The 72,089-nt window shown below is 26.1% G+C and overlaps 4 protein-coding genes and 1 pseudogene across 6 annotated transcripts in view; 1 reads left to right on the top strand and 4 right to left on the bottom strand.

Moving 5' to 3' along the window:
* LOC145841061 (dnaJ homolog subfamily B member 4-like) overlaps positions 1-3,290 on the bottom strand; it is a 6,214-nt gene extending 2,924 nt beyond the window's left edge. The window contains exons 1-4 of the mRNA XM_082948424.1: positions 3,126-3,290; positions 1,760-1,901; positions 1,303-1,481; positions 959-1,087 (exon numbers count right to left, since the gene is read on the bottom strand). Coding sequence (XP_082804550.1) covers positions 959-1,087; positions 1,303-1,481; positions 1,760-1,901; positions 3,126-3,284 — 609 coding nt within the window. The 5' untranslated portion in view covers positions 3,285-3,290. The remainder of the gene's footprint in view (positions 1-958; positions 1,088-1,302; positions 1,482-1,759; positions 1,902-3,125) is intronic.
* Positions 3,291-7,626: 4,336 nt separating this feature from the next.
* LOC145840908 (uncharacterized) lies at positions 7,627-10,379 on the bottom strand. Its single transcript, XM_082948260.1, has 4 exons — positions 10,134-10,379; positions 8,793-8,965; positions 8,435-8,594; positions 7,627-7,999 (listed from the first exon to the last, which is right to left on the bottom strand). Exons 1-4 carry the CDS (start codon positions 10,366-10,368, stop codon positions 7,779-7,781), a joined length of 789 nt encoding a protein of 262 aa, XP_082804386.1. The 5' UTR covers positions 10,369-10,379; the 3' UTR covers positions 7,627-7,778.
* Positions 10,380-22,444: 12,065 nt separating this feature from the next.
* On the top strand, positions 22,445-30,244 carry LOC145840186 (splicing factor Cactin-like). The gene is made up of 5 exons (XM_082947354.1): positions 22,445-22,512; positions 22,682-22,785; positions 24,546-24,744; positions 27,526-27,804; positions 28,694-30,244. Exons 1-5 carry the CDS (start codon positions 22,462-22,464, stop codon positions 29,822-29,824), a joined length of 1,764 nt encoding a protein of 587 aa, XP_082803480.1. The 5' UTR covers positions 22,445-22,461; the 3' UTR covers positions 29,825-30,244.
* Positions 30,245-40,693: 10,449 nt separating this feature from the next.
* LOC145840285 (trimethylamine monooxygenase pseudogene) lies at positions 40,694-43,832 on the bottom strand (annotated as a pseudogene). Of its 2 annotated transcripts, none has more exons than XR_014370106.1 (2): positions 43,767-43,832; positions 40,694-42,659 (listed from the first exon to the last, which is right to left on the bottom strand). The product of XR_014370106.1 is annotated as a trimethylamine monooxygenase pseudogene, transcript variant X1 (transcript). The 2 variants fall into 2 exon arrangements; XR_014370107.1 differs by lacking the exon at positions 43,767-43,832 and adding an exon at positions 42,798-42,842.
* A 6,066-nt stretch (positions 43,833-49,898) lies between these two features.
* Positions 49,899-56,360, bottom strand: LOC145841043 (RNA helicase aquarius-like). Its single transcript, XM_082948400.1, has 3 exons — positions 52,939-56,360; positions 52,420-52,706; positions 49,899-50,893 (listed from the first exon to the last, which is right to left on the bottom strand). The coding sequence occupies exons 1-3, from the start codon at positions 56,341-56,343 to the stop codon at positions 50,503-50,505; spliced, it is 4,083 nt and encodes a 1,360-aa protein (XP_082804526.1). The 5' UTR covers positions 56,344-56,360; the 3' UTR covers positions 49,899-50,502.
* Between the last annotated feature and the right edge of the window lie 15,729 nt (positions 56,361-72,089).

Here is a 72,089-nt window from a genome sequence, read left to right as displayed (position 1 = left end):
ATGAAGTTCATTTACAGTAGCAACTTAACTATGATTTTATAACTATGTTCAACCATGAAAACTATAATTGCACTTAAGATTATCAGCTTAAAAACATAAATATTTATATTTACCTAACATAGTACATACTTAAATATACCTTTGACAAAACTTATATACTATAAGTGTACAAAACAAAGCAAAATTTTTGGTTTATTTATAATTGTTTTTAAAAATAATAATTTTTTTATAATATCTTAAATGTAAAAGTCAGTCAAAATCTAAAAAGATTTAAAATATTTATTATTTTAACAACATAATAGTTTATGTAAAAAGTTTTCTTAAAAAAATGTTGGAAACAATTATTTTATCATTAAATAAAAAAAATGCTTAGAATCTATCTCAATATAAGTATTTAAGTTTAGGGCTCTAAATTTTTTTAAACATTTCTTATAAAGATTATGATATTTTATAAAATAAATTTTAAATATTATTTTTGATCAAATATGTTTACAAATATTTTTAAAATATAGATTTCTTATTTTATAGTCATTAAATTTTCACTATGAATAAACAGTAAACACTAAAGATCACTTTGAAACTAAAATAGGATATACACAATGAACAAAACAATCTATTTCAGCATTTTAATATTAACCATCATAACACACTTATTGACTATCTTAACTCTATCATTTATATTTTTAAACTACTTTTTTTTTACTTGACCTAAAAATATATCTTGTAGCTTTAATTAAAATAACATACAAGTTAGATTTTAAATAACGGTTTTAAGTATTAAACATATTGGTTTTAAGTTTTGATCCTTAGTACATTACGTTATACACTCTTTGTAACTTTTTACTTCCATTTTTTACACACAAGAGGTCTTACAAATAAAAATATAGAAAACAGAAAAATATCAGTTTTTTTTTCTAATTAAATACTTTCAATAAACACTTCAAATAAAAATTAAAACCTTCCAGCCTTTTTTAATGTTGATGGTCAAAACTTTATCTTGTGAAACATAACTTCCATCATAGCTCAATCGTTTTCTCGTAATTTTCATTTTCTTTGTTGTGCCGTTTAGTACATCTTCGAGTGTTATCTGAAATTATAGATCTTATAAAAATTGGAAATTATATTTGTTCACACTTTTAGTCAATTACCTTACATTTTTTAGCAAAAATATGTTCTGTGAAAAATAATTTAGTTTTTAAATAACAAATAAAAACATGTTTTATTAATGTTATTTGTAAAACCAATACTATTTTTTAATAAGCAACTAATTATTTTATTTAAAACTTTTAAAGTTAGTTTTACCTTTAAATCTTTAAGAATGGGAGGGTCTTTTTCTTTTGCCTTTTGCTTTTTATTTACTGACACCCTAGTTTGTGGCATACCACCAAGGTTAAAAGATTGAGTGAAGGACATTCTAGGATCAATTCCATCCATAGAATCATCATCAAAACCAGATGAAAAGAAACTGAATGGACTAGAACCTTACAAAACTTACTGATAAATTCAACAATTAGCTTATTCATTTTACTTAAAGAAAACAAAATCAAAATAAAAAAATGTAAATTTTATTTTTATTCACAACTTTTTTGTTACTATTAAAATATAATTGATAGTAGAAAATTGTTAATCTAAAAAAAACATTGTGTACTAGTATATTCAGTAAGAAAATTAAAACTGCTTCATTTTTACTTTTTTCATAACTTAGTAAAATTAATTTGAAAGATATAAATTTCATCTAAGAGTTCATTAAATTTCTTACCACCAAAAAATTCTTCAAAAGTTGCACGAGGGTCAGTGTTGTAGTGGAAAGTTCTTGTGTTTCCAGAAGGACCAGCACCGTTTTGGAGACCTTCTTCTCCATAAGTATCATATATCTTCTTTTTCTCTTTATCTTTTAAGACCTAAAAAAGTTTAATGCAACCTGTACAAAAAAGTATTTGGCGTAATAACAAATTTTAGTTAATTTTTTTAATTTTTTTACCACATTTATAAGTACAGCGCTTCCTCACTTATCTGGCCATGTTGAGCAAGCTTTTTTTTTATAATTTTGGCAGTATAAGCCTTTGGCAGGATAACTACAAACATTGAATTTTTTTTAATAAACTACCTATTTTATAATATGCAATGCTTACAATAAAACAAACACTAATTATTCAGTTAGTTTACTTAATGAATATAACTTTTAACGAAACAAACTATTAAAATAGAAAAAAATAAACTAAATAAAACTTTAATTATGTTTAAAATTTATTCAATAAAAATTAATTACGCTTTAAACATTCAAAATAATATCGAAACTCTTTCTGAAAGAGAATAAAATGGAGGTTTGTTTGACAGAGATGTCTCGCTTCTTAGCAGAAAACTCATGGAACTGTATGAGTTGTTGCAATCTTTCTTGCTCCAGCTAGTCCCAGCTCCTCCTTTTTGGCTTTAAACTTTCCCTCACTTCTTAAAATATCGTTTGAACTTGACTTGCATATGCTAAACTGGCTCATTATAACAGATTATCACACATTAATTTTTGCAATTTGCAAACTTTTGGCTTGGTTTTAATTGTTAGTGTAACTTGCTTTCTTTTTGCTGTCTTATTCAATTTTTAAACCAGGTGTGTTGACTGAATCAAAAACATGTAACTTACTTTAAAAAGTCTGAACAGCTTGCAAATGAACAATAAAAGCTCTTTCACTTACTGAGCGACAAAAAATATAAGTTAATAACATTAAGTTTGAGAGAATTTTAAAAATATGATGTAGCTAAGAACTGCTAACTTTGTTATAAAAGTTAAATTAATTGTGTATTAATAGTAAAACATAGATTTTAACTTCAAATTCTTTAATTGTACTACCAAAACAATTCAAGCAAGATTTTTAGTTATTAATATTACCACTCTATAGAAAATAAACTATTAAATATAATTTATAGATGTTATTCTCCTTCCTTATAAGTTGAGAACTTTAAGTGAAATTTTAAAACTAAAAGTACAAAATAACATTGATTTTAGCTTAAATAAATAAATCTACTTCTCGAACGAAACTGGCCGGTTAAGTGAGAAACCGGATAAGTAAGAACAGGATAAGTGAGGAAGCGCTGTACTTTTATTTTATCATTTTGTTTACATACAGTACCTCATATGCTTCAGCAACTTGCTTAAACTTTTCTTGGGCTTCAGGAGCTTTGTTCTTGTCAGGATGATATTTCAGCGCAAGCTTTCTGTATGCTTTTTTTATTTCATCATCTGAGGCTGACCTTGACACTCCTAATATACTGTAAAAGTCTTTTCCCATTGTTGATAATCATTTAGTGTTCAAGTAATTTTTTAATCTTTTAACATCAGATGAAATAACAATAATTGTTACAATAGTCGAATACTGACTTGAATTGTTTTATTTACTAACTTATTTTAAGCATTTGTTACATATAGTTTTTATGACTTGCTTCTATCTGAATATTCATATTAAAAAATCATGTTTAAAAAAACAAGAACCTAAGATTTAAAGACAGTACTGAATGAAATTATACTTAAAAAAATATTAAAATTTACTGCTAAATACACTTCCTCTAAGCTGTATTTTTTATTATGATGCTAAACCCAAATTAATTTAATATTTAATTCTTAAAAGAAAAGAAGTATGTAACTTGGATATTTTACCACATCTCCATATTTGTTTTGTTATTGACCTGTTTGTTGAATTTTCTTTGTTGCTCTTTATAAACTGTAACAAGAAAAATATCAACATAAATGATTGTAAAAATCAAAATCTAAGGGAGGAGACACTGTGGTGCCCATGGAAGACTATGGTTTCTATAATCAATATTGTCATAAATAAGTTTAAAAAGAATGCATACCATTTTTTAAATTTTCTTGTAGAAATTTTTCTAAATAATTTAAGTAAAAATAAAAACTCACTTTTATTTATCTTAAAGTTACATTTTTATTACTGTTTAAATAAAAACTGATTGAAAGATTTTACAAAATATATGGTGCAAGGTTTGATGACCAAAAAGTCTGTCTCCACACCAATCCACTGCCCTTAGTTGTAAGGGTTTGCATTTTTCTTTCTTTCATATACTTTTAATATTATATTTTTAAGCTTCTTAGTAATTAGTTTAATAAACATTTCATTTTATTATTTTCTTGATTTATGAAACATAAAAGAAGTTTGTTAAGTAAGTATACTTAATTAACTGTTAATATTATAATTCTAGCTAGATCAACTTTTTTTGTTAAATGTAGTCCAGGGTTTGTGCGCAAAATTTTTTTCATTTAGCCTGACATTTTTTCAAAGTAAGGAAAATTCCCTTTAGAAGTCATTTTAGGTATTGGGGGGTCTTGATTAGTACTATTGTAGTCTCCAATTTCAACAAGCTTTATCTCAAAAATACTTTGAGCTTTAAAAGTCTGCAAAAGTTACTCATAGCTTAGTGACAAGTCAATAAAATAAGACTAAATTGTGAAAAAGGTGATAAAATAAGTAAAAAATTAATTTAGATATTGGTAAATTATTATTTAGAAATAAATTAAAATCTCAATCTCTTAAAAAGACTTTTCAATTATTTTAATCAAAAATTTTAAAGCATTTGAACTAAGAAAAACTGAGATTCTCAAATTTTTTAATAAAAAAACTGATTTAGCCTGAAGTTTTTCAACTTTTTTCTAAAAAACTGATTTAGCCTGACTTAGCCTGACGCGCACGAACCCTGATGTACTAAAAGGGGAGTAGCTTTAATTTTTAATTTGTGCAATTTTTATTTTTATAAATTTTATTTAGTTAATTTTTGAATTTGAGATATTTTTATCATGTCATCTTTTTAATTAACAATCCAATATGTTTAAAACATTATTTAAAAATTTGTTAGGTATCTAAAAACCATAATAAATATTTAAACAAAACCATTAAACAAACAAATATTCCTGTAAATTTTAGAAATATCTGTGACATTCAATTTTTATTTCATAATAAATATTAAAAACATAATAAGTACTTACAAAAAAAAATTAACTAGGTTAAAAGAAGTTATCAGCAAGTTTACAGGGCCAAAGCCTTGACTTCTGTATGCTGTGAGACAAGCTCAAGTTTTACATAAATTTTTATCATACGATTCGCTCATCATAGTTCTAAGTCTACTACACGCTTGTGGCTTGATGACAGAACGAACTGGTTAAAAGAAGTTACACTTAATATTTCTAAGCTTTACCAATTAGATACACCTAAAATTTTTCTTGAATGGTTAATTCCCTGAGTAGCTATCTGTAAAGTAAAGAGCATGCATGTTATGTGAGTTGAGTATATGTAATCATAATTTATATAGTTTATAGAGAACTAATTTTCAAATTAGAACAAAAAAAAAATTTAATTAAACGGAAAAAAATGAAACTACTCATTATTATCAAATTTATTTGCACACTGAATTACTTAATACGTAGTTCATCAAAAAACATAGTTGCTTCATTTCATAGTAAAACATAATAAACTGTTTAAAAATGATTGACGGTTTTTCCGTTTGCGACTGGCTGACGAGTTTCAAAAATAAAGAGTTGGTCTTAGTCTACTAAAACCTTGAGGTCTGATGATCGAAGAGGTATGATCAAACTTTTATGTTATCTTGAGGTTATCTTATGGTTTATCAAAGTCCAGTCCAGACTCCATGCTTTTGCTTTAGTAGACTTTCGCTGATGTTTTCTTTTACTACAATTTTTTTTTATATAATTACTTAGTGTTTTTAGTTTTTATTTTTAACTTTTAACTTGTTTTTTCTAATTTTAACTGGTGATTAATATTTCTTATTATAAACATATAGTTTCTTTAGTCTTAAAGTTACAACTAACAACTTATATCTACTTTTTTTAAATCTGCATGTTTAACAAATATAAGGAAGTAAAAACATTTTTAGTGCTTTTTTCAAACTTTTTTTTGTGGTCAAGTTTTGTCTAAAAGTTAATATTTACTAATAGTATCTTCTAAACTAAAGTACTAAAATGTTTATTTCAGATATATTTACTTTTAATAATGAGGGGATTGAGTAAGACGCTGTTTGTTAATCATTTTTAAAGAAAATCAAAATTATATACTTTTCATAGAAAGCTGCTATAGAAAATACTCCATTATCTAAAAAATAAAAGTTGTGCTGCTAACTTAAAAAGCATATGCACGCAGCACGGCCTTAGAAGACTTTCTATTTAAAAAATAATAGTTTAAGAATCTGCTTGAGTAAATTCTTTTTTTTTTAGTTTAAAAACGTGTAATTACGTAAAAATGAACGAATTAACACAAACATAAAATGAATTCATATATAGTCTTTTCCTATAATCGATCATTAAGTAATAAAAGTTATTTTTTTTTAATATCAAGTATCTGTCATCTTAAGTGTAAAACCCAAAGTTGGCTACGTGAAATACTATACTAATTTATTTAAACAGAAAATGTAAAAAGTTTTCTTTAATGAAATTTATTAACTTTTAAAATTAGATTTAAAAAAAGTTAAATAAAAATGATTATTTATTTACTTATTATGTTCTAAATTCATATTACACTAACATAAGTAATTTTAGTTCAAAAAAATATATATACTTGTTTTACTTTAGTTATTTTTTTATCAATAAAAAAAAGTGAGAAAGATTTTTAGATATCTGCTTTATTATTGCTTTAAACTTTTTAGTTACAATAGTGATAAAAAATTTCACTTCCATTTTCTTTTATCATTTGATAAGTAGCAATATAATATATTTTATTGTCAATTATAAATATGTATATTTATATGTATATATAAAAGCAAAATAAAAAAGATAAACAGTTTATATTTAATTAAAATGAACAAAATAAAAAAGTTTTCACTGATTAGATAAAACAAAGTTTATAAAAAACATATTTTTTATAGTAGATTCTTTATAGATATCTACTAATCCTACTATTCATACAATAACTTATTTGTTTCATTAATTATAAATTTTCTGTAAAAAATGGTACAATTCTCAGAAAACTTTTTTTTTACTATATCTTGTAAAAGTGTATTTATATCTTTATTTATTGTTTTTTGGGGTCTTTGAGCTTTTTAATACGCTTAGTTGTTTTACTAACACTTTTTTTAGCTTAGAAATTTTTAGTTCAAAAAGATTAAATAAGGTAATGATTTACTTAACTTAGCTAAAGAAATTTTTTAGTAAAATATCATTTATATAAAAAAAATTTTAATCAAAATAAAAGTTTACCAAAATTAGTTTTTATAGAAAGTTTTTTCATTAATTTTCATAAGTATTTTTGTTTACTGTTAATGTTTTGGTATTTTGTGTTATAATTTTTTTCTTTCAATATTAAATTAACTTTTTAATTAATATAACTATTATTAAACACGTAATTCTGTTTTTGGTAAAAAATAAAACTAAATATTTGCAGTTTAATCAATCTTAAAAATAATCAACTCTAAGTAAGATTTTTTACAACAATAGCTTTAAACTTCGTTCAAAATTAATTATAGCCGGAGTTTTCAAAAAGAAACATCGCTCTGCTTTGAAACTATATTGTTAACTGCTTTGTTTTCGATTTAATAAAAATTTTAATACAAACTTTTGCTTTTATGTATAATAATTAAAAAGAAGTTTTTTTAAATAAAAAGGTTAACTAGTTTCATAAAGTTATAACTTTAATATTTTAAAACATAGCTCGAAATAAAGAAAAACACTTTTTAAAATAAAACGCATTATGATCTTTCACACAACATTTGCAAAATAAATGAAATAAAAAAAACAGAAATGGCTTTAAGTTTTTTTTAATCGTGAAGGCTCATATTTTATAAACAAGAGAGTTCGTTGCCAACGGTAACGGTAGCGGGGATCTCCCCCTCCTCCTCCTGTTGCTCTGAACCGAGAGGGTGCGGACGAATTGGGCGCCGTCGGAGGACGAGAAGTTTTTGGGGGGAGCTGTTTGGTTTGAAACTTTGTACTTCCGGTGTTGCGCTTCGTTTTTGAACAGTTTCTCCTCTTGGATGCCCTCGTGTGAGTTCCCTTTTGCATTAAAAATTCGTTTTTTTATCATTAAAAAAAAACCTGACCTGATGTGTGTTTTTCTTATGCTGGGTTGACTTATTTTATTAATTTTAGTCTAACTTTTGAAATTATTAATTAATGTAAAAATATTTAAATAATTTAAACCTAACTAAGAACTTATAGCTTGGGAAATTTTTAATACGTAAAAAATGTAAAGTTAATTTTTAACTTTTTAAGTTGTATTAACTCTTAAGTGACAGTTTTTGTTGTTAAAATAATATTATTTTTGCAAATCTATTTTTTTGCAACAGTTATGTTGTTCATTGATATTTAACAACTTTGTCTAAACTAATGATCACCTAATACATGTTTATAAAACTGTTTCAGTCATTATTTAATCTAGTTTTCTCCTAAGTATCTTTTTTAAGTATTTAAGTTTAATAAACAACTCACACCACGAAGGCAATTGGTAAAAGTCTTCAACCGAATACAGAAAATCTTCATCGGGACTTTCATTTTTATTTTTGTTCAACTCAGCTTTCAAATCTTTCAAGTCAGAGTACACTTTGGCTAGTTGTAAAAAAATTGTTTTGTCTTGTTCTCTCATTTCTTTCTATCAATGTGTTTTTAAATTTTAAACTGAATAAGAATAGATTTACAAAAAAAACAAAAATTCTTTTAATTTTAAACAACAGCTAGTGTGTTTTTGTTATTGTCGACTTTTTTAGATACTTTCTATTACCAAGGGTGGCATGTATACCTTTTAAAAAAACAACAAAACCGTGTTTGAGAAAAAACAGTTGGAACTTACTAGTTCAAGTCGTATCAATTGAAGTTTGCCATCGAAATCTAGCTCATGCGGGTTGTGCTTTCTCAATTCGTTCAACGTTTTCCGCTCACTTCTTTTCACCGAAATAAACGAAGGACTAGCTTGACTTTGTTCCAATCCTCCAACGTTTTCCGGTATTGTAATGCCACTTAATGCTGAAAATATATTAAAAAAAATTTAAAATTAATGTTTTTTTAAACAAACTCTTACATTTAAAGATAAAGTAATATAATGCAGTCTATCGTAACTAAAATGAAATAAATATATTGTTTATCAATCGTTTCAAGTTTAAATTTTACATCATTACCAAGTACATACCGTCAACCAAATATAAACTAAAACACTAAATCATAATTCTTTTAGGTGTATTTATAAACAGAAATGCTTTTTCAAGTTTAATTTAAAACGTCTTAATAAAGAAAATTTATAATGAAACACTGATAGTTATACAGGTTTATTTATATACATACTTAAAAAGAGTATACTTTTAAAAGGTCTAAAGAAGCTATTTTTTATATTTTATGTAGTGATTTAAATACAAACAAAAAGTTTTACTGATGTATTCTAATCCTAAAATCGAAATTTTACTAATGATTTAATAAATTACAGTTTAAGAAACAAACTATGAAAATATAAAGATTAGACAAGTAAAAAATCTTAGTCATTTAGTAAACATTTTCTAATTTATTTTTCGTATAAATGATTTTCTAAGCTAATTGACAGTGAAAAGTTTATGGTTGCTATTTAAACTTTTAAATGTATTTTTAAGATACTAAACAAACTCTCTTTAAAATAAAAACTTTTCAAAGCTATAATATTTTCGTAAATAAAGTTATTATAATTAATTCAGAAAAAAGCTTTAAATTTTTTAAAAATAAAATTAGTTTGAAGTAGTTTTAACGTGTAATCTTTTGCAAGCTTTATAACCTTTTGTTCGTTCGAAGAACTTTAAAAAAATAATAAAGATTTAAAAAAAATTCTTATTTTATAAATTAGCTATTTTAGTCTGAGTACCTTGAACAACTTAGCTGCATTAATAAAATGTTTTTAATTTTTGTACTATCTGTTTAAATATAATTCGTAATATAAACGTGTTTGAAATTAACCGTCTATGTACACAAAAACTGTTCACAACAATTACTACTGTAAAATAAACCACAAAGTTTGATACAAAGTAATTTTTTGAAAATCTAATAAATTAAGTATCACTTAACTAGTTCTAACAATTTCTTTTCCTTGATACCTTAGGCTTAAATAACTATTAAAAACAAAAATACTTTTTAGTACTTTTTTATAGTCAAAAATGAATCAATTTTAATATACCTGTTTTACTTTTATTATTGAACTTAGGTCTTATAGAAATCGAAGAAGCAAAATTTGGTACGACTTTCTTGTTTTCTTGCTTTTCAACTTTCGGATATCGCTTTCTTATTGTCTGAAAAAAACCTCTTCTCAAGCTCTGCGTTGAGTTAGGATCAATAAAGTTGTTCGTCAAGATGTTTGCAGTTGAACCCTCGGGTTTGGCAAGTTCATTTGCCTCATAAGACTTGAGTGACATAGATTTATTAACAATTTCTAAAAAAGAAATATTAAATTCAAACTATGATACGTTATTTGTAAAGTCTAAAGTCTTATTTATTTTTAGTTTTATCATTTTTAAAGAGTTGAGTTATCCCTAAAGCTTTTAGAATTTAAAAATGTTTTATGAAAAATTTTAGCTAGAAAATATTTATACTATTTGTTGTTTAATACTAGCCTTATTTATCAATTGATCTAAAAAATACTAGCAAGTGCTTATCTAAACTTGTTTTTATAAGCATTATCAACTGGCAGATCACTTAACTAAAGCTGCTTTAATCACCGACTATAAATTTTTACGTCATATCACAAAACTAAAGCGTATTCTCAGCTAAACAAAATAATATCTGATATAAATTTGTTCAAAAATTTATATCAGGCTAAAATAGCTATCAGAAAATCAACAATTTCTCTTTTTTGTTTTAGAAAACAAACTCCTTTTCAGTAGTTTTAAAACAATTAGTTTAAATTTTAATTTAAACTACAGTTTATAATAGAATTAAAGCATGTATTTCTGTAAATCAGCACTAACCTTTTTTTTTGCTTACCGACAAACTTCTTCAAAAATGCTTGTAAAACAAATCTTTTTTTTTTCCTTACATGCGTATTCGTTACGTCACAATACTTTTGTAACGAGCTGAGAGAAAACTTGTTCAAGTGCTCGCCACAGGTGCCAATTACTTATAGTATGTGTCGAAAAACTACAATTATGGGATTAATTGCGAACTTGTTTCCGAAAGATAACATGTTTTGTTTCTTGTGTAAAGTTTTAATGAGTTTTGCAGCTATAATTATTACTAAGTCAAATAAATGAAAGCTCTTCATTATAACATTAGAATAACATTTTTTATTTTACATTTTATGTCATTTATACGTAGATACTTCATTAAGATGTTCCTACTTATTAAACTTTATTGTTATTCTATTACAATAATAAAAACATTACAAGTACTCTGTATATGCTGTATGATTTGTACTTAAAGTTGTTAGTTTATTCAAGTTTTAACCGAGCAGGTACTAGCCAAACAGTCTAGATATGTTTTTGTTACTTAAGTAAGTTTTTATAGTGAAATAGTAAAAATGTTTTGAATTTTGTTATACTACTTGAAAAACAATGACATTTTTAAAATTTTATGAATTCAAAATCTAAAAGCAAGGTTATAACTTTAAGAAGTAATATTAGTATTAGTATAGCTATACATCAAAAGCTTAATTTAAAAAAATAAATAATTTTAGTTTAAACTACTTAAAAACATGTAAACCTAAATTATTCAAGAAATTAAATTGAATAGAAATTAGACAAAAAATTAAAAAAAAAAAAAAACACAAATACAATAATGAATACTAAAAACTTATTTTGTTACAAACACCAATGTTAATTTATTATTTTTTTATTTGTGTCAAACAAAACTCGAAAAAGTAAATTTAAGATATTTTGAATATATCCTCGTTTATGTAAATTAGTTTTAAATATTTTAAAAAAATTAAAACTTTTCTCGTCATTATACACTTGATTACAAGAACATAAACGATTAAATTTAAATAATAATCTAATCTATTTTGTTTAACTGGTTTTTACTCATCTTTATGAAATTATCGTGTTAAAAACAACAATAAACAGTTTTTTCATCTGGAACAACAATTAATTCATAACTAATATATAAAAATATGAAATAACCTCAAACTTTATTCTAGTTTTGGTATTTTGTGCTAATAAAATTCAAAATTTATCATTTCAAAATTAAAATTTTCAACATTATTGCATAGGATAAAAATCAGACTACAATTTCTTTAGTTTTTTAAGCCAAAAACCTATAACTTTTAATCGACACAATATAAGATATTTTTTTTAAACCTCAGTGTTATGCATAAAAATAATTTAGTTCTGTATATGTATCAAGAAAAATTCAATTATATGTATAATAAATATCTAAAATTAAGTACATACAGTCTTTAAAAACTCAAGTGTAAAAAAAATCAAAAAAACATCTAAAACACACTAAAAGCAAAAAAAAAACAGTAAAAACCTATCAACATTGATTTTTTGAAAGCAAACTACTATATCAATTATCATAACAAGCTTTTACAATTTTTATTTATTTTTGATGTCTACCCTAACAAAGTAATACTTGTACGTTCTATACCGAAACATATGACACGCAAAGTGTAAGAGATTTTTCTCCAAAAGCTTTTTGTGCGAACGTCTTTGTTTCCAATCGAACAAAAGCTTTGTTTTCGTTATAAACGGGTTTAAGCAATTGTAGCTGTTTGTGAAAATGATTAGTAGGCGTTCTAATGCTAAGCTTAACCAAACCTGTGTTTGGGCTGAAACAACATTCACAAACAAAAGAAGTCGCCAGTTTGAACGAGTACGTTCGATAAAGCTGTTGCTGTAACACATAAGCTTTAAAACTGTATTAGGGACTAAAACAACTATGTGTTCGACTTTTAATTAAGTCTGTATCATATGAAATAGTTTTTTGAACTTGATGATTATTATTCAGTTTCACTGACTACTAATGATAAGTTTACTTTCCAATAATGAGTTAGTGGAGTATTATTGGTATCTTTACCTAATTTTTTTCATTAAACAACAAATTTTGCTATACAATTAAACTGCCATAGTCAAAACTGGGTAGAAGTTTCTTAAATAGTTTTAGTATTTTAACTTTGTGTTTTCATTCAACAATAGTAGCAGTAAATATGTAATAAATTTATTGACATTTAAAGATTAAAAAATAATACAAAAACTCATAAAGACTTTTTTTTATTGTACATCAAAAAGCTTTATCATTAGCTTATTACTAACCAAAAACTTCTTGATTTTTAATTTATGTTTGTTTGTCTACTTATTTATTAACGCTTTTTATTTTCAACCTAGGTTTATAAGTTTAGCTTTTAAAAAGTATTATATGAAATTAAAAAGGAAAACTTTATGAGTTAAGTTTTATAAAAAATAACTTTAAAAAAAACTTTTTACGAGTTTATATCATTTTTTTAGTTATTTTTTTATTAATTTCATTTCAAAAAAGTATAAGACTTTTTATAATAATAATAATTTATGTACTACAAACTAAATTTACCTACTTCACACATTAAAAAATAAGCTAGAAACCTATCACAGCGTTTTAAGTTAATAAGATTACTAAAATAAAATAATTTTAATGGTTCAGTGTTATATAAAACTGCATTTTATTTTCCTTAAAGTTTCTTTAGTTGCATGAGTTATACTAGTTTTGAAATATACTTTCCTTATTTTAATTACACAAATTTGTGCTTAAAACTTTGCTTTTCATTAAGCAATATGAACGGTTAAAATATTCAGCTACTCAATGACATAAATTTTAGCTTTTTATAGCTGCTTTTAAGCTTTTCACAACCTGATGTTAGTTTCTAAGGCCTAAAAGGAATCTATAAAACAGATAAAGACTAAAAGCCTAAGCAAGTAGATTATGAAGAATATTTTAAGCAAAACAAAAAAAAAATTTTGTGTTCTAGAAAATTAGTTTTTATTCATAGTTTTTGTTTTATTTTAATGCTATTTATGTGTAAAATTAAATTTAAAACGTTTTGTGTGGAAGCTCCATAAAAACAAATACTTCAAAATTTGGTAGACGGTTCATCGTTAAATGTAGGTAAAACGGTTTTGGTTTAAAGTTTTATGAGTTTTTAAAGAGACTTCATAATCTTTATACCGTTGACCAATACCAAAATTTAAGTTATTGATGTTTTACTTAAAAGTTTCATTTAATGTATAAATTTCTTAATAACTAAACTAAGAACATTATTGAAAACAATTTTAAAAATTTACCAAACTCTTACTTTACAACTTACTTTACTTAAAAAAAAATGTATTTTTAAATTATTATACAAAAGTTTAAACTGTAAATGTTTTATTCTTTAATTTTTAAAGTTTTGTAAATTTTGAAATAGTATTATTTTTGGTTCTGCTGTGAAACTTTTTTATTTTCAATAGTTTTTAAAACGTAAATTAACAAGTTTTGAATATTTTATAAGTTTGTTAGTAAAATAATAATTTTTACTACAATTTTATTTTGTTTTTAAAGATGACTCAACGATATTTAAGGTTTTTACAATTTAATTTGAATTGTAACATAAAACTAACTTGTTAAAAATACTTTAAAGTTAAGTTACAAAACTAAATCTAGAAAAAATACCTTATTTCTAAAATGTTGCTGCATTATGTTTATCAATATTTTACGAATTGAATGTATACTTGTATAACAACTCAAAAAGCGCAAGTAAAGTTTTTTAGAAAGTTATCATCCAAGAAATTTTCAAAATTTAGTAAGATTTCAATTAACTTATTAAAAAACTGTGACAATAATATCCATAATTCTAATTGCCTACTTGATTTGAAGTAGTTGAGAAAAAATAAACTTAAAATTAAACTATAAGATATATATAGTTTTAAATATATAATTAAACTCAAGAATATTCATATCTTAAAGATTTTCGAAAAATATACATGAAAAGACCTGTACCTGTCAAATAGCATTAACAAATTTATGAGAAAAAAAAAAGTTTTGACAAAAAGCATATGCGAAACTAGGCTTTATTTACAAAGGGTAGACTACATTTAAATGTTCTTTTAACCGAAAAAGGCGTTTTTAAGATTGGTTTTTGCTACCAAAGAAAAATGATACAAAAGAATGATTTGGTTATAAAATGTAAATGTTGTTTAATCAGAAGTTTTTCTATTTATAGTTGATATCTTGTACTTTCTTACTGAACTTTTAAATGTTGAATGTAAAAGTAAAGACCACTTTATGTTAATATAAAAAAGTTTCGCTTTTGTAATACGATAATTTTGGAAACAGCTGAAACTAGTTTTTATTGTCTTTTATTAATTATAATAAAATTTAAGTTTTAGAGGGCCTGTTTCAAAATATAAAACTTATAATTAGATTGCAGAAAACGTTCTACTAAAAATTCTAATAGTAGTAAAGAAAAAGTTTATGCACTATTTTTTCACTAGATTTTGCAGCTTTACTTTAAACTACCTTGTTATTTTGAAGAAAAAGTTAAACTACACTGACTAACTTGTAGAAAACAAATCTAAGTGATGCAATTTTTAATTGATATTAGAAATTTATTATATAGAAATATCTAATAATATAGATTAGAAATTTTTTTTTTGAACTTAGAAATTTGAGGTTTTGTTGCACTGAAACAGATTACCGTCTTTTAGCAGTTTTTTTTTCTACGTTTTGATTTTTAAAGATTAAAAAAATTAAACCATATTACTTAAACTTATTGAATACTACATCAATATAGTGACATTAAAAAATAAATTAATGATTCCCGTTTAATTAAAATTATGTATGTAATTTATTTTTTAAAGATGAATTTAATAACATCAATGCCAAAATTAATAAACTTTTATGATGATATTTCATACCTTATTAGTTAAATTTTACTGTTAAAAACTAAGTTATATTAATTTTCGAATATTAATCAAGTTTTTTTTACTAAAGCAAAGTTACATAGCATTTTTTAGTTCTTTTTTCAAAGTTATAAAATACCTTGTTTTAAAATTTAAGTCAATATTAGCTAACATCTACAGACACTGGCTACAAATATGACAATTAGGACAATTTGTTTTGACTTATTTAAAAACTGTTTAGTTTAGTTCCCAGAAGAAGAATTTCTGGGGTTCAAAAAAGTTTTAAAAAACGCTTAAGTATTGACGGTTAATTCAAAACTTACAATTAATATTTTCAGGTCTATGATGAAGAGTGAAAAAGTTACGTTTTAACTAAAACTACAGCTGTGGCCCGCAAATATTTTTATTTTCAAATTATAGACTGCGACCACTAAATGATGTAAATGAAATTTCTTACAAAATGAAATATTTATTTTTTTAACTACGTTTGAAATTATACTAGAACACGAATAATATATTTTTACTAATACTATTTTAATGATAAAACAATTTACACAAGTAAAATCAATAAAAATTTATAAATTTATAGAATTAAAAAAAAACATATTTATGACATTTAACGATTAGAATTTTGATTTATTTAGTTATCATTGGTTGGTTTCGTCATTTTAGTTATTAAAAATAAAGTTTCATGTTATTATAACTGATGTTGTAAATGTTGAACTTTAAAATGCGTGAAATACTAAACTGAGAAATTGAGTCTAAAGTTGTTATAACTTATAATATATAAGAAGTTTTAAAAATGAATGCTAGTTATTTCAAGCTGCAAACACTTAAGTGTTTTTTTAAAACTTAAGTATGAAGTTAAACTTGCAACCAAAAAATATAAAACAAACTAAAAAAATTGGATTGAGTTTTGAAATTAACAAGTGGTCTAACTAATTAAAACTGTTAAAAATTTAAATATATTTCAAATTTTATCATTAAAAAAGCATGAACTAAACTCAAGATAAATGTAAACTCTTTTATTTATTTAATCTAAAATTAATATATTTATGTATTTCTTAAATCCAAAAATATTTTTTTAATTTATTGTTACAAATCCAAAACAATACTTTTACTAAATATTTTCAAATTTTTTTAGTTAAAGAATAGTATGTAAAAATGTTAGATGTGGTGACATTAGTATTTTTCAGAAAAATTAAGAAAAGATGAATGCTAATTATCATGACATTGTGTATCTTTGAAAGTGCAGATTTATAAATAAATATTTTCTAACAGTTAATTCTCTGCAGTGTGCACTATTAACTTTTTCTTTTGCACACTTTCAGAAACACCTAAACTGACTTACCATTAAAAAACTTGTACAAAAGCTTGCAGTACTGAACAAATGAACATCACCTTTTATTAGGTGTGCTGTTATAAAATTTATTCATGGTGTCCATTAAGCCTAGAAGCCTGGAACACTTTATAGATTTAAGAAATTTTGAAAAAATTCAAAATTTTTAATTATTTATTTGATTTAATTTAAAGTTTCTACTGAGTCTAAGAACAAAAATATTCAGTTTTATATTACCATGAACCAATATATCCTGTAAATAAACTTTTAATAAACTTAATAATTATACTGAATAAGTATTTTTATATTTATTCTTTCTAATTTTTGTAATTGTTTCCTTAAAAAAATATATATTTATCTTATTTGATAATATATTTAATGTTTGATCCTATATATCTATAAGTGCAGCATTTTGTTGTTCAAATGCTGAAGCTTAAAATTATAGTAATAGTTTATTTTAATTTTTTAAATTTTTTAAATATGATTTTTATTTATAGAAGTATCTTAAATGTAATATTTTAAATGATTTAAGAAAAAGAATTTAGTAGTTTTTTTGGAAAACCAAATAAAACTTTAAAGTTACTTTAAGTTGTAGTTAGCTATTTAAGTTTTATGGCTATGGTTTTATGATAAGGACCTAAAACAATTAAGAAAATGTTAGTTTAATTTTCGATGGAATAAAATAAATTCTTAGTTGCATTACAGCATCTTTTGAATAATTTTTACCGTTAAAAACAACTTTTTTTGTTATAATTTTATTTTTCTTTCAAAAAGGGACAATAAAACTTATACTTTAAAAAACCTTGAATAGAATCAAAAAATCTGAAAAAAAAAGAAACAGTGGCCAACTTAAATATATAAAAAGTATTAAGTGGAAATTTTGTTTTTTACACCCAAAGTTTTTTGGAAATTGTAGTGGCAACCCCGCATAGTAGTAAGTAAGAAGTACAACTACTGTTACTGTAGTTTGTAGTTGATTTTTTAAGTCAGTAAAATTTATACCAAGTAATAAGGTTATCTAGAAAGTGAAAACAGATTTTTACAATTAAGAAGTCTTGGTAATTTTCACTCTTTAAAACAATCTGCTTTAAATAAAAAGTGCAGTATCAATAAAAGCATTCTAAAATTTCCCACCAGCAAACAATTCCAGCCCGAGTCATTTCCCACCCGATCAATTCCTAACCAGATCAGTTCCCACCTGAATCAAATCCACCTGATTAATTCCCTTGTTGAATTAAATCCCATCAGTTCACACACAATTAATTCTCACCCAAGTTATTTGTCACTTTTGTGAAGATTTTGGTGTCATCATTTTCATTTGAGTTTCAATTTTCATACAGGTTTCATTTTTGCACAAAGCGTCACTTTTGGACAAGTAACACCTTTTCCACGACTCTATTTTAAACAAGATAAAACTTTTGTACAGATGAAATTTTTGCACAGTTAAAAACTTTATTAATATAAAACTATATTTAAAATAAATTAAACTATATTTTAATTTCTTTTATATCAAAACTTTAATTTATTCAGTAGAAAATATATTAAAATCAAAATAAACTTTACTAAAACTAAACTTAAAAATGTTTATTGCTAAGTATAGTATATTTTTAAGTAAAACATAAAAACAAGTCATGAAATTTTGCTTATTTAATTTATTTTAATTTATTTATTAGAAATCTATTTAAAGATTACTTCAACTTAATTTAACGTCAAAAATACAACATTAAATATATAGAAGCACATAAACAAGCACAAACCAGGATTTTTGACAATGATGTTAAATATAATTTTAAGTTAAATTGTACAAATGTCTTTAAAAAACTTTCCTAGTTTAAACTTTTTTTTTGTTTAAATGAAACAACAGTTTGATAGTTCTACTTATTTTAGCTAGTTTAAGAGTATATTAGTTTTAGTAATTTTTTTTAAATGTATAACTTATCATTACAGCATAAAAGTTTGCTTAAACTTATTTGTTAATGCAGGTTATAACTTTTTTAGACTTATCTAAAACTTAGTAATTGTTATTATTTTAATTTAAAAGTAAAGTTTAGTCTAAAAAAATAGTACAAATTAATTTAGTTTATAGCTGTTTACCCCGTATCGTTTGTAAGTGCAGTTTTAAGCAATTAATTAAATAAATTAATAATTTGTTCTATAAATTTTACCCATATTTGTATCTAAATACTGTTATACACTTTTATCATAATAACTTTTTATCTTACAAGCTCAATCTATTGTACAGCTTAGAAGTTATTTGTTGTAGAATGTATGTACTGATTCTTGTTCTATTGTGCCTTTTAGTATTTTTTGTTGTTAATGACAGTCAATGTAATTTTTAAACTATTCATACCTAAACATAAAAACATATATATATATATATATATATATAATGATAAGATAAAACTATTTATATTCTTTTTTTGAAATATTTTAGCAAGTAGTAATCATAAAAATTTAAATTCACACTAAGTTTTAAATATGGTAAAAATTTTGGAGGTTAAAAAGTTAAATAAAAAAAATAAAAAATGTATTGCTTTTATTGTCAGCAGTTAACTTGTCTTCAAAAGTTATCTCTTTTGAAATTTTTTTTTGCTTAACAGCGTATATTAAGTGTGGATATTTGGACCTGGTAAAATAAAAACAATGAGTATAAAGTAAAAATATAAAGGTTAGTGAAAAAAAAAACTTAAATCAAATAACTTGTTCCCTGAATTGTCTGTATTTTTATAATAATAGATTTTAATTTATTCTTCCAAGAATTTATTTTACTAATTAAGTTTTGGTCAAAGACCTCGTCAGTGCTTAAATAAATCTTATTCAAATATTCTTTTTATTATTCAAACTGAAACTTAGTTTGTAAATTAAATTCTTGAAAAAATAAGTTCATTATTTCTCCTCCAGTAGTTGAGATCTCTCTATTTGTTTTCTTAAAACCAAAACATATAATATAATAGATTTTAATATATTTTTTACTTTATTTAAAATAGTTTTCAATTAGATTTTAATTATATTTAGTTTTATTTTAATTTTATGTTAACCTTATTTGATTTATAAACAAGTGTAGTTTTACATTAATACGTAATTAATGTTTAAACAGATAAAATTTACATTTAACAAAATTTTAGTTTAGTATTTTTTACAAAAGCATTTAGATTAATTTTGTCAACTTAATTTTATCAAATTGTTGGTGTAGCCGTGCAAAAGTAACAACTGACGCAAAATATGGTTCTAGTAAAAAATTGATGCCATGCAAACAGAACTCTTTGTCCAAAGTGCAATCACAAAAAGTGATATTTGTGGAAAAGTTACACCTATGTAAAAATAACTCTTTAAGAAAAAGTGAAACTCTGTAAAATTGTTTCAGGTTGGAACTGATCTTGTGGGAAATGTTTTGGGTGAGATATGATCAGGTGGGAATTTTGCCTGGATTGGAACTGAAGGGCTTCCATTGTTAAAATATCTTTTGACTTTCAAATAAATTTTTTATTATATTCAAAATTTAAAAACAAAAAACAAAGAAAACTGTTACACTTGATTAAAGACTGAATTAAAAATAAAATTGTATAAAATATTTTGAAGGATTATTCTATGTATATTTTATAAATATATGTAAATAAAAAACCATAAAATTATGTATTTTTGAATCAGAAATATGTACTTTTGTTTTATTAGTTGTTTATAAACATAAAGTATTTCATAAAAGGGTGGAATTTGTAAATTTATGTTAAAAATAAACTGGAGTTTTGAACAATTTATATTTTATATTTATATTTATTTATTTGACTATATAAAAAATGATAGGTTTATACGACCGTTTTGTATATGAGATATATATTCTCATATAGTCATCAGTAAAGCTAAACTTTATTAACAGTATTTAACAGAAATTTAGAATTTTAAAATTTAATAATTATTATGACTTAGTAACAATGAAGGTTTTTTTTGTAAAGTAAGTTAAGTTTGAAAAAATACACTGATCTTGTTAGTTTAAGAATTTTTGCATTATGAAAAGTTTTGAAAGCTATTAGAAAAACATTTTAAACTGTATTTTAAAATTGTTTGAAACTATTTGTGTTCCTGGTTTAATTTTACTTTGATTTAATATTTAGTTAGTTTTAGTTTTGCTAAAAAAGTATTTTTGGTAATGAGTGCGTATATTTTGTCTTTTTTTTTGTGTAGTGTTATGTCCTTGTTTGATTTATTTTGTTTAGTCAAATAAATATTTAGCTCCAATTCAATTTGTTGAGCAATATCAACCAGAACTTTAAAAAAAATCTTTTAATGTATATATATTTATATAATAATGAAATTTAGGTTCAATGAAAAAACTATTGTATACACAATATCAAGATATTTATAATACAAAAAATAAAACTAGTATTTGTATTGTTTACGGCTTTTTACATGTGTGTTAACATATCATCAGAACAATCATAGAGTTTATTGGCAATCTTTTTTAGAGTAACACAAACACACATTCTGATTGTAAAATAAATTTAAATAAATTGAAGTAGCTTATTCTAAAAACAGTTTCTGTCTAAGTAAGTTTTTGTTTTGTGTTGTTCTTATTTTTAGTTTTATTTTTTTGCTATTTTTGATATTACTTTATATATAAATTTTTCAATTCATATTTTTTTTATGAAGGCAGGGTTGCTGTCTTTTTATTTCTTTTGTTTAGCAATGATTCTTTTTTAATATTAAACATCAATTTTGAATTTTTTCAAACTACATAAGTTAAAAGTTTTATTATTTGTTGGTTTTGTTTTAGTTTTGCAGAGTATTTCTAAATTTTAGTTATAGTCTTTGTTGGTGTTTTTGAATTTTCATATGTAATTTGACAGCTTAGTGTTATCATCTATTTTTTAATAAACTTTTTTATTGTTCTGATGATATGATAAATGCAATAAAACAGCGTAATAACTCAAAAGCTAATTGGTTTTTTGTATCATAAATATCAATCTCTGCTTTTCCATAGAGACCGTTGACATTGTTAATTAAAAAAACAGCTCCAAATACAATATTAAGATATATAATTTTTTACGTTCATCTACAAAAACGCATTTAAAGTAGTATTAGAGTATCTTTTGTTTCTACTGTTAAAAACATATTTTACCTTAGACTTGATTTTCTACCAAAAAAAGAGAAAAAAACTATAAATCTAAAAATATATTTTTATAAAACCAGTGGTCACCTGTCAAAGCTTGTGTGTGATATTTCTAAATAATTAAAAACTGTACTTTATAAAGGTTCATATGGAAAACATAACTTTTTTTTAGTTAATTATAAATATTTATGAATTGTTACAGATTTTAACAAAATTAATAAAAATGTCAAGCAAGAGCAAAGAAAAGAGAAAAAAAGAAAAAGAGTTGATGAAGGTACAGTAATAAAATTTTCAAATTTCACATTATACTGAAGTACAAGTTAAAAAATTATAATTTAATAATTAAAAATTCAACTAATAAATTTGTTATTTCATTTCAAATTTTTTTTAATTAAAATAAAGCAGCTGTTTAAGTTATTCTTCAATGAAAATTTTAACCCTAGGCTTTTGAAACCCCTGAACAAAAAAGAGCAAGAAGGTTAGCAAAAAAAGAAGCAAAACGCGTAAAAGAAAGACAAAAAATGGGTTGGGATAATGAAAGTATGGGGTAAGTGTATGATGATATTTATAAAGTAGATTCATTCATTTAAATACTTAAATAAAGTTAAACAATACAAAATAAAAATTTACTAACTACTACCATATTAGCAGTTGATAACAATCAAGTCTTTATATATATATTTTAAATACATAGTTTTATTAGGTAACATAGAGGTATATTATATAGTATATAGCAGTATATATAGAAGTATATTTTTTCACCATTTAGGCCATAGAAAGGGTAAGGATTTTTTACAGGTTGATGTTATTTGAAAGGTCTTTAACTTAGCTAGCAGTTGCTTTTTTTTTAAGTTTAAGTTTCTTTTTAAGGTCATAATAATATTATATAATAAATATTATGATATTATAAAAAATATTCATAAAATTTTATAGACTTTTTTATTCTAGAAGAACCAATTAAAAAAGTTAAAAATAAAATTTCTAAATTAATTTTAAAAAATCTTACTCCTATAGTTTATCAGCTGTTACTCTTAAACTTTCTTGCTTTAATCTAAGCGTAAAAACTAAATTGCATTTGATGTTATTGAAATTTTAGTGAACACAATTTATTTATTTTTTGACAATGAGATGCTTATTTAAAAATTTTGATAATACTTTTTTTTGTAAAGATGAAACTTGAGGGTAATTGTTTAAGGCGGAAAAAATATGTGTTTGATATTGTTTTGAATGCTAAGAAAATTGATAATGCAAAATTTCTTGCGTTTGTATCAGAAACTTTTTACTAAACTAAATGTATTTTTGTGTTTTGATGTTTTACTAAAAGCTATTTACATTTTAGTTTACAAATTAAGGGTTAATTTTAGTTTTTGTAGAAAAAAATATGACCCCTATGGCCTTAAAATTTGTAGAATAAACAGTTATATCATCATTAGTTTGTTAAAATTTAAATTAAGTACTTATTTGGATTTTGTACAAAAAACTTAAAAAATTTTTCTAATTGCAATGTTTACTGCCGGGTTGCCACATTTAGCTGACTCAAGTTTCATTGAAACAGAAATAGAATGAAATTTTGTTTAAATCAATATTTATAAACAATTTTAAAATTTTTGGTGAAGCTCAATTAAACTTTAAGATATAAGTAAGAAAATTCTTATTAGAACAAAAGGTTTCAGACTTGAACTTGTAGCTTTCAAAAAAGATTTTTTTATGTCTTTTTTTACAAAAATAAAAGTTTATTTTTAACTTTAAAATGAAGCAAGTTAATCTTTTTTTTGTTTTTTTTTAGCTTCTATTTGTTTAGTAGGTGTTAAATATAAAGTTTTTCTAATGAACAAGAGCTGATTTTAATTAAAAATATTGAAAAAGGTTTCTTGTAACAAAATTTAACTTAATATTATTTCAGCCTTACTCCAACTAATTACTGTTCTAAAGCTTTTAAAAAACTTGGGCAAGTTTAAGGTTATCATTTAAAGTTTTGATTGAATTCGTACTGTAAATTTTTATATTCATTTTACAGTAAAAAAGCTTAAAAATTAAATTTTATTGATTTAACAGCTGCTACTAATCAAACTGTTTATATTTGCAACTTTCAAGCTTGGTTCATAAACTTAGGCTGACTCTTATAACTTTTAGTGACTTGAATTTTTTGCATCTAAAGATGACAACCCTGTAACTGTTACATTGCTTTGCTTCACACCATTTATACTTCAAATAGTAGAAACCTTTACAAATGCTTTCAAGTAGAATTAAAATATTTAAAAATAATTTTGCTGCACTGAATCAATATCTAAATACTTGATACGATAGATACACAAATGCTGACAATCCCTATGGAGATGGCAATTTGCTACAGCCTTTTGTTTGGAACAAAAAGCTCCAAAAAGAGGGGCTGCAAAATTTGTCAAGTCGGGAAAAGAAGAATCTTGTGAAAAGAAAACAGGAAAGCAACAAGATAGAACTGGAAAAAGTTAAAAGACAAAGAATGCAAAGGGATAAAGAACGCGAGGTACCTATTTGTTTAATGAATATTTTGTTTGTATTTATTTCTTAATAGTGAAATTGTTATGAAATTAACTCACTTATTTTTATTTTTAATATGTTTTTTTTTTCAAACAGTAGTTGAGTTGTCAATTAGAAAATGTTTAAGTCATACTTGGTTTAGTATCAAATTGGCAAAATTTATTATACATACAATTATAAAACATATTTTTGAAATAATAAAGTATTTTAAAATAAGTTCATTTATTAATTTTTGCTATATGTTTTGGTATTTAAAAAAATAAAAAACAAAGATCTCTACTTTCTAAATTGAGAATTAATACAGTTTATTCTTTTTAATTTTATTAAGTAAACAGTGTTTGGCTCAAAGAGCTCATAAGTAATTGAACTAAATCCAAAATTTATTAATATTGTAATAGAAAGATATATTTAAAACTCATGAAAAAAACTGGTATGTAAAAAAAAATTAAATAATAAAAAGTTTACTTTAAAAACAAAATCAAATTATTATCTCAAGGTTAAAGTTAAAAAACAAGTTTTGTGTTGAATGGTGAAACTGTAAAAACTAACACAATTTTACCATTCATTACTAAATTGTCAATTAACTTAAACCTTAAGATAATAGTTTGATTTTGTTTTCCTTTTAAAGAAAATATTTGTTTTTGTTTAAATCCACTATAGTCTGTGAATTTCATCATTTTTCTTTCCAAAACTTAGTTTTAGTACTGATGAGCTCATTTAGAAAAACACTGTTTACTTAAAAAGATTTAGAAAGATTAAATTTTATATTAGTTTTTATTATAAAAAGTACAATAAATTTTAATCAAAAATGTTATTTTTGCAACTAATACATTTCAAAAATACTTTGTTTAACAGAGTTCTAACTTTTTAAAGCCATTTTACTGATTAAAAACAAATATTTATAAGTGTGGTTTTTAGATAAATTAAATATTGTCTGGGTTGCGGGAAAATTAACTACTTACCATTTAACTGGAATTTTTGCTTTTAAACATTTGTTTTGCTCTTAAATCTAGCCCCTTAAAACCTATCTGTCCCAAATATATCTTTTTTAGTACGTATAGAGCAGTTATGAAATATGGTTTAGAAACCATTATTTTTCAATAAGCAAATATTTTTCACCAGAACTGAAAATGTTTTCAATAAATGAAATATCTCTTGCTAAGTGTTTTTGTTTGAAGAGTTGAGACAGTTTTTTCAATGTACGTAAAACCAAATTTTATTATGAAGAAATTAAAATGTCAATGTTTTTCAATTATAAATATTCTTTATATCAAATGAGTAAAAATAAACGTGTAAGACATTTTAAACTACTAGTATTTACCCATAGTTGATAGAATATGGTCAGACTTATTAATTCAAAAACTATTTTAGTTTATAAAATCAGCTCATTGTTTTTAGTTTTTAATAATTTATTTTGTTTTAATTTAGTTCTTTGTAACAAGTTCAAAGAAGTTTAGATCTCAATGTTTAAAGTTGTGAACTTTTGAAGTTCTTGTCAATTACACTATTTAAATTTTATGTAGAATATTTAAGTTAAAAAGTTAGTATTTGAAATAGTTAAAGTTAGTTTTATTTTGATTATAAATATTTTTTATAAAATTTACTAATTTACTGTGTTTGGTAAAGGTAGAGCTGATAAGTCTTTCGCAAAAATTGCACTCTACAGTCACTCACATAATGAACTCTACTTTAATCTGTAATTAAAAAACTTAAAAAAGTTCTGGAGAAGAAAAAAATAATTGAAAATGTTTTATTTGTAATTAAAATAAATGTAGTTTTTTAAAACTATTTTAACTAAATTTTTTTTTTTACATTTAGAATATTACTTAAAAAGTTTATTAATTCATACCAATTACTGTCTCAAAATATACTAGCAACAGTGTTGCCACACACTCAGACTAGTTTGAAAGTTTTGAATTCAACACTGACCGTTTCTAAGATTTTCTGGAAAACTTAAGCTGACTCAACTTAGTTAATTAATTTTTTGTTATGTTTAGGCTAGTTTTTTATAGATTTTATATAAGTTTGAGTTGATTCAGTTACAATTATTTTGTAGTAAACTCATCTTAAATTGTTTCATTTTATTAAACTTTTCAGTATTTGTTTTGATTGTTACAAAAATCATTGACTTTTTAGCTAGCTCTGCTTGAGTATAACAAAAGTTTTTTGCAGCTATTTGTAAAAATAAATTTTAAAAGCATATATACAGTTATGCTTTTATAGATTTTGACAGGGCTGCCAAAAAAACTTGGAATTCAAAACTATTTAAACATGTAAAATAATGATATTTCAATTAGATGCAAAAGTACTACTATATAGATACTTTTTTGTAACATTAAGTTTTTTTTTTTTTGAAAAGAACATTTAAAGTAACTTTAAATATTTTTTCAATGTTGTTATGCTATTTAAGACAGATTTTTAACTTAATTTAAATTTAACAACAAAAATTAAGCAAAAACTTATTGTACATTTTTTAATGTAAAATTATAAAACGAAAAAGTGAAATTAATTTAAAAATGAACACTATGATATACATATTGGTAATAAAATTTTGTTTAAACTATTTACTGTTAAATATTTTCAATAGATAAAAAAAAAGGCCACGTTTAGATTTTGCAGCGTATACGCAACTAGATAAACAATAAGAAATTCATGAAATTAACTAAAAGTGTTAACTAGAGAAATAAAGTACTTTGTTAAATATTGCTTCATGAGTAATTAGAACCTATACACATGGCACTGACACAAAAAATTAAACGGTTCAAAGGAGCGCGAAGAAGAGAGGCAGATGGAGCAGAAGGAGCGGGAGGCGGAGAACTTCCAGAAGTGGGAGTCGCAGGAGGACACGTTCCACCTGGAGCAGGCGAAGCTGAGGAGCAGGATCAGGATCAAGGACGGGAGGGCGAAGCCCATCGACTTGCTGGCCAGGTACGCGCTCAGCACCGAGGAGGAGGGGACGGAGGACTTCACCGACCTCCACGAGCCGTACACCTACTTGAACGGCCTGACCGCGAAGGACCTGGAAAACTTGCTGGAAGACATCCAGGTGGGTGTTTGAAGATTGGTTGAAATTTGTTTGAGTTTCGTTAAAAGTTTTTGAGTAATTCAAATATTTTTATTTGGTTTTAAATTTTTACTTTCAGTTTTTAATAGTTTAACAGGGTTGCAACTTTACCTAGAAACCTGGAAAAACCTGGGATTTGACAGTTTAGGCAAAAAAACCTGGAATCTTAAAAAAATTTTACATATTAAGTAGAAAAATTTTGAGTTGACACATACAATCTACCATACAGATAAAAAAATTGCCATCATCAACAATATTTTCTATTAAAAAATACATTTGAAGTAGCTTTATAGTACCTGTTTAATGTTTTTATACTGTTGTATACAGTTTTTTACCTTAAACTTAACTTTAAACTACCCAAAAACATGTACTTTCAAAAATCTGGAAGAAATTTCTCAAAAACCAGTGGCAACCCTGTTTAAGCTTTTGTTGTATGTTATTTTATTAATTTGTGCAGAAATTGTTTCAATTTGTATGAGTTTATTTTAGAGGTTAAATAAATTTAAATGTTCAAGTCTTAAATGAGCATTACAAATTTTCGTATTAAAGTCTCTTACAAAAGCATAAAATCTATAATTTTAGTAAAAGTTTTCAAAAATAAATGATGTCTTATGTTTTAATTATCATGCATATATTAATTATCAGACATATAACATCTTGTTTTCAAGTGTGTTTTTGTTTTGTAATTTGTTTTTAAATTAATAAATAAGTACTAAATTAATGAAAACTAACTTTTTAATTTTTTTTATTAAGTGCTTTTTTAGCTAATTATTATTTTTATTAGTATTTACACCATCAAACATACGACAAAATTATTTTGATGTCATAAAAAGTCAATGCACGAGCTCAACGTTATCATTACACAAACCAGGTTTACGAGAAGCTGGAGCAAGGAAAAAACAACGAGTTTTGGAAGGACATGACGGTCATCACCAAGTACGAACTGGAAAACCTGGGCGGGTCGCAGGACAGGCGGTCGGGAATCAACGAGAAGGCCAAGCCGTTCGTCAACAACCTGTTCAAGGGAAAGGCGCACAAGGAGATGGTCAAGATGAGAGCCGCCATCGAGATGAAGCTGAAGCAGGCGTCGGACGTGAGCTACTGGGAGCAGGTTCTCAAGATGAGCGGCTGCTTCATGGCCAAGGCCAGGAGAAGGGAGAAGCACCAGGAGCACCTCAAGATGAAGCTGGACCGGCTGAAGCAGGAGGACATGCAGGAGAACAACGAGGAGGATGACGTGCCCGGCACCAGCCGGATGCCGCCTCCGACGAAAGTTCCCCTCCCTCAAAGCAAGCCTCAGACTTCCGAGGCGCCCTCCACCAGCAGTGACGTCACTCAAAATACGGACGACGTCATCAGCAACGATACGGCCTGCATGCGCGTCTTCGACGAGCTCGGCTACGAGCCGGTGCTTTTGAAGGAGGCGGAGCTACCGCTCGGCGTCGTCATCTTCGGGGAGAAGGAGGACAAGCAGACGATCAGGGGCAAAAGGAAGCTGCTGAACAAAACCGGATCGACGGGCAGCGGTCAGGAGGACGCGTTCGTGCGGCGAGCGCGGGAGGGAATGGAGAAGGACGAGGCGGAGTTCAGCGTGCAGGCGGAGGTGAGCAGCCAGGTGATACTGTGGGCGGACAAGTACCGGCCGCGGAAGCCGCGCTTCTTCAACCGGGTGCACACGGGCTTCGAGTGGAACAAGTACAACCAGACGCACTACGACTTCGACAACCCGCCGCCCAAGATCGTGCAGGGCTACAAGTTCAACATATTCTACCCGGACCTGATCGACGCGACCAAAACGCCCCAGCACTACATCACCGACGACCCGACCAACCCGGATTTCTCCGTGCTGAGGTTCAGCGCGGGCGCACCCTACGAGGACATCGCGTTCAAGATCGTGAAGAAGGAGTGGGAGCAGTCGCACAAGCACGGCTTCAGGTGCCAGTTCATCAACTCCATATTCCAGCTGTGGTTCCACTTCAAAAGGTACCGCTACAGGAGGTAAAATTCCGACGCTATCGGATGGAGTTGTAAGTTTGTGTTTTTGTTGTGTCTTTGGACTATTGTTTTTTGGAAAAAAAAATACTTTGGTAATTTATACAAATTGGAAAAAAATCGGTGTTTGGATAATATCTAAACTATTTTATGAATTATTAACAGTAAGACAATTTCTATTTCATTTCAACTTAATAAAATTTAGCACTTTATTGTTTTTTATCTTGCTTACTATATGTCAATATATATTTATATATTCTTGTTTTACAACACTGATATTTGATGGTTTCTTTCTGCTTAAAAGCTGCAGTTGTTTCAATAAATTAAAACAGGTCTCACTTTATTTTTTAGGGTTTTTTAAAGCTGAAAAGCGATATCTTATAAAAAAAACTACATTGTACATTTTTAAGAGTTTTATTTCATGAAAATTTTAGACTAATGATCACAAATATGCTTTTTAAATATTTTTTGCTGTTCTTTTGTTTTATTTATTGTAAAAAATAAATATTTTTATTAAAGTAGTCAAATTGGTTATATATATTTTTTAGAAAATTTATTTTCTAAATAGGTTTCGTTAAAAAAATTCATCAGTACAAATAAATCTTATTCAAATAGAATAGAATATCTCTTTTATTTTTAAAGATTGATTTAAAGTATATATCTTTAATAATAATTATTATTATATTATTTTTTGAAATATAATTATTTTGCTAATATTTAAAATTTCAGAAGATTAATGTTTGCCTCGTTTATATTTAGTAGTTCATTATATCTTTGAACTTTGTTTTATTGACTACAAAAGTTTCATTAAAAAAATTTACTTAAACTTTTGTAAGTTTGTTTGCATACAAGTTCTGAATAGAAGCTTTATAACTTAAAATTTTTAGGGTATTAGTAGTCAGTTTGTAACAGCTTATACGCATTAAATGTTTTATCAATAATTTTAAATTTCAAAACATCTGTACTAGTAGTTATTGGAATCATTTGTCAACAGTCTAAAAGAAATTTAGACATTATGAGCAATAAGCAAACAAAAATAGTTTGTATTTAAAGTTTAAAATTTTCATAATAAAAAAATTTATCTAAAGTTTAACTCAAGCTATTTAAAAGTAAGTTAATTTTAAATTAACTGGTTTTATATGTGAAATGCAATTTTTTTAGTATTATTTTAAATAATTTTAGTTTTGTTCGTTGAATTTTTATAAAATGAGGGAATGTTTTGTTTTCGAGTTAACAATAATGATAAAAAAAAAACATCTGTTGTTTGTAAACTTAAGTAATATACATCGCCCACTTTGGAACAAATAGAAAAAAAAAAGTGCTTTAGAAGTTGTTAACACTTTTAAATCTTTAAGATGGCTTAAAGCAGGGCATTTTAAACTTCTTTCATAAAGCTCCTAGGAAGAAATTAATAAAGCAATGGATACCTCCATTAAGATTTTTCTAAACACTAATCTTAAATACGTCCAAGAACTTTTTTCTCTTTATCATCATCTCCAGATATTTAGTTTTCTACCGGATTTTTTTTTTAAGTTTAAGATTCGGCAGATCAGGATATTTTTTTATTATTCGGCCTGATCCTAAATATTTTAAGCTTTATGTAGTTTTAATAGAGAACAAACTTAGAAAATTTAATTATCATGATACCACTAGTTTGGTATAAAATCTGTTATCATATATGTTATTAAAAAATAAATACAATGTTACTGTTAAGGTATTTAGTTTTGAACACTATCAAAAACAAATTATACGTCGTACAAACAAGACAAAAAAGTTCTATCTATACGAAATCTCAGATTAAATTTTAAGATATGATTTCAAGCAGCTTCTTCATTTTAACTTGAATTTTGTACCTTGTATGATGTAAAAGAAAATAGACTAGATTTTAAATGATTTAAAAATAACATACTTAAATTATTTTTTTCATGATAAGTATAAATAAAACTTTATATGAAAACGTTTGAATTCAAAGATGGAGATTAACTTCTTTAACAACTGTTTAGATATTTAAAAGTAAGTAGTTCGGTAAATAACATTAACTCATACCCACGCTCTTAAGCTACAAAGATACCTGTTCTAGCTTTAAAAAGAAATTAAAAAACTCAACGGTTGTTGGAAGCAATCAATTTTACTTTTGCCTTCAAGTTACGACCTTCAGAAAACAAACTTTCAAATAAACTGGAGATGCCCAAAGATACTTTTTTGCAAACCTGGGGGGGGGGGGGGTGGGTATCTTTTCTCATTTCACTTCCACCAAAATAAGACTTCAGCTTCTTTTATTTTTTAAAGTAAATTTCTTTCAGCAAAAAAAAACTTAATTTTTCTCTTCTTCAACTGAATCTTTCAACAAAACGCTATCGTGAGTGGCTGTACTCGTTTTTGTTTTAAGCATGAAGTAGAACAACAAAAAATTATTGAGAACATCATTTGTAGGTAGTTAAGTTTTAGGATTATAAGGCAGTACTAGAGAAAATTGTTAACTTTGACCTTTCTCACGACAACTATGCTTATACTTCTAATTTCAACAGCCTTTTAACCTCCTATTTCAGATTAGGAGGAAAATGTAAAGTCGATACTATGGATCAACAGCTGTTGTGACTATTAATAAGCTGTTACCATAAAGGGTTAAGTTTGAGCTGTAATTTGTAGTTTACAACCTTCTTTCAGAAGCCTCTCCTATATTTTCTGCATAAGTTGCTAGATTTTAGAACCTTTTCGACCTGGTGGACTATTCGCTTTAAAATTTTCAAAAAAATACAGTACTTCTGAATGCAGAAACACACTTGACAGCAATGCGTTGTAAAAAAAAAATTTTACTAAGTTTCACAGCTCATAATTTAATAATATTCTTAAAACTATACTGTTCTTTTTATTTTATGTTCTTTCTTTAAAACATAACTTATTTTCATATATTGATTCTTCTCTAAAATAAATGCTTATACATTACTGATTCTGAAACTGTCGAGAACAACAATCTTAATTGATTAATTAGAAACTTAAAAGGCGCTAAAGATCATTAGTAATTTCTATAAAAGAAAAGTTTTCTTCTAAAATCACAATAGTCTAATTATAAAACTGAAAGAATCTGATTGTAGAATGCTAAGTTTTTCTAATAAACTGGATCCGGCCAAATTTCAACTAGAATCCAGCCGGATCTGGATATTTTTTAAAATTTAGGATTTGGTCGGATCTGGATCCTGACTTTTTCTTTTATTTCCTTGTAACACCTAGTATAAGTTTCAAAACTACCCTTAAGTACGCTTAAGACCTTTTTTTAATTTACTTTTGCTCTTAACCATCAACTCCAGAATATCTAGTGTAAATTTCAAGTTATGGCCCCTTTTACTAGTCTATTCTATATAAAAGAATATATTTGACCGTATTAAAGTTTTTAATTTTTGTATCTATGTTTTTTATAAACATTTCAAAGCTAAATAATAAACTACATTCGACTGTTAAATTAAAAACTAGTTGCTTGAGAACAGTATATGAAATTAAGTATTTTTCAAAACAACTTGTTTATAAATTCATAAAAAAAACTATTAAAAATTTTTGTTCTAATATATTTAACAAATAAACTAAATTAGAAAAAGTATTATTAAACTTAAAACTGTTTAAAATTTTATATTCTTTTTTTTAAATATTAAAATGAAATTATATAAAAAAATGTACTAACTTTAATTTAATTTAACCTAATCGGTTAATGTAATCTTAATTTTATTAAGTAAACGATTATTCTCTAAACTTTTACTTTAAAAGTAACTGGTTAAACTTTTAAATTTAACTGGACCATACTATTTATATTATTGATAACTAGTATATGTTTTTAAAATTGCCTGTTGTGATCTTAGCTTGAGTATATATTAGTTACTACAAAAGTCTAGTTATCGAGTATACATACAAATGTTTCATACTTGACTCTATATCCACATAGATGTTGTCTTACTAAACAGTGTATGAAGCTTGGTGGTGTTCTCTAACTCTATTTTAAACCAAAAATTTTAGTAAAAATAAGGACTTGGCAACATTATACTAAATTTAAAGTGAAAAAAATGTATTTATTTTAATTAGTTGTTAATTAAACCATTTGAGTTGTTTTCCTTATTATGGACATTCATAATATTTTTTGTTTAAATACTTATTATCATTACAAAATGAAAAAGTAAAATATATTAAAATTTAGCTTAATTTTTTAGAAATTTATTTATGTAATATAATGCTTCTTGCATAATTTTTTGTATTCTATGTTTTCACGACGTTTAAAAAGAATGCATTTATTTAGGCACTCAATGTTAATACACAACTGTTTTTTCTTTCCGTAATTTAAACTAATTTTTCAAGCTCTAATTTTTGATGTAAACAGATAGCTACAATTTGAAGCTTTCAAAACTAAACATAATTTTTGTAAAAGTTTTAAATTATTTTTAATTCACGGCGTTTTCTGTTTATAAGTTTATATCTTTGCATTCTTCAGGATGAAATTACTTTATATTACTATTAGTACTATTAAAACATAGTGGTAATTTTTCTGTGGAAAAAAATAAGTAAATTCTTACTTAAAATTTTTATAAGCTTAATTTTATCCAGGAATTATTTTAGATATCAAACTAATTTAACTATATGATAAACATAACCTTTATTTTTCAACTTATTGTTACGATAAAGATAATCGTTACGATTGGTTTTTACATTCAAATCAGATAATTAAAAACTTAGTCAACGGTTGTTTAAGCACAAACCTTTAAAATGTTCCTAAAAGTACCTAGTTTTTTTTTACTAAGTATTAAATTATCTTAGTTATTACAGAAAATAAAACATTTTCCAGAACAAGATTTTTTAAATCTGAATCTAAACTATAAAGTAGTACTAAATTTGAGTAAAATTTTTAAATTATAAAAAAAAAAAGAGTTTCGTGCTTTAAAGATTAGCGTGCAAATTGTAATTACAAACTGCCTAAATATTACTCAAACATTTTATGTTAACCTAAAATTGAATTTAACTGGTAAAAAAAACTAAATTGTGACAATTTATATATATATTTTTAGGTATCTTAAGTGAACGGCTTAAATCCTAAAAACTAAGAAGTTATGCAAATATAATAAAAATGACAATTTAAACTAAGCCGTGAAAAAACAACAAATGTTTATAAAAAGTACTTTAAAAATCATAAAAAGTTTAAACAAACGAAAATAGTAAACATTGTATTGACATTTATATATATTGTTTATAGAACGATAAAAAAAGCGCTGAAAAAGTTTTGTATAAGGACCTGGTGTATGAAAAAACTTTTTGTTTATCGAGTCATTTTTGTATTTATAATTTTTTGCATTTCATAATTTACATACCTTATGATTGAAATATAAATCTAAATATTGAAGTTAATGAAAATAAGGAACATTATAATTGAGACTTATTTAGAATTAGGTGATTGCGAAAACATATCTGTTAGTTTAGCTTGTCGTTTGGGTTTAGCAGACACTGTTTGTTGCTCGCTAGTTCTTTTATAAGTATTTTGAAAGTTTAAAAAAGCTGTTTGTAGCTTTCCATAGTTGCTACCAGGAGCTACTTGCGTTTCTGCTGATCACAGCTCTCCTTCTAAAATGACAGACTAAATGTGTAAAAGTGTAAATGTTATCAGAAATATTGGTAGCTTGTAAACATTTCGCTATTTGTATAAACATCCATTGGTTCATCCTCGTAATGTTCTCGTTTTCATTTCAAGATCATACAATTTAATAAAAAAAATAGTCACACAATTTAATAAATTTGATCAATGTTTTAATAAGTAATTATTCATTTAAAATTAGTAACTAATTATATGTAATATGTAAATTTTGATCATAAAAGTACAAGATAAACTAAAAAAGTTTGTGGGTTGAATATACATAAATATATATAAATATACATAAGCTTACTTACATATAATTTTATACGTATTAATATAAATACTCAAGACTTCTAATATACTTCCAACAAATGTATTTTGCTTTTATAGTTAAAGTTTTGTTTTAACAGTCGTTTGTAAATTTTAGAGGCTTTTAACATTTTTGTATAAAGCTTAATGTAGTTAGTTACATACTTAAATTTTCTAGGTACGCACTACTGCCGGTTGGGTACGCTTTTTAGCGCTGTGTTCAAAGTGCGTACCTAGGTGGCAAATTCAGTACTTATTAGGAATGACTTAAGCCTTAATTTCAATTGAAATTTAGTTAGTTCTGTTTAGGAAAATACTAAAGCTTGTAATAAAAGTATAAACACTCTTATTTATTAACTTAGTTTAATAATTTTCCTTAACTAAAAAATTTAAAGCAAAAAAAGCAAATAGTTCTATGCAAGTTTTCTTATGTAGCTTATGTTTTTTTTTTGCTCAAAATTTCTGTTTTAAAATTTTTAGTAGCGATATCGATAAGGTACTTAATATATCTTGATAAAGATAAATCTTTTTTTTATGATGTTCTACCAAACGAATGAAACGAACAAAAATATTTTTTAATTTTTCATTAATGCATACACATTCTTCATATAACACAAATGTTCTGTAAACTCCTAGTAACTCTGTTTAAAACAAAAATGATCGTATTTCTACAAATATCTAGTAGATATTAGTTATTACTTTATGTGAAAAGGTTAAATATTACATAAAATTATCAAAATATTTTCTTTTCTGAAAGCAAGTATATTTTTAATTTTACCATTTTACCTATCTAAAAAATAAAAAAAACAACACGCTTAAATTTATTATCTTGAGGGAAAATTGTTTCCTACCATTTAAATATAATTATTTTTTTCTTGTGAAGTTATTTTGAGTTAAATATCAACTATTTTGTTTATAATGGTATCTTAGTATTTATATAAAAGCATAAGTTTAAAATCTTAAAATATATGTTTACTTATTTATTTTGTAGCGTTAAGTAGAAAGAATAAGCAAGTGTTGTGGGCTCGATGACCGAAAGGGATTTTTATACTCCTTTGACCACATTTTCTTTATCTTGTTCAATAACTGTACAAAATACTTTAATATTTTTTTTTACCTTTAACTCAAAAACCTTTAAAAAACTAATTAATAATGTTATAAAAGTAAACATTATTAGATAAGCTTTTAGAAATTAAGTTTTTGTGTTCAATAGACCGTTTGAGCATGAGAAGATGAGTAAAACCACCCGTGTGTGTACAAATGCATGATTAACTTTGAAAAAAGAGAGCTTGAATATAAGCTGATTAAGTAGTTTATTTTTTAATTTGAATATAAGGTTTGTTATATACAGAAAGAACAACAAATTAGAGATATTTGTTAAAAAATTAGAAAAGGATAAAATTACTAGCTTGACTGTTGTTAAAAAGTATTTAATTAAAAAGTTGAAAGTAGTTATAAAAAATAGTTAGATTTTAGGCTATAAAGTTATACAAAAAATAGTTTAAAGTTTTTTTTTGACAGTTGATAATTATTAATATTGAAATATGTTTTTTTTTTCGGAAACAGAAATTGTCAATAAGTTTGTTAAGTCAGAGTTTTTACAACTAAATTTAACTTGATATTTGTAAACAATGGTACATTGTATAATTATACTGTTTTTATCTCCGGTGTCCAAGATAATGTTAATTTTTATCCTATTTTAATAAGCCAATTTTACTTGAATTACTTTTTGTAAATAAACAAAAGTACTTGTGAAAAAAATTGTAAATTTGTAGTGAAATTTTATTGTTACATTACAATAGTTTGTTTTACTAATAGCATATTACTTATTTGATTTTAATAGGTTTTGAACATTCTTTCAATGTTACCGTATAATTACAAACATAACTAAATAGTTTTCAATATTTTTCTAAGTCAAAATATTTTTTTTGTCTTTTTAAAAACAGACATCAGGTATTGTTTTAAAAGTTGAAAAAACATAAAATGTTTCAGTTATAAATATATTTACACAAAGTTTCTCAGTTTTTTGTATAAAATAGTTATAATACAGTTATGTGAAAATATTTTTTTAGTATCAATAAACTCAAACTGTAAATTATTATTATTTCATGCTACATAAAATATATAAAAATTTTCAATCTTTTGAGCTTACGTCAGATTTAGATATTTGATTTTATAACAATCAAAGATAAAGTATACTTAATAGTATTCAAAGTTGGATAAAGCTAAGTATATAAAATATACCTTTAAAATGTTTTTGTTCTGATATTTTTTTTTACTTTTACCTTTATATAAATGTCTTATACGATTTTGTTTAATTTGTTTTTATTATGAGATTTTTTATGTTAAACGATTAAGCTTTTAAATATTGAAATATGGTTTCATTTAGCAAAAAATGTTAAGTATTTATGTAGTGGATAGCTCTTAGACCAGAAAGTCTTTTGTACATAAGGTCTTTCGACCAAAACTTAAAGCGTCGATTTCTATATCGTGTCAATAAACTAACTCAGTGGTCGTCAAGCTAATCAAAATCTGTGTACACCAAAATGCAAAAAATTAAATCGGTGCACCCCAAGATCTAATTTTAATAAGTGCCGCTAGTGGTGTCACTACGTAAACACTTTTACTAATGCATTTCTCCTTTAAAGTAATAAGCCAGTTTATATTTACATGCAAACCTTTTAACAACTAAAACTAAAGTTTATCATTTTATCCTGTTTTTAATGAACCTTTCTATTTGGTTTACTTTGTTTGCACAATGATATTTTATTTATATGGCTTTGTCTTACATACTTATTAATTGAACACATCTCAGCAACCACTACAAAATTCACAGTACAGTACTCTTGAAATATTTTATTTAATATTTTTATGTCGCTTCAACTAGATAAATATCATAATAAAAACTAGATTTTTTTGTAGTCTAAAAATTTTGTGCACGCCTAAATAAGTTTTGTGTACCCTAAAAATTTCGTGCACCATAATATAAATTAGGTGCACACTAGTGCACCAGTGTACACCTTGACAACAACTGAACTAACTAATAAAAGTATTTTGATGTAAGCTTAAAGTTATTAAACAAAAGCTTGTTATATGCAACTATCTATTAAGTTGTTAAAAAGTTAAAAGCTTCATACAAAAGTTAAACAAATTTATATTCAAATTATCACAAATGTAACAGTATTTTTACAACTTCGTTTTAAAGTACTTTTACAACTTTTTTTTAAAGATTAAAAATATCTTTAGAAACTTTCTAATGAATACGCAACCTAACGAAAAACCTCCTAGTTACAACGAGACTACGAACACAAGTCAGCCATATAAAACCGAAATCAGTGCCATCTGGAGTCCTGGCAACAATGAGTCAGCTCAATCAGCGTTGATACCCCACCCAGCGGCAAGTGTTGTCACCCAGCCACAAGTCGTTGTCGTCCAATTGAGACCGGACCAAACTAAGAAACCTTGCGTCGTTCAGTGCCCGAAATGCAACAAGGTGGTGACCAGCAAGGTAGTCATGGTGGCGGGTTGCTACTCTATTTTAATGGGCTGTTTGATCTGCTTTTTAGGGGGAGGCTGCTGTTGCTTGTGCCTCATACCCTGCTGTTGTGACGATTATTTCATGGATGCTGTGCACCGTTGCCCGGAGTGTGAACAATATCTGGGTTTTTGCAATCTGTAAACTGGCATTCTGCACGTTGTTGTAGTTTTCGTGTTAACTTAACAGCATATTTTGTGCACCTTATAAATTTTTGTGTTTTTTTTTTCATAGTTTCAGCTATATATTTTTAATTTAATAAATCACGTCTCTCTAACATACTTATACATAAATGTTATCTTACTAAACAGTATGGGCTTTATAAATAACAAAGTATGTTCTAAAAACACTAAAAACTGTATAGTCTTTTTTTTTAAATTTGTAGAGCAGAGGTAAAAATTTGCTGGCCCATTGTTCTTGAAAAATTTACTCCAGGTCGCTTTGCTTAGAAAAAAGTTATCCGTGGGTCGCAATTATTCAAATTTTTGTAGTAAAATGTATATGAAATTACTTAAAAAATAAAATGTAGTAGAAAAAGCCATAGTTATGTAACAGTAGTTAGCATTTATTAAATTTAGAGCCTAGTTGTAAGTTTTTTTTATATTTTCTCTTTTTTTTTTTAATTATACTTTTAGCTTAAACATGCATTAAGGGCCGGAGATATTGGTTTACGGGTCGCAGTTTAATGACTCCTGGTAAAGAATAACTTAGTATAGCTCAAAGCTTAATGATAAACTTTTGTGGTACATCACAAAATTTAAGTTTTAAAGAGAATAGTAATAGTTAACTGAACTAAGATAAAAACATAACTGTATGTCCATAAATAGACAAAATCTAAGCTTTAAAAAGATATGAAATGATCTAACAAAATGTTTTTTAAGTGATTTAAATTTTCAAATTGTTTTTTTTTTCTAAAACACTATTTACTTCTGGTTAAGCAAGTACTTCTAATTAATAAAAAGTTCTTGATTAAAACAAGTATAAGCCTATTTTTCAAATATACTTTGTACAATAGAGTGGTCACTATTAGAGTAGTCATATAAAACAAATACTAAGAAGTTACTTATAGTATGTCGTTTTTAGTTAAGATGTTGATGGTTACAATGTCAATCAATCCGTTTATTTGCATTGAAAAACAAAACTTGAAGTTTTTTTATGAAAAAAGGAAGTTAAAAAACCAATAAGTTTGCTGTTTATACAAACTAAAATCATTTCAATTTTGCAATTATTGTTCTACAAAAACATAAACTAAGTATTTAACAGCAAAAATATTAAAGGCAATACAGAACGATAAATAACAGTTTGAGCACTTAAAATGTTAAGTTTAAAAAAAACTTTGTTAGCAGTCAAAGTTTAGCTACGTTTGAAAATAAATAGATAAAAAAAAGTATAAAGCTTTGGTGCAACAATTAAAAAGAAAACTTTTTTAACTGTGATTTTCACAAAAAATCTTGTGTGATCACAAACTGATATATAAGTACAAAGTTGGTAGTGACTTATTTAGACAAAAAAAAAACAATTTGAGTCTCCTATAGAATATTTTTTAAACATTAACGTTTTAAAGAATAAGCTATAAAAGTAAAATGTATTTTTTAACTTAAGTAGCAAAATATTTTTAAACAAATATTTTAAAATAAAGCTTAAATTTGGCAGAAAAGAGCACATAGCAATTTTAATCATTTCTTTCTCAAACAAATAGTTTTTAAACATTCAGTTACTACATTTTTTATTTTACTTTGCTTAAGTGTTTTTAATTCCAATCCTTTAGATATACTGATAAGTACAATAAATTTAATAATATCAACATATAAGAATTATTATTTCAACAATAAAAAGCCACAAACTTATCAGTAATATTTTGATACAAAATAAACTTTATATTAAGTTTAAATACAATAATATTTTATTACAAGAGCGATTATTAAAAATTCTTAAAAACTTTTAAAGTTTTTAAAATTTATCTGCAAATTGTAAACAATTTTGGAATAGAATAAACTACCAAAAATGAAAACAGTTGAAACGGAAAGAAATCAGCAATTATCACAAAAACCTTTAACCGAGTAATCAAAAAACTCAATCCAAGGAGTTTTGGGCGGCGTTGCAGTCAGTCCTGAGTGCAAAGACGTGTGGCACCTGTCTCTGTAGGAGATCATGCTCTCCGCTTTGTGCTCCATCAGATCCATGAAAAAGTGGTAACCGTCCAAGTTACCTTTATAACCGACGTCTGCCGCCAGCGTCTGCAAGTATTTCGTCTGGCTGGTCATGACTGTGTGGGCGTCCACGAGGTCAGCGTTGTGCGCGCTCCAACCTTCGATCTCTCGCTCGCAATCTTCCCTCCTGGGCAGGTCCATTTTCCCAGCTATGTTCTCGGCCACCCACTTGGACTGCACCATGAACATGGTGAAAGTGTACGCCTGGTTCTGCATGCCCATGTAGAACAGCTTGCCGTCGCAGTCCTGCTTTTCTTGGTCCATGCCGAACCACTGCAGTCCTCGGTACAGGTTGGGTGGGTAGAACAAGTTGTCGCTTTTGAGCCGGATGCTTACTGGCATGAACGGAAAACTGTACTTGTATCCCGTGCAAAGGACGATGACGTCGAACTCCGCTGAGGAGTCGTCTGTAAAAATGCATCTGTTTCCATTTACTTTTGACAGCAAAGGAAATTTCATGAAACTTTCGGGCCACTTAAATGGCATCAAAGGGTTTCTGGAGGAAAACGCAACACTTTTGGCTTTACTTTTGTAACATTGAAGAGCAATGTCGTTGGCGCTCCAGCTCGATCCAACGACTAAAACTCGTCGGTTTTTGAACTCGTCTGCACTGCGGAAGTCGTGAGCGTGTAAAATTCTCCCAGGAAACGTCTCGAACCCCTCGAAACTAGGAGTGTTGGGTGTGGAGTAATGTCCGGAAGCAACCACGACATAGTCAAAGCTGTTCAAAATGACATCTTTAGTTCTCAAGTTGACCGATTTCACGCCGAATTTTTTGCTGCCCTCGCAGTACTCGACCTCCTTCACGCTGTGGCTCGTCTTGATCGCGTCCTCGGGCACGCCAATCGACTTCCAGTAGCCTCGAAGATACTCGAGGAGAACGGCGCGCGGCGGGAACGACGACAGGGACTTCCCGAAGTGCTCGTCGAAGGTGTACGTCGGCAGTTCGACGCACTCCTTGGGCGTGTTGGTGCACATGTCCCTGTACATGCCGCAGTGCTGCGGTTCGCCGTACCCGTCCACGCCCGTCATCCACGAGTAGTTCCACAGGCCGCCCGGTCGGTCCTGCTTCTCGTAGCACACGAGTTCCACTTCAGGGAATTTTTTCAGCTCGGCCAGCAGGTTCATGCCGCACGGTCCCGCCCCGATCACGCAGACTCTCTTCATTTCGTGTAAACTTTTTGTGCTGCGATAGTTGAGTGAAAGTCGATTTTGAAACTTTTTTTTTTTTTTTTATAACTAAATTTCAAAACAAAAAGATGCGTTCTTAACATTATTTAACTTTCAATTTTTAAATTAAATAACCAATTTAAGTACAACGTACTTTTTTTAGGACACTAAAGTCTTTTAGGTGTTTTCAATTTGTTTTAATGTTTTATAGATAATAACAACTATAATTATCATCAAAACAACAATAATTTTAATAACATATGTAAACTCTTATTTTTTAACCTAAAAATATACAAAAACTTGAGTACAAAATTAAGTTTCAATGTATAGCTACTAATATACTGCTATTAATTTTTAAATGGTAAAAAGTGTAAAAAAATTATTAATTTTATAAAATAAGTTGTTGAATCTAATTTTAAATAAAAGTTTAAAACGTAATATTTAAATACACTTGATTTAAAAATAAATTTTAGGTTAATTTAAATCTGTAATTTAAATACTTGACTTTTTTTGAGGTACTCTTCAACAAGTAAAAATTTATCTAAAAATTTTAAACTATCAAATACAAGTTACAAATTAGATTCAACTAATAATTATTTTTTCAATAATCAAACTATTAATAAATTTGAAAAAGTTAAGGATTCAAAATAAATATTGTCTATTTTAACCTAGTGATTAAAAAATTTTATTTTTGATAATAAACAAGTTCTAACATTCTTGTTGTTATAAATTAGTTAAAATTTTACATACAATCTTTTTTAACAAGAATAACTTTTAAAACGCGTTTTTTAAGTAATAAGATAACTGGTATATATTTTGTAAAAATTATTTACTTTTAAAGTTTACTTACTGTCAAAATTTTACTCTACACTATCAAAAAATAAATTATCAAGCTTTGTTAAATCATAAAGTCATAAACTTGCAGTCACTCAAGTTTTATAAATGAAATAAAAAGCAAACATTAACTTTTTTTTTTTGCCTGAGGGTGAGAAACTAAACGTTTTATCTAAATCTAATAAACTAACTATGTCAAAAAAAACCTTTAAGCTAGCAAGCATTTGATAAATAAGTTATTATATGCTAAGTTTTTTATCAAAAATTTCCAATATAAATGACAACCAACTTTGAAACGTAAGCTAATAATCTTGTTAAGTTTGTTGGAAATTCGTTTTGCTACAATCATAAAAACTTGAAAAAGTATTTAGCTTAATAGCTAGGAGAAATGTAAAAATTTATTCTGCTCTCAAACTGCAAATATTGCAGTAACCGCAAAAGAAAAAAAGAGAATTTTTCAAGTTTTCAATTAAATATCTTTAAATGAACTTTTAAATGAACTTTTACCTGAATGTAACTTTTTTTGTATGTGATTTTGTTAGTGCATAACAAAAGAACAAAGTTAAAAAATATAGCAACTAACTTAATTTTACTAAATACAAAACAAAAAAACATAACAATTGATCATTTATTGTGATATAAGTACAGGAAATAAATTGATACTTATGTTTTTAATGTTATTTTCATAAAGTTGTATTCTACTATAAAATTAGTGATTTAATTAGTTTTTGAATAAAAATAAGCATAAAAGATAAACATAGATAAACATAAAAGAGCTATTCTAAACATATAAAGCAAAATCATTTTTAGTGTTTACTTTTAAAATGTAAATCACTTACAAACGAACTTAACTTTAGTTTAATGTTATTTGTATCATTAGTCTAAAAACTAATCGAGTAGCTATTAGGTACAAAACTTAAAAGATTAAAATTTTTTAAAGTTGTACATAACTTTACATAACAGTAGTTTAAATTGTTGTTGTATCATTAAAGAATTAAATATTAAGACAAAGTTATTACCATTAGTAACAAAAATCCAGTGTTTGTTTGGGCAATGTTAAGTACCTAGGAAAATGTTCATAAAACATATTTCAAAAAACACTTATTAAACAATATAAACTAAAAATTATTTTATGTAGTTAGTTATGACTTTTGCTTTTTAAACACTGACTTTGTTTGAACTGAAAATTATTAGACAAGCGTTCCTCGAAATGTGCACAAAAGCCGAGATCAGAAGTTCCAAAAGTGGGCGATTTTGACGATCGGCAGGCAATAACTAGTAAAAGCAAAAAAAAAATGTTTAATAAACTAGAAAGGGGTTATATTCAATGAAAGGCTTTTTTTTAATTATTTCAAAATTGGCGGTTATGAAAATGAGATTAGGAAACCCTGGCGTTGATTAAAACTAGTAAAAATTTACTTAAGCTTTAAGTCTATTCTAAATTATTTGATCTCTACTTTAAGAACTGTTGTTGCTTATTGAACGACAAAAAAAAAATTGCTTAAAAATAGTATACTTCTTGATATGTTTAAGAATTTTATATTAAAGAAGAGACAAATAAGCATACAAACCAGTATTTCTGTTACTATAAATACATGTTTACAAACAGAGTGTGCACAAAGTTTTTCATTTAATGATATATTTTACACAGTTTTAGAAATGATTGGTCCATTTTTGAGTGTGGTTTACTTAACTTTTCTAAAAGCTTAAACTTTTTTACACGTACAGTTCTTCAAAATAAAGTTTGACAAAAAATTCAAGAAAGCTTATCCTTTTCCTTGGTCAGAATTTCTTACTAAGCTAAATAAGTCAAGTTATTTGTTAAAAGAAAATATTTTTGATTAGTGTTTGTAGTTATGAACTAGGATAACCCAAACATTTTTTTAAACACAACGTTTATTAATAGTTTTTATATGACATGTTAGTTTCGCCCAAAAGTTGTATAATAATTTTAAAATAGCTGTACCTGTGTAAAGAAGCTTTCCAATAGAAATAATTAAAAAAGCTTTAATTTAAGAAGCACTGTTTCTAAATTAGTATCATTAAAAAATTTCCATCGTCACTTAGTGTTAGACTTAAACTTATGAGTATAATAATGCTATTATATATGTAAGCTGTTAAAGATTTTTTAATTAAACGTTTTTATTACTTTTTATCTGTTTTCTTATTTTGTTGGGGCTCGCAAATAGTTTGTTTAACTTTTAGGTTATTAAAAAACTTAGTCTAGTGTTTTTCTAACGATTGTGTTAAAACATTACCAAGTCTAGCTCAGTTGTATATTTTCAGATTTATGAATTAGATATAGTCTTTATAAACTTTGTTTATTTTTAATCCGTCTGTACTAGTAAAAATTTGAACTGCCAGAAAGCTGTTCAGTTCAATGTTAAATGAGCAGATATTGCGTTTTATACAAACAGCTTACATTCTGGATAAAATTAAGGAGTTTCAAATTATTGTGATAAGAGCACAACTTAAGTTAATTTTTGACCAGTTTTATTTAAATTATAAGTCTTTGGTTTGATTTGAAGCTACATACTTTTTTTATGACATACATTGAAATTACTGTCTTCAGATATGTTTAAAAAAGAAAAATTGCTTGCTACTACAGGTATACTACTTGTTTTTATTTTAAATTGGATTAAATCTAAAACTATTGATTTTAGTAATTTCAAAAATTAAAGAGAGTAAAAAATATTAAAAAATTAAACTTACGGTAATAATTAGATAACATTTATAAATTGTACACTTAAATGAAACAAATTTTCAACTTTAAATTATTTCTAGCCTAAATTTGTATATGCAATTTATTTGACTAACACTGGCTGATGAAACACTTGATTGTAGATCAGTTAGTAAATAACTTGATTGTAGATTTTTTATTGAGAATATTTTGCACGCAACAAACTAATTTTAAACCAAGTTAATAAAGAGTGTTAAACAAACTTTGTGAAAACTAACTTCTTACTGATACGTCATAGAAAACGTTTTTAAAACAGTTATGCTTAAGCTTTTGAGAAACTTTCATTATCTGTATTATAACTTAAAGAGTTCTTTGTATTGAACGTAAATATCATTATTGTATTATAGCAAAAATCAAAATTTCTCAAGGATTTGTATATATTCATATCATAAGTTACTGATGCAAAGTAATAACTAAAATTGACTAAGGAAATTTAAGTACGCCTTAGCACTTTATAATTAATACCTATGATTATAACACTGCAAAGACGCTTTTCCTATAAATGGTTGTTCGTAATTGTAAAACAATTGTAGTAACGAATATAAAATGCTATGTAAAATCAAAAGTTTAATAAAGTTGGAAATTTTTAAGCAACAGCAAATAGTAGTTTTTAATTAAAAGTCTAAATTAGGTAGACTTTTATAATGGGAGGCCGGATCAGGAAAAATTTAGTCCTTTGCGGGCCGGAGCATTTCGAATTAATAATCTACCGGATCCAGTTCTGTCGGATAACCCCATTTGAGATCCGAATCAGGCCGGATTCAAATTAAAAACTATTAGCTGGATCCAGCCGGATACTAATTATATGGATCCAGTTGATCATTATTTCCTATTCATTTAATTTAGAAAAAAATTCTCAAGTATGATATTTTATTATAACCCTAATTCAATAATTTAAATAGTAAAATTTACTCGAGACAAACTTTTACTTGTTAATTGTATCATAAACTTTTAATTTTTTTCAGTTTTGAATTTTTCTATGATGGCATTGTTTTACTGAACTTCATCGTCACACAAAACTCATTGTCAGCCGAAACTATGATATTAACTTACTTTTCCGTTGATATCACTGATTGTTCTGTATTCGCAAGTGTTGAAAAATGCGTTAAGTTATTCTTACAGATATTGAGAAAAAATAGTTTAAACTTTAACATTTATGCCTTAATTACAGAGTACATTTCATGAGCAAAAGCACCCTTCCCCATTAATTTGGTATTCAGTTCCTTCATATGCCTAAACAAGTTTACCATGAGTGCAAAATGTGAAAACCAATTCTTGTTGGAAAATTGATTACAACCTTTATACTTTTTTTTGAATTTGCCAAATTTGCGGCTTTAGGTCCCAAACGCATTTTAAAAATTTTCCTAAACTTTTTTTTAAATGTAAAGTTGAGCAGTTTGTCTGAAAATGGTTGTCAATTACTTGTTGGGAAATAATAAAAAAGATAACTTTTTTAGTATTGATATAAACAACTCGTTCATTATTTATTCGGGAAAAAATGTCATTTTTGACTCGTCCATTGTTTATGAATGCCGTTGACATGGTAGATTGACAAAGGTAGATATGTAAAATATCAGATAAAAAAAAAAATATATTTTGTTTAGGGTAATTTTAGTAAAGAATAATTCAACTAACTTTAAAAAAACAGAATATTAGGACAAAGTGGTGCTTTTATAACTATAAATAAATTATAAAATAAATTTAAAACTCTTTGAAGTCTAACTCTTACGTTTTGTTTTGTAAAATTTTTATACTACGTTTTATACCAATTTTGTAATTTTGACCTTGGCGGGCCGGTCACTTCACTCGTGGACCGGATCCGGCCCGTATGTTGCCCAACCTTAGTCTAAATGTTATTTTAACCACAAAAATTAATTTTTTAACATAAAAAAAGATAGTTTTTAGCTGAAAACTATCTTGCGGACACCTGTGAGGGGTTGATACAGCAATTCATCGTAACTATGTCTGCCTGATGAGTCCTTTAAGCTTAAAATCAGGTCGCATAAGTTTGCGTCGGTTATTTTTGATGGTCTCGCGGTTAGTTTTAGTGCATATCAATAACTACAAAAAACCTAAGATTTTAAAAAAACTACAAAATTTAGTTTTATTTGGAACCTTTTCTAGTGTCGTTTAAGTAAAAGTTAAACGTAGAGTAATAGAAACATGAAATTACAACAGGGTTTCCCAAAGTTTGTCATTTTAGAAATTTAGGTGTCCATAAGCTGTAAAGGGGCCAAGATGGGCTGTGACTAGTAAGTGCGCCATGAGGCCATAATTTGAAACTTACACTAGATATACTGTAGTTGATAATAAACTGCAATAAAAAAGATCTTACGCGTATGTATTTAAGGGTAGTTTTGAAACTTACACTAAATATTGATAATAAATAACAAGAAATGGTCTTAGACATATATATTTAAGGCTAGTTTTGTAACTTACACTAGATATTATGGAGTTCATGAAGAACAGCAAATAGTTCTTAGGTGTATTTAAGGGTCGTTTTAGAATTAACACTAGACCAGGGCTTCCCAAAGTGGGCAATTTTAGAAAGTTAGGAGGGCCATAAGCTGCAATGGGGGGGGGGGGGGGGGGGTGAGGCATAAGGCTGACATTTGAAACTTACACTAGATTTTTTAGAGTTCGTGATGAAGAGCAAAAAAAAAACTTTTAGGTTAGTTTTTAAAGAAATATTGTTGAAGGGGGCCTCAGAAATATAAGTTTAAGAAACCCCGTTTTAAACTACTAATCTCAACATTATTGAACTCAAAAAAAAATAATTGGATATTAATATACAACCGTTTATAACTTTTTCAAGCAGTATGTGAGGTTTTACTTGATTAAAGTCAAGCATTTGACGGGATTAATAGAAAGGTTTTGCTAAACAAGTTAGAATGTAATGACATAAAATGGTTAATGGAATTGTTAATTAAGTCTTATTCGTCATAAAACCTAGTAAAATAATAAAGTAAAAATAACAAAAATTTAATACTGAAAAATTGTTTAAATAAAAGTTGAAGTTTTAAAGTTTAATCGTTATGTATAAGTAAGAACTTTAATAGAAATCTCGTTACATTTCCTCTATTTTTTCAAATATAGAAATTATTGGCAAACTTTATAATTATTGATTTAGGTTTTTTTACTTATTATAGATGAAACTACTTCTTTTAAAATTTTCAAACATAAACAACAGCTTTATTTAGTTAGTTGATAGTCAAAACTAGTTTCACTAGTTAAACATCAATGAAGGTGTAATTTACCTCCTGTAAAAAATACTAATTTATGTGTCATATTGTTTAAACAAAATAGCTATCATTCATCACAACCTATACACAGTATTATATAACACTTATACGTCTTTTAAATAGGTTTACAATAAAATTGATGAGCTCATAAAAAAATTTCAACTTTTCCACACACAATAAATTAAGATTCCGAAACTTGTTTGTTTTTTCATTAGAACTTTTTTAGTTAAAGTTTCATAGTTATAGAAGTAACTCTTTGCCCTGAAAGTATCAACTATTTTTTCAACAAAATACCATTTCAATTAACATTAGTGCAGCTTAAGTTTTTAATTAATAAACAAACAAGGAATCAAGTTTGCCTCAGAGTTACTTAGAATTTATTCTTAATAATTCAGGGTTAGATTTGGGTAGTATAATTCATAACATGTTTGAAACGCAATCAAAGATTTTTCAAATTTTATTAGTTTACTATTAGTAAAATATCTACTTATGTGTATTAATTAACCGTAACCTTAAGTTGAAGCATACAACAAAATTTGATTAGTTTGTAGTGTATGTTACAAAGTTATGTAACACTAACGAAACAAAATTTGTACTGTGTTTTAAAGTTTTGAAAAAAACGAAAAAAAATTTTTGATTATCTTCTTATCTACATTCTCTTTAATATACTAAAAATGAAACTGTTAAAGTTTTATTTACATAGCACATCTGTTTTTATTTGTTATAAATTTTAGGCATTGATTTTGTCAAAAATATTTTAAGAAAATAAAGAAAAGTAAAATTCTTGTTATACAAATACATCAACAAACTACTTTTCGTATTTATTTAAAACCGTCATAAAAGAAACTGCAAATAAATTTTTTTTTTAAATGTTTAAAAAAAAAGAACATAATTTAATTTGTAAATAAAGAATTAAGAAAATAACTCAGAAGTAAATATTTCCTACGGTGAGAACTTAATCCATTTAATTTGTACTAAACATTAAAGTTTATACTAAATCTGACGCAAAATTTCACTTTCATCCCTAAAAACTCTCCAATCAGCTACTCCACTTTTTCATTTGAACCCATTTCGCCTTCCGTTGTTGCTTTTTGAGGGTCGACTTTAGGCGTGTTGACGGGCGGCCGCTGAAACGCGTTCTGCTGTTTGTTTTGCTCGGGTTGCATCTGCCGCATCTTGTCAATGAACTTGTTGTAGACGAACCCGCACAAGTGCTGCATGTTGTTGATGACCAGTTCCTTTCCTCTTCCCCTGTTCACATCCGGGCTTTCCGAGTAAGTTTCGTTGGGGAGAAGGTGCAACTTTTCCGGATTTTTGTTCAAGAGGTCGAACGACTGAGAAAGCTCGTAGCAGTTGCTGAACAAATTCTTCTTTGCCACAATGTACAAACCGAGTCGGGCTCTGGATAGGGCGACCACTAATCTTCTCACGTCTCTGTAGGAAAAAGATAATTATAATTACATTACTTAAATTAAATTTACTGTTGGCTTAAAAAGCGGATTTATTCATTAAGTATTTGGTTACACGCTACGTAATACTTTTTTTCTAATAGAAAAAAACTCCTTTAAATTTTTAAACAAAATCAATAGCAATGGTTAAAATTAAAAATATTGCACAAATTTATTTACACTTGACATTCTATATATATTAGGGTGCTTATTTTTAAAGCGACTTTTGATTTTTCTGCTGGAAAAAATTCCATGTTTAGGAAATATCATAAAACCACCCGGTGCAAAATTTTAAATAATTTGAAGAAACTTTCACCTTGGCTCCAACCGATTTTCTAAAGACTACCCCAATTCATTATGTATGGGATCAAAAACATGCGACATTGGATTTTTAAGCTGAAATTTGTTTTACATGTGGCTAATTATCGCACAAACACATTGTGAACAATTTAAAATGATTCAAAGAAAGATTTATGGGAGTATTTCTTGTTTTTTTAAGAAAAAAACTGGAAGTTCAAGAGAACTTACAAAAAGTGATAAAAATTACATAAAATCAAGAAATTCCACAATAAACTTTCTTTGAATCATTTTAAATTGTTTACAATGTGTTTGTGTGATAATTAGCCACATGTAAAACAAATTTCAGTTTAAAACGCTAAGGCCGCATTTTTTTGATCTCATACATTTGGCAGCAGGGTGGTTTTTAGAAACTTGGTTGAAGCCAAGGTGAAAGTTTCTTCAAGTCATCTAAAATTTTGCACAAGGTGTTTTTTATCATAACTCCAAAACATAAAAAATTTCCAACCGGAAAATCAAAAGTAGTTGTAAAAATAAACACCCTAATATCTATGCAAACAACTATGGGAAATAGAAATATATAGATAAAAGTAAAATAAGTTGTCATTTAAAAGTTTACAATATAAATTTTTAACTAATAGGGTTGCCAAATGTTTTTGGCAAATTTTCTCAGATTTTTGAAAATAAACATTTTTGGGTCTATTTTTAATTAATGTTAAGTTTAAGGTAAGAAACTGTTAAATAGTATAAAAATATTGAAAAGATACTCTAAAGCTACTTTAAACGTGTTTTTTTAATAAAAAAATATTTGATGATGACATTAGATTTTATCTATATGATAGATGTTTTAAGTCAAATCGAAATTTTAATACTTAACATATTAAAATTTTATGAAGATCACAAAACTATTAACAACTAGGCCTTTTAATCTACATTTATAACAAATTTATTTAAGAAATCGAACCTTGGTCTTTATACAACATGTTAAAAAAATTAAAACACACTATTAAAATTATATCATTAATTATAAAATTTAAAGGCATAAATTTTAAAATTTTATCAAATATCTTGTATCAATGAGTCCCTATCAATAAAGTCACAAGGAATTAAAATCGTATGCCTAAAAATTAAACTTTAGAAAAAAAAAATTAAATTAAACCACTGGCTATAATAAGTAAAATAAGTTTTGTTGAAATTTTTATGTAGCACACTTACCTCAAATGACCCACTGTCTTTGTCCTCACCAGCGAAAGTATGATGTAGTCATTCTGTTGACCTTGATACTTGTCCACCGTTGTTACTTTATGCGGTAGGCCGAGAAGGGGATGCTTTTCACATTTCATCTTCAACACGTCTCGGATAAGTTGCTTTTGACCATTGTAAGTTGTCAAAATAGTTATCTTGTCTTTAGGGTAGCCAATAAGCCTCATGTATTGAAAAACTGCAACACAATATTCCGCCTCATTAATATTTTGATAAAAATAAGGAGTGGGTTCTGATTCCTAAAATAATATAAGACAATTAGATTAAAAAACAACTTTTTGTAAAAACACATGTAATTTAATTTTAATCCAAGCTATCTAACTGATAATTCTTTCAAAATAAAAAAATTAACAAAGATAAAAAATGACAGATTAAAGGTAAATATTAACAATAAAGTATCTAAAAATTTATAATACAATAAAAAGCAAAAAAAAAAAAATATATAAATATAATTACAATTTAACAACTCACTTCACAATCTGCAACATTTAGCAGTTGATAATTGAACTTAAACCCTGGATTTGGTGTCTTATACTCTTTCTTTGATTCAACATGAGACAATTCATTTAGTACTGGATACCTCCACCTAAATAGATCACATAAATCTTTTCTGCAACGACCTTGAGCATCTAATTGAACGGTAGGTACACCCAATCTGACAAACCTTGTGAACAACGACTGCTCCATGTTTGAAAACTTTTGAAAAGCCAGGTTCTGTACAACTGGCGGTAATTGGTGATGGTCTCCAATCATTATCCATCTCTTCAGTCTGTTGTATCCATCAGAAGGATTTTGTAAAAGTAAAGGAATAAAGGTTTCAATCTCAAGTATTTGTGCTGACTCTTCCATTAAAATGTTGTCATACTTGAAATCCAGTTGAACAAGGTCCTGCCTCCTTAGAGCAGCATGAGTACAGGTCATAGCTATTATTTTGGCACTTTTAATAAGTAAATATTTTGAGCGGTCAAGACCAGATTGCATTAATTCAAAAGCTCTAAACTCTTCTAATTTGGTAAAAATTGTACGAATATAACAAAAGCAACCTTCAGCTATTTTCCAGTTTTCTTCAAAGCTTGTTTTAGTAAACAAGGGTTGTGCAGATTTAAAGAAGTTGTTAAATGGAAACAGAATTTTTAAATCATCAACTGATTTGCTGTTATTCATTTGGTGCTCATACTTTTCCCATCTTGACAAGACTTGATACAAAAAGAAATGACATGCAGTTTCACAAGTATAAGATACTTCACCTGGTATTCCAAGACTGCTTTGCAAAAGCCCAACTTCAGTAAGAAGTTTTTTTCGCTCTCTTAAGATGAAATTTACTCTTCCATACCTGGAAAAGTCTTTTTGTGTTTCTAGTTCTTCTTCGCCATGACCAAGGCGCAACAAATGCCTTTCATCAATGTCTAGCTCCATTATTTTTTCAAACAATTGATTTAGTGCTTGATTAGAATGTGTCACAATCAAAGTTCTTTGTTCAGGAAAGTTGTGGTACAAATTTGAAATTATTTGTACAGCAACATCAGTTTTTCCTGTCCCAGGTGGACCTACTACCATGGTTAAACCTGGTTGCAATCCAGACCTGATAGCTTCTATCTGAGTAGGGGTAAACCTTATACTGTTTCTTTTTACTGAACTGCTTAAATAAGGACCTCTGTTAGGGACTTCATGTGAAGTTACTGAAATTTTAGTGTCATCTCTTGAAAAATTTAGCTTGAAAGGGGGTTCCATAACTTGGTTTTCATCTTCAAGTTTGATTGTGTAATTTGGAAAGCTTGAACGTAAATGATCATAGGAAATAAATGTATCATTCCAATCAAGATTGTTTATCTCTCTATGCAATGTTTTGTAATTAGCTGAAGATGGGTTTCCAAATCCTAGAAGTATTTTATGTAACCATTCAGGCACAACACATTTAGTGTTCATTAAATCTCTAATTGTTTTGAGGACGGCTTTAAAGTTGTTTTCTTTTGGTTTTCTTCTTATGACCAGGTGAAAACTTTCATAAGGATCTGTATTACCTTGTTTGTGAATACTTTCCATATCATTTTGATATTGATTAGTGTCCAAATATACACGGTAAGTTATATAATTACTTTTTATTACTGGTTTTTCTTCTGGACCCTCTTCAATGACACGACCATCATCATCAAGCATACCTTCGACTTCACAACCTCTCACCAAAAGTTTGTATCTATCTTGAAAAGGCTCTTTTTTACCCTTTTCCACTGCCTTTGATTTTAAAATAGTTACTAAAAAACAAACATCATGCTTTCTTAAGTTTTCCCATTCTTGTCTGACATTGAACTTAAGACTGTTTGTTACAATTTTCAGATCAGCACGCACTTGAGCAGGAGCAAATTCACCAATATTAGGTTTTGTAACTTCAACAATGGAAAATGATTGCAATGGAAGACCCATACGCGACCAACCAAAAAACCCAGCTGTGTTGTCAGGTTTAACCCATGGTTTCATACTGTTTACCACTTTTTCTATATCATGTCTTATTTCAAAAGCTGATTCCAAGTGAAAAAGTTTAAAGTTTCTCAAAAGGTAGTCATGTAGAGTTAAAAACTGTAGGTTTAGTTTTGGCAATGCTAAACATTCATCTTTAATAAAGTTCTCAGTTTTGGTAAGATTATCACTCCATAATAAACCTTCAGTTGGGTATAAAGGTAAATTATTTATTTCATCTAGTTGAGATTTTCTCTGTACATAATAGGAAACTATCATTTCAATAATTACTTTTTTGCTATCTGTTTCTAGCACACGTAAGTTCAGTAAACCAGACAATGCTTTGAGTTCTTCAATATCAATAGAAAACAAACATTTTGTCAAACTTTCCTTGGTATTAATCTTTGCTATTGAAGACAGAGAAAGGGGCTTAAGTTTCTCAAAATTTTTATAAATGCATTTTTGAAACTGCTTCATGCGAGTGTAATGACGCTTGAGCATTTCATTTTTACTTAAAGGTGAGCCACTTATGTCATCAATTTCAAACGCACAGTACACTTCTAATGTATTTACTAATTGTGTAAAAACATCATCATCATTAAACAAATTTGAGTTTTTGCACCTCACAACAACACTAGAGTCTAAAAGATAAGTGTTGAAAAATCTTCTGCAAAACAGTGAAGAATCCAAATCAATCATCCAGTCAACAAACCGCTGACAATAGTCTAACAAATCTCTATCAAATTCTTCTTTTACAATAAGAACTAAAAATTTATTGACTAATTTTGGAATGGCTGTATTATAAATTGATTCTGTCAGTTTCTCCTTCTTTTTGAGTTTTTTGTATCTTTTTTTTAGTTCAACATTTTCCGCCTGACTTAATAATTCTTTTAGCCTTCCTTCAGATATATTTATTAAAAAGTCTACATTTAAAGTTTTTTTAACTTCAAAATGAACAGCTGTCACTTCTAAACTTCTGTAACAGTATCCAAAAAATTTCAAAAGAATAGTTTGTTGGTTTACAGGCAAACTTTCATCCAACATCAGCTCTAAGACTTTTTTAAACAATGTTGGAAAATGCTTTGGTTTATTCTTTATAGCTTCCCAAGCAGGAACAGCTTGATGCATTTTTATGTTGATCATACAGGCTATTGAAATAGTTGCTTTTGTAGTACAATTTTCATCGCTAATACCAGGCCATAAATAATTTTCCAAGTATCTGCTAAATTCTAGAATTAACAAAGTTTTTTGATCAAATTTGTTTTTTTTAAGCTCTGAGTCGAATATTTTGTCAACTACATTTATATCAAAATTAAATGATTCATTGTCAGGAGGCTCAGACCAATGTGTTTGAGCCATTTTGCTTAAGCTGTTAGAGCTCATCTGATTAGTTGTTGGTGCTCCAAGGGTTCTAGTAGACATTTTTATTTTTATTAAGTGCTTCCTGTTTATAAAAAAAAATATTAAAGTTTCATATTTTATAGGTTTTTAAATTACTAATTTTCAAAACAGCTATCCTTTTTTTCTATAAAACCAAAAGTTTAAAACAAACTAGCATTTCATTAAAGTCTAAATACCATCATGTTACTTCAAACTAAAACAAGCACTTCTATCATTGTAAATCTTTTAGATTCTAAATAATATATTTAATCATATTTTAAGCATGGCTGGTGCAAGGTTGAGAAAGTTACTATATAATGGAAATCAACACTATCATAACAAATTTAGATAGAATTTATTTGCTGTCAGTTTGTCATAACTGAAACGATTATTAAAAATCAATCTTCTCCATCATTTCTATAGCAGTTAATCTCAGTAATTAAGAAAATACTCCTTGCATTATAACATAAATTATTATTTTCTTTTAAATATGTATTTTATGAACAGCTTTTGGGTTTGTTCTAGTTTTTCAAAAAAGTTCAAATTAGCATAAAATTTTCAAAATTATTCAAGCTAGACTTGACTTATCCTCAGTAGCCTGAGTGTGTGGAAACCCTTTGTACTATCAGAGTTGCCTAAGGTTTTTAGAACTTCTTCTAGATTTTTTAAAGAACAAGTTTTTTGAACCATTTTAGTAAAAAAAAGGTATGAAACTGCCTAAATAGTATTACAACATTATAAGGATACTGTAAAGCTACAATTACTTTAAAAAATAATAGAAAAAATTTTAACAAAAATTGTAGATTTTTTGTATCTAATTGAATTTTAATTACTTACATATAAAAAATAGTTTAAAATTTTAAGTTTTTTCTCGCACTTTAGTTATGATTGTTAGAAAGTCAGGTTTTTCCAGGGTTTTTTATCTTACTTGTCAAATTCAAGGTTTTTCTAGGACTCTAGGTTTTTTGGTAACCCTGTAAAAAACAACACATTGAAAGTGTAATTGAAAACAAATTTCAGTTTTTACACATTATATCCCAGACACAAATGTTTAAAATTTAATACAAAGATAAAAATTTTAATAGATAATCAAACAGACGATACAAAAATGTTTAGCCATTCTAACACAATTCTACAAAAATCTTTGGATAAAATTTATCATTGGCTAAAAGAAAGAAAACTAGTTTTAAATCCTAGTAAATGTCAGGTTCTAAACATTCAAAAAAATACATCTAGTATCACTTCTGAATTTAGAATAAACAACATAAGGTTACCTTCAACTAAAGTGTTTAAAGATCTGGGAATTTTAATTGCTGAAAACCTAAAATGGAACCACCATATCAATTACGTTTATCAAATTGCATCAATTATTTCTTTTCAGGTTTTAAAGAGTTTTAAATCTACAGATATAAACATTCTAAAAAAAATTTATCTCGTTTACATTCGTCCTAAGTTAGAATACAACACCCCAATTTGGTCTCCATACCTGAAGAAAGATATTAACCATCTTGAATCCATTCAAAGAAAATATACAAGAATAGTCTTCAACCGTTGCAACATCTCATACACATCTTATTTTGATAGACTCTCAAAACTTGGTATTAAGTCTTTAGAGTATAGAAGGATTGAGTTTGACTTAATTACTTTTTTCAAACTGATTAATAGTGAAACTACAATTAATGTACAGTCTATTTTTGAACCTCATAAATGTACTTATTTACTGAGAGGTAACAGCAGAAAATTTACATGCAGACGTAATTTCAATAATAATGTTTGGCATAATTCCTTTTTTTATCGTTCAGTTGAATTATGGAACAAGCTTCCAAACGAATTAGTTTCTTGTAAAAAAGTTGAGCATTTTCGGTTAAGGTTAAAAAAGTTTGATTTAAATAAATATTTTGTTAGCAAAATTCATAAGTGATTTTTTTGTTGTTATTTCTTCATTAACCACTGGTTGTATTTGTCTAATTTGGTTTAACCAATAGCTTTATTTTATTAGCGGCGCCTTTCCTCTGTGTATAACAAAACCTGTTCCTAAATACATAGTTTATTGGCCTGTTTAAGTGCTAGGGGCCTTGGGTTCTTAAGTTTTGTTTATAGTCAGTGTTCTCAACATTTATCAGCTACTACGAAAGTCCAACAAACGCTGAGTTATCTGAGTATTAAAGATTTGAAAGTAAATATGAAGCAGGCTCTCCTAACAAAAATGAAAAACGTTGTTCATATAAAAGCGGTTCTAGTTATACGAATAAAAGTGAAACAAGTTGTATGGATAAAAGTTAAGCCGGTTACTCAAATGAAGGCCGAAACAGATGTTCAAATAATGTGAAGCCAGTCGTTCGAATGAAAGTGAAACCAGTTTTGGAGTGAAACCATTTGTTCGGCTGGAGTTGAAGTAGGATATTGTTGTTCTCTTGTCTTTTCGGAAGCACCGGAATTATAAATTTTGTGTTATAATTTTTGTGTTTTTATGTTAATTTTTAAACTTTAATTAGTTAAACTCAGTTTTTTTTTCATTTTCAATGTACAATTTTGGTTTATTTTTGTTTTTTTGTTGTATGTCTTTCTGTATAAGTGGCCTAGGTTTTGATGCCTGGGTCCTTCGTATGACAATAAACTTACAATAATAATAATAATTTAGTCTTTTTTAACTAACAACACTGTCCAAATTTACAATAAGTAAACTTTACAATATCACCTCATAACTAACATAATATGTAAGAATTATCATTAGTTGTACTTTAGTTTAGAATTTTTACCATGGTAGTGTAAAAACAACAAAAATTTTATAAAACTTTAAATTAAACATTACTTTACTTCAAAAAAAATCTAACACTAAATACAAAAAATTCAAGGTTGCCTTTGTTTAAAAACCATTCTGAAAGACCAAAAACTGTTCTGACTGACTATCCTTAGTATTTTAAGGTCATAGGACTAAAACACTTTTTTTTACAAAAACTAACTTTGGTTTTTATATGAAAGCTTCAAATACAAACTACAAGCCAGTTTTTATAGAATTCAAAAATATCATTTAATTTTTGAGATATTTTATTTTTTGTAAAAAGTTTCTACAAACATATATAAGGTCAATTTTATTGGAAATTTTAAAATTTACTAAAAATCTATCTCATTTTCTAGCCAATTTCTTCTAATTATCAGGAAATCTTCCTTATATTGAAAGAAAAGACGCTACTTATGAATTTTAATAATTTAAAAAAATTAAAATTTTATCGCAATAAATTAAAAAAAAAAAGTTTCTTTTTTACAAAAAAAAAATTCAAAAGTAATGTTTTTTGTTATTGTATAAAGATTAGACTGTAAAAGTTTTAAGAAGATTGTTTGAAAAATGTAGGATATAGATTTTAAATAAAATAGTCTTTTTTTGCTGTTTTAGTTTTCCCTTTCCATAGGGAACCTATTATGCGGCCCGACTTTGACTGGTCATATCTCAAAAAATAACTTGAATTTTTTAAAACGATAAAAAGCATCTTAAATCTTAGAAAAAACTCTAAAAAATAAGATCAACTTGTAAAAAACATGGCTTACCTGAATTGTTGTAATTTGGACTTTAATGTAAGTGTAACTCAACTTTTTGTTCATAATATATGCTTAACTTAAAAAAGAATAAAAAAGTTGTTTAATTTAATAACTTTTAGTATATAAAATTAAAAATTAGTTACTAGTTGACCACCAAAATAGTATCTAATAGAGATATAAATAAAGTCAATTTTTGAAACGATTCCAAGAATTTTGTATAAATTTTTCATACAATTTTTTTATAATAATGATCTTGAAAAACTTTCTTTGAGAAATATCTAATATTGTGTAATATATATGAAAAATCTACTTTCAAAACTTTTGTTGAAATTTGTTTAAAAAAGCCCAAACTAACTTAATAATAAAAGGTATTAATGATGAATGTTACTGTATTTATTTTGATTAATTTTTTTTATTTTGTGGAACAGTATAAATAATACAAGTAATATTACTGTATCAATATAAATATTATTATTTCATGATGGCCCAACAGGGTTAGTCATCAATACCAATCAGAAGATGGCAGTTTCAATCCAAGTTGTGTAAGACTTCTTTTTTTTGACTTTAGTTTTTAAAAGAAAGTTTTAGAGTTATAAGTTGATATAAATTTGTTTATGGAAATTACATTGTCCTCCTTTAGTAAGGGAAATGCAGTTTGTGCTGTTTTATTAGATCTGAGCTAAGGTAGTAGTAGTTTTTGGTAGTAGTGGATAGAAAGATTTTACTGTGTGGATAGAAAGTTTTTGTTAGAAAAACTAGAATATATTGGAAAAAATACCATTTTAAAGAGATACACATTGAAAATTTATAGTTTTTTACTATTAATGCCATTTTGACTTTTCATCAGTCATTGTCAATAAAAAAACTGTAAAAAATAACTAAAAATTACTATTAAATAACTAAATATACAAGGAAAATTCAGTGATAGATATGTATTATAAACAGTTATATTTATAACATAAAAAACAACTAAGTTTTGTATTGTTTACTCAGTTTCAATGTTTAACACATATTATCAGAACAAAATAAAGTACCTAGCAAAATTTTTAAAGAATCACACAAAAAACAAATTATGACATTTCAAACAAAATTGAATAATTTTAGTTAGCTTATCTTAAAAACAACTTATATACAAGTTAACTTATTTTTTGCTTTGTTTGTTCTTGTTTTTGGTTTTATTTTATTTTTATTTTCTGTTATCAACTAATGGTTTTTGTCCTTTTAAAATACATGTTTTGATTGTGGAGGCAGGGTTGCTGCCTTTCTTTTATTTTATTTAATGATAAATCTTTTTTATTTTTTTTGATTTTGTAGTTTTTCAAGCAACATAAATGGCATGTTTTGTTGTTTTTTGGTTTTATTTATTTCTGCAAAGTATTTCCCATTTTAAATTATGTCTTTCTTTGCGCCTTTTAACTCCCATATACAATTTGATAATTCAGTATTGTGTTTTTTTAATTTGTTAGTAAAGCTTGCTTTATGGTTGCTATATCTGTTTTAAAATGCTGTACTAGTGGAACCCACATAAAGTTTTGTTATATTGTCTGTTTTTATAGTAGCTTGTAGATTATACTTTTTGATAGGCAGCTATTGTTTTGATAGGCAGCTATTGTTTAAAGGGCATTTTCTTTCTTGCAGTTGAAGGTTTTTTCTTGTTGTTTTGAGTTTAGGTCATTTAATGTTTTGGTTCTGCAAACAGTTATAAACAGTTCTAAAAACAGTTTTATATTATATTTTTAAATAACAGTAAATTGTAATAAATTGAAAAATGCATAAATTATTAAAATCATATTTAAGGGAAAGAAAACAATTTGTTAAATTCGGAGGGTATGAATCAAACTGTATGGGTATAGAAGTAGGAGTGCCACAGGGTTTAGTATTGAGACCACTATTTTTTTGGTATATATTGATGATCTACAAAACAACACCAGCAGTCTATAAGTACTTAATTTTTCAGACAATACATGGTTATATACTGCATTTAAAAAATATTATTATAAAACAGACACTGCATACCTTAATTCAGAACTAGATAATGTATCAAAATGGTTAAAGAATAATAGGCTTAAATTAAATACTGATAAAACAAGATGCATATCATTTCATTCAATTAAAACAGATTATTGAAAAAACATTATCTTAGATATTAGATATAAAATTTATTTTTAAAGAAGGTAAACAGCTATAAGTATTTGGATATTTTAATAGATAATAATCTAAGATGGACTAAACATATAGAGAGCTTATAAAACTAAATTACTAAAATAAATACAAAACAAGATATTATTTAAATGAAAATTATTTGTGTTATATCTTCAATTCACTTTTAATGAGCTACATTAGGTATGGTGTGCTATGCTAAAGTAGGGCCAACAAAAGGTAAATTAATAGGATTAAAAGACTTATAAAAAGGGCAATAAGATGCATCCATTTTAAAAACTGGAAAGAAAATATTAGCAAAAAGACCACAAAGAAAATATTAGATTTTGAAAACATGTTCAAATATGACTTTGGAATTTTTATGCACAAACTCAAAAAAGATACATTACTAGTCAATTTTAAGCCTTACTTAACTAACATTAATAAAATACATAATCAATAATCATTTAAGATGATTCACTCAAAAGTCAAGCTTAATCTATATGTAAATTTAGTTGAACTTATATCTTTTTTATTGGTGTTTGTACTTTCTTTTTTTGGGCTGATTAATGTTGGTCTCACAAGAGCAGAAGCCTGGACTTTTGTATGCCAAGAGACAAGCTCAAGTTTTACTAAACAAGGGGTTGATTATACCAATTTGATCATCAGACCACAATCTTTGGTAGACTGAGACTGGTTTTGTCCTTATTAGGACTCATCAGTCAGTCACAACTAAAAAACTTGCAGTATTCAATCTACAAACTGTTTATAATCCTTTCACATGAAGTTACCATTTGCAAATGTGGTATGATCAACCCTTTTGTTAAACCTTGTTGACAGTGTGATTAAACAAGAAGGTGTATTTTTTTATTATTTATTTTACTAGATCTTAAGTGTTATATATGTTTCAGAAAACAGAGACCCTGGATTTAGGTGTACAAACTTCATGTTTTATAGTTAATTTGATTAACATTTTTTTTTTAATTGGTTTCATGTTTACTTATAGTTATTGAACTCACTTATAATACTTTTATTATTATCTGTTTTTTCAGAGTAGTATTGGTATGTATTATTTGGCATAGGGGGGTAAACAACTACTTTTTTTCAAAATTTGATCTTGTTTCATATAGTTTTTACTAGGCTACAAGATGCTTTTTACAGATTTAAGAAATTCAAAATAATTTTTGAGATAAAGCTGGTCAAAGTCAGAGGCAACAATAGGTTCCTTATGGGAGGGGCAAACTAAAACAGCAAAAATAGACTATTTCACTAAGAATCTATCTTCTCCTACGTTTTTTGAGATAACTAGCTCAAACTTTTAGAAAATGTTCCTTGTATATTCAGAAAATTCTGTCGGAGAGAATTTTAAAAAAAATTTTAAATTAAAATCATATATAAAAAATTAACAAAAAAACAAAAATAAATACTTAATAATTCCAAATTTTAAACCAACTTCAACCACATTTACTAGAAACTTGGATAATTACCTAAGATGATGTCACTCCAATATCAATTTGAAAATAAATTTTATTTGATGTCTTTTTAAACCATATTTTAGGCTAAAAATTTATATTTCGTAAATACATAACTAATATTAAACTTAGTTATCATAAACTAATAAAACTTAAATATTCAATAGCTTTTGTTTGACAATTTAAAGTGATTATATCGATACAATTATTTACATTGATTCCTTTATTGTAAAATAAAATTGATCTAAATATTTTAGTTTATCACAAATAAATTTAATTTTTACTATGTATTTATATAACTTTGTTTAAAACAAAGTATTTTTTAGATTAAACATATTAGGCTTAATATATTGACTTATAGCCTATAGTTATGGTAAAAAAAGACATCAAAGAAAATATATTTTCAGTTTTGTATTGGTGCAACATCATCCTAGGTAATTACCAAAATTTGTAGACATAATTTAAAAATATCTGCTCATAGAGTATTATGATTATACTAAATACTTAATGTATATAGACAATAACATTTCTCCTCTCTTGTTTAACTTTGAGTTATTTGATGCATTTTTTGTGGTTGCTCTTGAAGAAAGAGAAAACAAATGAGAATGTAAATGATCAAAACAATTGAAATCTAGGGAAGGAGGCAGTGTGGAGCCCATGATAGACTATGGCTTCCATAGTCAATATTGGCAGTAATTTGTTAAATAACGGTGCTTAACATTTATAAACTTAAGTATTTTTTAATCAATTTATATTTAATTACTTTTTTAAGTTTTTATTGTTTTTTTTATTGTTGTTTTTAAGTTAGCTTTAAGAATTAGTTACAAGCAAATGGTAAGCAGCTCAATGACCAAAAGGTCTTTCTTTACACCAATCTATCAAATCTACTTAGTTGTGAGCATTCACATTTTTCTTTTTTTATTTATTATTTAAACATATATTTTTTCATATCTAAACTTTTTTGGTTAGTTTAAATTTTAAAGGGGGAGGTAGGATTACAGGTGATGAGAAATTGCTGGCTTGACCTTCAAAAAAATGTTTATTGTTGTAGAGGAGTCAGTCTAATGTTTTTCAAATATATATATATGTATACATGCTGCTGATTTTAACAAACATTTCATTTTTCAAACTCTTGGCACAATATTTTAAACGCTAATACATTCAACATTTTGAACTTTGCTTGATGTTGTTATAATTAAGGCTAACAATGTAACTTAAAATAGTGCACATGTAAAAACTTTACTTGATAAAAAGACATATTAAAGCTATTAATGATATATACTAACAGAAGAACTTTTTTATACTTTTGATCAATTTTTGTTAATTATTTCTCTTTAAACATTTATAGCATGTTTAAGCATAGTTATATAGTTTTTTTTGTTCCTCAAACTAAAATTTCATACTAAATTCATACTAAATACATTGCTATAAAACTTGACTACATATGATTTTTTTTCTGATAAAAAAATTTTTGCTTTTTTCAGAGGACCAAATCAAAAAAAAATATTTATACGAAGTTATAGTTTATAAAAAAAAAAATTTTACTTTTAATGTTTTTAAAGTTAAAATGGCACACAAAATATTTTTATCTTCTTTCTAATTACAAGTTTTAATTCGCTTAGAGTAAGCTTTTGCTTTTATCTTTAAAATAATAATTCCTATTTTCTAACAAGTCAATAGTAATTTACTAAGGTGGATTAAATGTATAAAGTTTAGCTTTAGACTCTTAAGTCTAAACTCTTAAGGTATGTATTTAAACATTAAATAAAGTAAGTTGCTTATAGAATTTTAAATATTTTTACCAAGTATTTTTTTATTTACTAATATTTATCATGTACTTATTTCAACGTACTATTTTTTTAGCTCAAGTTTGATAGAATTTAAGAAGTAAAAGGTTCTAACTTAGAACTTCTAAGTGCTGAAAAAACGTTTTATTTAGGTATTGTTACTTTATTTTTAACTCATAACAACAACAGTAAATCGTTAAATATTATTGTTTTTTTACCACTATGCATTATACAATTAACAAAGTGTTAATTGTTTAAATATCAAGTTATCGATGAAGCAGTTTATTAAAACTACTGCTTTATTTTTAAGGTGTTTTTTTAATTGTAAATAAAATTAATGTTTTATCAAACTTAAGCACGGTTTTAAAAATATCAATTATAACTTAAATATCAATAATAATAGTTTTTTTTTTTTAAGATCAGCTTATTTAAGTCAACGTAAAATTACTTAAAATTCTTCAATAGATTTTTTGCTTTAAGGTACTTCATATGTTTTGTCATTTTTTAACGATATTAAGACGTCATCGTAAAGAAGAGAGTAAAAAAATATTTTAATGATTACTTATTATATTTTCAAATTTAACTGCTGTGTATGAAACAAAATAAACTTTCGTGATCTGCTTTGATTGTGTAATTGTAAAGATTCTGTCTGATTCCTCACAAAATAATTTTAAAAAATCATGATGTCAAAAATTACTTCAAATAGTTTTATTAAATAACTAACTGACGAAATATTTTTCTAAAAGCATAAGCTCTTAGTGTCAATTTTTTTTTGTAGCTCTAAATACAGTACTCTTTGTCTGTAGCACGATGACTGAAAGGTCTTTTAACACTTAGGGTCCTTACATCAAATTTTTGAACGAAAATTTGTTTATAAAATTAATAATAAGTTTAATAACATTGATAATAAGTTGTTTTAATTTGTATTCATAAACTCTAGCAACCACTCTGAGTAAACAATTCTAAACAACAATTCAGAAGAAAAAAAAAGTTTTTAATTTTTACATTTTAATTTACGATTTGTTAAAATAGCCTACTACTAATCTTAATTTTTTAAAAATTCAAATTTTTAAGATTCAGTCTCTTTACTAATCCTAGGAAAAAGTATCAAAATATTTTTTACTATTTACATCATTTATTATATTATTACATTACGACTAATAAAAAACTGAGATACCTTTTTTAACACTATTACATTGTCTAAGTTCTACATTGATATAGTTAGTTATACTTATTATTTTGATATAGTAAAATTATCAACTATTTATATATATCTTTTGTACAGACCAGGTATGATTTCTACAGATAATTTCATTAAAGGAAATGCTTGTTCCTAAAACAAGTCTCTTTAAACTTGGCTTGTTATTTATACTTTTACTACTATGGTTGAAACTATTCAAAATAAGTTTAAAATAATTTCCCAACCTGCATTAATTTTTCTAGGTTAATGAAGCCTATTTTATTTGATCACGTTTGTTGAGAAATTAATTTTTTTAAAGTAGGTTTTTAGTAAGGATTAATTTACTGCAAAATGTGCAAATCTTTGTTAATTTATTATAATTATAAGATTGTAAATTCTTCACTAAACTTTAGTTGAGAAAATCAATTTTCTATTTTAGAAAACCCAAGACTAATTAAAATTTAAGAGTTAGAGCCTAAAAAATTATAGTTCATTACTAACTCATTATCTAACTAACTATTGTTTTGCTTTTAGATCGTTGTTTGCTATTTTTTAATTTGGTAAGTTCTAAAACCTGTTATAATTAAATAACAAATATTAACCTCTGTAAGTTACAAACAAAACTTACTTTTAGATGAACTTAAAAACTTATTTTTAATTTAGTTAAATATTTTAATTTGATTATCTTATTATATCAATAATAAAATCTAAAACTAATTTATAAAATACTTATCATTTATTAAGGCTTAATTGAAGACAGCAAATATAAATGCAAAGTCTATGCTCTCAAGTTAAGTTTCGTTACTGTAACTTTGAAGCTTCTGTAAAGCAGAACAATTAAATCTAGAAAAAACTAGCTAGGCAGAAAAGTAAAAATTTAAGTAAAGAACGGTAGACTAAATAACAACTAAACCTCTTCTAACTTTTTGAAAAGTCTTGTATAAAATTCTTACAATAATCTTTTAAACTACATAAATAGACAACTTTTAGATGTACCCATTATTGTTGTGGAGATTTTAGATTATCCTGAAAATAAAACTAAGTTTTAAGTTTAAATGCATCCAAAAACTTTTTTTTTAATGTTTTGTCTGTTTTTTAGAAGCAGCAATAATTTTTTGTTGATATACAAACTTAACACTTTCTTGCCTAATAATATTTCTTTTTTGTTACTGTGCAAAAAACATTTTAGAGCACACAAAAAAGGTGAAGCATTGTAAACTTTGTGAATTCTAATTGAACTAATTTTAGCTCTATAAGTTCTTTTTATTTAATATATAGCACTATAATTCATATAGCTTTTTAATGTATATATACTATACAAAACTTTTGTATATATTGATTACTAAATAGTACAGTTATCGAAAACAAACATTCCAAATTTAAACACTAAAACTAATTGTTTGATGTAGATACACTAAAATAAATTGTTAACTTGTTTTATTTATAAAAAATCATTAATATTGTTTATTTAAAACTCTAAAAGTAAAGTTCTTAAATATTGAACAAGTAAGTCATAAATGCTTTAAAATTACTTTTAAGACTTTTAACAGACTCCATCACATTCTTCTTAAAGTTTTTCAAATTTATTTTATAAATTAGGCTTATCAAAAAGGACTTTTAACATTATGTTATAAATTAGCATATGTTACAGAAGTTTAAGTAAAACATAGAATTGGTGAAAAAGTGTGAATTTATTCTGAAAAAAATTTATATAACAGTAAACCTATATCGATATGGGTTTTTCAAAAAGAAATCATTTTGTTTTGAGTTTACTCGTTTGCTCTCTTCTACGTGAGCAGTTTTCAAATCAGTTTAAAAACCATTAATATATGAGAAAATGGTTACATAAAAAACTGAGATTGTAATGGGTAGTGTTTTTCGGTCTGTGCCAAGCACGAATTAGTAGATTAAAATTATTGAAAGGTTGCAACGATTTTTTAAAGTTTCACAACTTTAATTTCAAATCAAATTCACTCGAAATTTCTTTAGCTATGTTAAAGACTTTTATAGTTCCTTAGGAATTAGTGGCTGCGTGTTACAGAAGAAGTCCTTAAAATATTCTAAAATAACTGTTCTGCCTATTTGTAAAATAACATAAAAAAATAAATAGCTTAATATAACTGAACCAGGGGCGTAGCGTAGAGAGGGACGCTGGCGTATGCGTGCCACCCCAAAAAAAAAAAGTAAAAAAAAAATGCAATATCTTTATCCTTTATTGTTTATTTTTTCTGCTTAATTTGCCTTTTTTCAACTATGTTTTTCTAGTATTCGAAAAGTAAAACGAAATTTCTAATACCAATTAGTGACAAGTTAGGGAAATTACCCAGTATACTGATTCGGTGCGTAATTGCAAATGCGCACCGATGTTGATGAAAAACTCCATAAGGAAAAATTTTATAACTTCATTAGCTTCATAAGAATTTAGACTCAAACAGTACGCAACTAGTTAGTGCACCGCAGTAGTATAACCTTATGACAGATTTTTTTAAAAGGACAAATGCTAACATTTTGTTAACAAAACATAAAGCTAAACCTGTTTTATAGTGATAATGATTCAAGAAAAAACAGATTGTTGCAAAAATAGCAATAAACAACTGATAATAAGATAAAAATAAGTTGATAATAAGAATGAAAAATATAAACAACATAATTTAAAAAAAAATATGAAAAAATAAAAATAATTAAAATAAATAATAAACAAACAGTTCATACTGTGATTACAGTTTTAATCTCACTATACAAAGAGAATTGTTTAAATTATCTAAACTTAAAACTTTTATTAAAAGTAGTTTCGTTATTTATTAAGATAACAAACAAATCAAACTTTGTTATTCTATCAGCCATAAAGTTTAAAAAATAATCAATTTTTGTAGCAAGTTATTTTAAATTTTCTTTAGTCACATCATGAATAAATTTATAGCAACTTTTAAAACAGAATTTTTGCAATCAATTTATAGTCTAAAAGACATAATTGATTAATTTTAAATTTAAATTTATTTAGTTTTAAATCAAATTTTAAATGGTATTTAAAGAAAATTTCTTTTTACCAACTGTTTGTATTTAAAAATGCTATTCCCTAAAGATCTTAGAAAAACTGATTTTAAGATAAGTGAAAAGTTATATTTCTTGTGAATTTTTAAAAGTATTGTAAAAGTTGACCTTAAAAAAATTATATTTTAAACATTTTGTGTTGTATCAGAAACATTTAGTAAAATCTTTCCACACTCTCAGGATAACTCAGGATTTTATGAAGTTTTGGAAAACTTTAGTATGACTCAGTAAAAATCAGGATAACTCAGAATGTTTCAAATATTTTTAAGCTCAGGCTGACTAAGGATAGAATTGTTATTTTTTTTTACTCAGGGTAGATTTAGTGGTTTTAAAAGCTTTTTTATAAAGCCTAGTTTCTATTAGTTTAAAAACAATAAAAAAATTCTCTAAAATAATTTATAATGCTTATGATGACACATGACATTTTTAAACTAACTCAGGACAGTTATTTTGACTCAAAGAGTGGCAAGGCAATCCTGATATCTTTTAAGTTAATTGTTTTTTTTTTGTAAAACATGTTTTATAAAGAAAAAGTAAACTTTTACAAAAGACAAAAAACAAAGACTAAAGAAAAAGTAAACATTTGTTTTCATTAATTTTTAGATTATTATTTATAAAAATATGCAAATTAGTAGTGTATGGATTGTTGCGAGTCTAAAAATATGTCAGATATGAAAATTATTTGAAGTTCAAAAGCCTGTATTGAAAAATAGCAGATTAACACCAGATATTGCTATTAATCAAGACTGCAGTTTAAGTGGTATGAAAATTTTATTTTTAATTTCTTTTATATTTCAGATTTTCTTCATTTGTTAAGATTTATTTTTACAGTTTTATATTGTAATATAGGTAAAAATGTAGAAGTTAAAAAAAAACTAGCTCTTTAGATTTATTCTACAAAAAAAATAAAAAATTTAAAACTTTCAATTTTAATACTGAAGATTTAACGTTTTTATATAAAAGATAAAGATAGTATATCAAAAGTTGCAACAAACTAAAAGTATGAGTTATTTTGAGTTTAATACAATTCTTTTTTGTTGATATAAAATAAATATTGAACATTATTTAGAAATTGCACAGAGAAAAATGTTTTGAGGTAATAATTGTTATACTTTGTTGACTATTTATATGTAGTTTAAGGCCATAGGGGGGTAAACCATGTTTTTTAGAAGTTGATCTTATTTTAAAGATTTTTTTAAAGCTTTAAGATGCTTTTTATTGTTTTAAAAAAATCGAATTATTTTTTGAGATATAACCAGTCAAAGTCGGGCCGCATAACAGGTTACCTATGGGAAGGGAAAACTAAAACAGCGAAAAAAAGCTAGTTTGTTTAAAATCTATATCCTCCTACATTTTTTAAGCAATCTTCTTCAAACTTTAACAGTTTAATCTTTATAAAATAACAAAAATACATTACTTGTGAATTTTAAAAATTGTGGTAAAAATTTTTTTTTGTTGAAAAAAAAAAAGACTTTTGTTTTTAATTTTTTTTATAAAATTTTTATTTATTTTATTTATCTAAATTCATAAGTAACGTTTTTTTTCCTGTTATGTAACGAACATTTTCTAAAATTTGAAGAAGATTGCTTGAAAAATGAAGTAGGAGATAGATTTTTAGTAATTTTATAAATTTCGGATAAAATTGACCCCAAAAAAATCCGGCCCAAAAGTTTTAATTTAAGGAGTATTTTGAGAAAAAAATTTGCGCACCCCCTGACCATAATACCACGCTACGCCACTTAACCATATAAATTTGTATTTATTTAACACAGCAGTAAAGTATTTTTTAATTATATGAACTGTACATTGTTCAGCCTAAATAAATTTATAAACAAATTGAGTTTTGGGAAAAGTAACTTATTCAAAATTCAAATGGCTTCTCCTATAACTTAAAAGAACTAAAGATACGAACAAAAACATTTTGTGTAGTTGTTTAATCATATAAAACAAAATAGTTTAACTTTTTGTGTTTTTAATTGCTTTGTACATAGTTTATGTTTTTTTAAAGTTAAAACTTTACTAAATTTAAAAACCATTAATAAAGAGATTCATTTTCTAATTGTTGTTTAATTATTAAAACAATATAATATGAAACAAATTTATAGCACACAATAAATTTTGTAATTTCTATTATTTTTTAAGTTATAGGTTATAGAAAGATGCATAAGATTAAACATTATTACCATAAAAAAAAGAAATCCTTTTTATGTGGAAAAGTATAAAACAGTACAAAAGAAATTTATTTTTCTCTACAGCTACTGTTTTATTGTAAAAAAATCATGCGTAGAAGGCAAGCATTAGCAAATATTTATATATATGTATGTGTACATAACCTATATACAACCAACAACATAATTGATGCCAAATCTTTTTATCAGCAATACTTTTAGGTTTCAAAATAAAACAAATGTTTTACTGGGTTTTTCTTTAATCTTTAGTTAGTTCTTTTGTAAAAAAAAGCTATGAACTACTTAAATGTAAATATTTTTTTGTACTATTTAAATAATTTTGTAAAAAATAACACTATTAGTGTGTTTTAAGTCTTAAATTCTATTACCAAAAAATTGAAACTTACACATAAGATTATTTTCTTATCAGAAACGAAAAAGTCCATAGTACAAA

The sequence above is a fragment of the Thalia democratica genome, chromosome 7 (genome assembly GCF_965202585.1).
Source record: "Thalia democratica chromosome 7, ktThaDemo2.hap1.1, whole genome shotgun sequence".
NCBI lineage: Eukaryota > Metazoa > Chordata > Thaliacea > Salpida > Salpidae > Thalia > Thalia democratica.
The sequence above is the reverse complement of the archived record's forward strand: the minus strand, read 5'-3'. Positions and strand labels throughout refer to the sequence as shown.

What these genes read in the sequence shown, in the direction of transcription:
- LOC145840908 (XM_082948260.1), bottom strand. Translation starts at nt 10,368, where the DNA reads ATGTCACTCAAGTCTTATGAGGCAAATGAACTTGCCAAACCCGAGGGT. An exon ending in CAATAATAAAAGTAAAACAG is followed by an intron (nt 8,966 to 10,133) that starts GTATATTAAAAT and finishes ATATATTTTCAG; the next exon opens with CATTAAGTGGCATTACAATA. An exon ending in TTACCAATTGCCTTCGTGGT is followed by an intron (nt 8,000 to 8,434) that starts GTGAGTTGTTTA and finishes TTAATGCAAAAG; the next exon opens with GGAACTCACACGAGGGCATC.
- LOC145840186 (XM_082947354.1), top strand. Translation starts at nt 22,462, where the DNA reads ATGTCAAGCAAGAGCAAAGAAAAGAGAAAAAAAGAAAAAGAGTTGATG. An exon ending in AAGAAAAAGAGTTGATGAAG is followed by an intron (nt 22,513 to 22,681) that starts GTACAGTAATAA and finishes TTTTAACCCTAG; the next exon opens with GCTTTTGAAACCCCTGAACA. An exon ending in TGGGATAATGAAAGTATGGG is followed by an intron (nt 22,786 to 24,545) that starts GTAAGTGTATGA and finishes TTGATACGATAG; the next exon opens with ATACACAAATGCTGACAATC.
- LOC145841043 (XM_082948400.1), bottom strand. Translation starts at nt 56,343, where the DNA reads ATGTCTACTAGAACCCTTGGAGCACCAACAACTAATCAGATGAGCTCT. An exon ending in TAAATGTTGCAGATTGTGAA is followed by an intron (nt 52,707 to 52,938) that starts GTGAGTTGTTAA and finishes ATATTATTTTAG; the next exon opens with GAATCAGAACCCACTCCTTA. An exon ending in AAGACAGTGGGTCATTTGAG is followed by an intron (nt 50,894 to 52,419) that starts GTAAGTGTGCTA and finishes TTTTTCCTACAG; the next exon opens with AGACGTGAGAAGATTAGTGG.